A 71,202-nucleotide genomic window follows, 5' to 3' on the forward strand; every position below is an offset into this window, starting at 1 on the left:
ATTTATGAGCAATATGACCAAAATATGTGAGCTTTGTGTTCATCACCCTTGTTTAAGTAAAAGGATTGTATTATGGTACTGATGCCCCCCAGGGAGGAGAAAATAAAACTCAACTTGGTTAGATGGAATTACCCTCCTCCCACTTTAATAAAGGCCAATTATACATTATTTATAATAGTCCCAAACTGTAAACAATTCAATTCAACCGACTGATGCATAAATAAAATTTGGCACATCCATAGAATTAAATACTACTCAGAAATAAAAATGAACTGATACGTCCATCGATATGAATGAATCTCAAAATGAAGAGAGTTCATCCTGTACTTACATGAAATTCTAGAAAAGGTAAAACTATAGCGATAGAATGCAGATCAGTGATTGCCAGGGGCCAGGGGGTGGGGAAAAGGGATTGACTGCAGAGGGGCTCCGAAGGACTTTTTGGAATGATAAAAATGCTCTTTATCATGATTGTGGAAGTGGTTGTATGACTGCATGCATTTGTGTAAACTCATTTTATTGTACACTTAAAATTGGCAAATATTATTTTATGTAAATTATATTTCAATGAAGTTAACCCCCCCGAATGAAAAGAAATGCAAAATCTGAAAGACAGTGCTCTGAATGATAGAGCATTTGTATTTCATCAAATCTAAGATACTGTTGAGTCTCAGACCATTATTTTATATACCAAGAAAGGAAAAAATGATGCCATTGAACTATGACACACCACCAGTTTTAAGATGCATCTTGATTTTCAAAGATGTTAAAATGTGAAAAAATGTCTTAATATCAATTGAACATATTATTGCTGTATTATATGCAATTAAGGGAAAAGAGGGTGAAATGGAAGAGAAGAGCAAATGATAAGCCAGAGAGAGACACAGACACCCACAGCCGGCAGGAACCAAGTTAAGGATGCAATAGAAGCCCCAGGCAAAAAAGCTGGCTCAGGGCCAAGGTCTCATTTTTGCTGCTTTCTAGAATATATTACCCAGACTTTGTAGTTAAATTTTCTCACCTCTGTTGCTAAGCATATGCTTCTAAATTCCTGTAGCCAAGGCTGTTTCCCTGTATTTGGGATCTGTTACTCACTCTTGCCTCCAGTACCTGCCCATTCTTACAAGCCTAGCTTAAGTATCTGCTTCTGACCTACTACTTAGCTCTGCATTTACATCTTGGTGCATCCCTCTGTTTTGGAATGCTCGCTAACTTTAAACCACCAGCTATATTTCAGTCATCAGAGTTGGGTGATCCAGGACTCAGACCTTAGGCTTCTTTTCTGTCTATGCTAACTCCTTTGTTAATCTCATCCATTCTTTTCTTTTCTCTCTTTGCTGACAACTCCAGAATTTTTATCACCAGCCCATACCTCTCCTCTGAATTCCAGACTCATATATCCACTGTCTACTTTGATATCAGAACATTGTCAGTATTCTAGATGCTCTCTTCATGTCCCTTCCCAGTCACTTCCCCCACCAAGAGTACTACCGTCTTAACTTCTGACACCATTGATTAGTTTTGCCTGTTTTGAACTTTATGCAAATTGAATCATGTAGTATACATTCTTTTATGTCGGGCTTCTTTCTATCAACTTTTATGACTATGAGATTCATTTATGTTGTCATATGTAGCTTTGAATTGTTCATTCTCATTGCTGTATAATATTCCATTGAATGAATGTACCACAATGTATTTATCCATTCTAATATATGGGGTGCTGCTCTAAACATTCTAATATGTGTTGTTTGGTGATCATATGTATGCATTTATGTTGGATACATACTATGAGCGAAATTGCTGGATCATAGAGTAAGCACATGCTCCACTTTATTAGATACTGCCAAAGAGTTTTCCAAGAGGTTGTACCATTTACACTCTTGCCCACAGTGTGTGAGTCCCAGTGGCTTCACATCCTTCACAACACTTGGTAACGTCTGGTGGGTGTGTAGTGGTAGCTCATTGTAGTTTTACTTAGCATTTCTCTGATGATTAATGCAGTTGAGCTCCTTTTCATATATTTATTTTTTTACTGTATGCTCTTTTAACCTTTTTGTTATCAGTATATTAATATATTGTTTATTCCAAAGCAAAAGGAAAAAACCAAACCAAGGCACAGAGGTGTTATGGCTCCTTTTCACCAGTTAAGGGGGAGAGCAAAAGTGAGAGAGAGACACAGAGACAGAGAGAGAACTCAACCAAAATTTCCTTACCATCATTGATTCTCAGTGTTTGTACACTCCAAGATCTTTCTTCCCACTTCCCAAGCTGGCAGTATCATGGTTGAGGCTCCATTGTAGAAAAGCAGAAAGAAAACATCTACACACACACACACACACACACACACACACACACAGAAAAACCCTTACTTTAAAAATTCTTCTCTGGCCTTCATTGAGCAGGCTGCTTTTTATAAGTTGGATTGCCCTTTTTATATTAACTCCTTTCACAAATAAAATTCCTTGTGGGAATCATGTGGGACTGCCTGGTATTCAGTTCCACCCGGGATGATGGGAACTATAACATTAACATCCAATTTCAAGATCAAAGTGCCTTTCATTTAAATGCTGTTGTGTTTGTTGTTGTTCTTAATTAATTCTTGAACTAGACCACCTCTGAAACTACCCAAATCCCAAGCAGACAATTAGGAAAGGAGTTGGATAATTTGTAAAGTACAAAAAAAATTCATATAAGCGCCTGCTGATTCTAATGTTATCTGTGAAGGAAAGGATAATAGTTTGTTTTATATATTAACCAAGTTAAGGGTATGTTTGAGAACTTTGGACTCCCAGTGTAAAAAGTTGGATTATATAGTATAATTATTTGAAGTACCTTCCTCATTGGTCAAGGATCATAACAAAAGATGTTAACCGGCTATTCCCTATGTCTACTAATGACATAAAACAAGAGGTAATGGAAGATATGACATAAGCAATTCAGTTTCATGAAGACCAAAGTTTAATTTCTCAATTAAAATTTTTCCTTTCAGTTTAAAATTGGCAGCTGAGGCTTGAAGGAGTGACATTAGATTCTGAGTGAGAATACCACATTTATGTAAACTTGTAAGTAAATGAAATAAGGTTTAAAATCCTGACAATGTATAATCTTCTCAAGGGAAAAATTTTATAGGGTATAAAAGACAAACAAAAAACAGAAGTTAATCATATTCTCTAATGTGGACTTAGAAGGATCCTAAGTGCTGAGAGTGAGATGAAGTTTAGACGAAAAATGACTTATGGACTTTCACAACAACAGAAACAATCGTGAAAAAAGCTCAATTTTGCGCTGTGCTGGGCACATTAGGTGTGATCATTTGCCCCTCACACCAGGTAGGTGCTATTGTTTTCACTATTTTGCAGTGGGTGAAATTAAGTCATATGTTGCTGGCTGAAATCCAAAATGACATGGTTAGTAAACAGTACAACTGATTCTTGAACCCAAATTACATCTCCAAGGTTGGTGGTTTAAAAAAAACCTAAAAAAAAAAACTAGAAAAAATTAGTTATCTTAAAAATACTGGTAAATTCTTAGATGTAACAATAATGTTAATAAAATGTTTATGTTATATTATAAAAATATGAAGAGATTTTGTCAAATGTTAAACAAGTACAGAAACACATTCTATAGATATAGAAGTAAACGAAGACAATTAGAAAGGAAAATAATGAACTTAAAGAAATTCAGGTTTGAGGGATTTGGAGCTATTAAAAAACTCAAAGGGGGAAAAGACATCAAAGATGAATATATAAGAAAACAAAAAAGTTAAGATCAGAAATGTTTCTTCTTTATGTATGGTAAACAACTACTAAGCAGAAACTTCTAAGGCTAAGGGGGAAAATGGTTCAAAATTAATACTTTCCTAATTTCAAGTAGGGCTGTGTCCCAAAGACAAAAAAAGCTTCCAGTGTTAAAAGATCTCATCGTGTTACCGAAGCAAACTTGGGTCCGCTCGCGCAATGCACAGTAAAGCCAATCTACTGACATTGGGTTGTGGTGAAGGAAAGTGCAATGTTTACTGCAAGGTGCCCAGTATAGGGCCAAGGAAGAACAGGCAGCTCATGCTTAAAAGACTTAAACTCCCCGATGGCTTTCAGGGAAGGGTTTTTAAAGACAGTGTGAGGGAATGTGATCAGCTCATACACAATTCTCTGACTGGTTGATGGTGGGGTAACAGGGTGATGTTTTTGGAATCTCAGTCATCAACTTTCTGGTTCCAACCAGTCTGGGGTCTACCTGCTGGTGGTCAGCATGCAGTTAACATCTTCCAACTGGTGGGGGTTTTAGTACCTGCAAAACAACTCAAGGATATGGCTCTGGATATTTCTGTAGCCTTTGAGGGAGAACTAAAGGCCCTTGACTTTGTTATGGCTAAACTCATTATTTTGTCTTGCTTGACTGTTTTCCATTGTTTCTGCATTTTCTCCCTTCTTTGATTAAATTTGCCCTAGGGAAGGCCTAGGGGGCTAAAGCTTTTCTGCAAACAGGAGTAGAGGGGACATGGAGAGGTCATCTAAGTGGAATCAAGCAGTAATTGTCCTTCTGTGACTGACTGATTTCACTTAGCATAATGTTCTAAAAGTTCATCTACATTGCCACACATTTTAGGATTTCCTTCTTTTTAAGGCTGAATAATATTCCATTGTATGTGTATACACTTTTGTTAGCCATTCATCTGTTGATGGACATTTAAGTGGTTTCCATATCCTGGCTGTTAGGAATAGTGCTGCAATGAATATGGGACTGCTAATATTGCTTCAAGATCCTGACTTAAGTTCTTTTGGATAAGCACCCAGAAGTGGGATTTCTGGATCATATGATAGTTTTATTTTTAATTTCTTGAAGAACTTCTGTACTGTTTTCCTTAGCAGCATACAAGGCTTCCAATTTCTCCACATTCTTGCCAACACTTGTCTTTTTTTGTTGTTTTTGTTCATAGCCATTATAACATGTTTCAGATGATATTGTGGTTTTGATTTGCATTTACCTGATGATTAGTGATGATTAGTGGTTAGTAATATATCTGTTTACCATTTATATATCTTTGAGAAATGTCTATTCAAGTCCTTAGCCCATTTTTAAATTGAGTTTTTTTTTTTTACTATTGAGTTGTGGGAATTCTTTATATATTTATGAGTATACCCCCTTGTGAAAGACATAGTTTGCAAATATTTTGTCCCATTCCTTAGACTGTCTTTTCACTTTGATGATTGTCTCCTTTGGTGTGCAGAGGCCGTTTAGTTTGATGTAGTCACACTTGTTTATTTTTGCTTTTGTTACCCGTACTTTTAGCATCATATCCTTGAAATCATTGTCAAGACCAATGCCATGAAGTTTTTCCCTTATGTTGTCTTCTAGGAGTTTTATAGTTTCAAGTCTTAAATTTAATTCTTTAATCCATTTTGAGTTGATTTCTGTGTATGGTGTAAGATAAGGGTCCAATTTCATTCTTTTGTATATGGCTATCTAGTTTTCCCAGCATCATGTATGTGCCTCAGTTAATGCCTGAGTCTCATGTGATTTGTCTGTCTGTCTTCTCCAGTAAAATAGTGAGCTTCCTGAGAGCAGGCACCTTGTTTTCTCCCTGTGTCCCCAGAGTCTGGCCTGGTGCCTGCGCAGCTATAAGTACTTGGTAATGGTTTACTGTCTGAATGAATCGATGAACCAACAGATGAGGGAAGAAGGGAGTAGAAAGGAGGGAAAGATTGACCATTTCTTTCCTGGTAGGTGTCCTCAGGTGCCTGGGAGCCTTCACTAGGGAAGTTCCCCTGTTTTCCAGACTAATCCTGACACCCCGCCCCCTCATCCAAACTTGCTAGAAACCTCTCTGCCACACTGAGTTAGTTTCCACTCCCCCCCCCAATTAGGACCCACGTTCTGACAAGTTTGATTTTGTTTTATTATGATGAGATAATATTTATAAAATGCTAGTGACATATGTCTCAATAAATAGTAGCAGTTATATACCTGAGAGGCCAAGTAAGGTAAATGATAAAAAATGTTATTTGGAGCTGGGTTGTACCTTAGCAAAGGCTGGGTGACCTTAGCAGAGGTCATTACAGTGAAGTGATGTATTTATCAGGATAGCTTAGGCTGTGTTGCAACTGCAGAAATTTCAGTGGTGTAAGACAAGAGTCTCTTTCTCCCTTACCCAAAGTCTGCAGCAAGTGCAGACAACTCTTCAGAACAGCTGCCCTCCCTGGGTGACTTAGCAATTGAATATGCTTTGATATGTTAACTTTACCATCTCAACACAAGGTTTCCAGGTTTACTTGGGCAGGGGAAGAGAGAAACTGGAGAATCACACAGAGGCTTTGTGCAGGTATTGCTTCTGCTCACATTTCCTTGGTCAGCTCTAGTCATGTGGCATTGTGTGATGCAAGGATGTTGGGAAGTGTAGTCTCCCATTTGCCTCAGAAGGAAGGGAAACAGGATACTGGTCAGCATTAATAATGTCCCTGAGAAATGGTAAGGTCAAAAGAGGGCTTTTTAAGATGAGCTAAAGAGGAAGTGGGAGGAGAGATTGGCTTATTGTAGACAGCATGAGGTGCTCCATGAATCCACTCCCCAGTGTTATTTAAAAAAAAAACAGTTACTGCCTCTGGAAATAATACTAAGAGCATATACCAAATGAATAAAATATCTGTTCAAGAAAATCTACTAAGATTCCATAAGAACAGCAGGAGCCTGTGGTATTTGAATCAAGGCTACTCTCTTCCTCCCACTTCCCAGCTCAGTGAGATGGAAGCTCTGTTCCAGCCTGGTGCAGCCAAGAATACAGGGCTCCCCCTTTATACAGCTCCCAGTTGGGGGATTATCTTCCCAGAAGGGGCAGGACATCCACATTTCTCATCCTGCCGCCAGCTACCTGTTGCTGATGCTAAGTTCTGGGCTAATGTGGCTGAAAGGTGGGGGTGCCTTCTTTCACCCAGCCCCCTCTAGTGTGACAGAGGCTCTATCCAGAGCACAGTGGGGCTGAAAATACTGAAGCCCTGGTCACCCTTGCCCTGGCTCGTGTGGTGGTTTCATACTGGCAGAGGCAAGCTGAGAAGACCTGAGGCTACTGCCCTACCCTTACTGAGCACTCAGGTCCCAAAGTGGGGATGTCATTCAGAGAGAAGCAAGTCATTCATGTCATACACAAAAATTAACTCAAAAAGGATCAAAGATCTATATGTAAGAGCTAAAACTATAGAACTCTTGGAAAATAGGGGTAAAACTCTATGACTTGGGATTTATCAATGTATTCTTAGACATGACACCAAAAGCATGAATAACAAAAAAAAGGATAATTTGTACTTCATCAAAATTGAAGACTTTTGTGCTTCAGCAAATACCAACAAGAAAGTAAAAAGACAACCCACAGAATGGGAGAAAATATTTGCAAATCATGTATCTGATAAGGGCTTGGTATTCAGAATATATAAAGAACTCTTACAACTGAACAACCAAAAGAAAAACAACCAAATTAAAAAAATGGGTAAAGGATTTGAATAGACATTTCTCCAAAGATGATATACAAGTGGCTAACAAGCACATGTAAGGATGTTCAATAGTCATTAGGGAAGTACAAATCCAAACCAGGAGATACCACTCCACACCTACTAGGATTGCTATTTTAAAAAAGGGAAATAACAAGTGTGGCGAGGATGTGGAGAAATTGGAGCCTCTTACATTGCTAGTGGGAATGTAAAAAGGCACAGCTGCTGTGAAAAAGTTGGCCAGTTCTTCAAAAAGTTAAAGACAGCATTACCATATGACCCAACAATTCCACTCCTAGGCAAATATTCAAAAGAATTGAAAACAGGTACTCAGGTAAATATGTATACATCCATTTTCAGAGCAGCAGTATTCACAATAGCCAAACGGTAGAAAATACACAAATACCCATCAATGTATAAATGGATAATAAATTGTGGTATATATGTACAATGGAATATTATTCAGCCTCAAAAAGGAGGCACTGATACATGCTATAATGTGGGTGAACCTTGAAAACATTAAGTGAAAGCCAGACACAAAAGACTACATATTGTATGATTCTATTTATATGAAATACTTAGCATAGCTAAATCCATAGAAATGGAATGCAGACAGGTGGTTGCCAGGGGATGTGGGGAGGACAGAATGAGGAGCATTTGCTTAATGGGTATAAGGTTTTCTTCTAGGGTGATGGAAATGTTTTGAAATTCTATAGAGGTGGTAGTTTCACAACATTTTGAATATACTAAATGCCACTGAAGTGTTCCCTTTAAACTGTTATGTGAATTTCACTTCAGTCCAAAAAATATTTTTAAAAAGGTTAAAAAAAGTTTTAAAAAAGGTTGAACAATTACCACGTGGCTTAGCATTTCCACTCCTAGGTAGCTCCCCAAGAGAAGTGAAGATGTATATCCACCCAAAAATGTTTATATAATGAGTTATTTGTAATAGCCAAAAGGTAGAAGCAACCCAAAGTCCATCAGTTGATGAATGGATAAACAAAATGTAGTATATCCATACAATGGAATATTATTCAGCCATATTAAGGAATGTATTGATACACTCTACAATATGGATGAACCTTGAAAAGATGCTAAGTAAAAGCAGGCAGTCACAAAAGGCCACATGTTATATGATTCCATTGATGTGAAATGTCCCGAACAGGCAAATATATAGACAAAAAGGAGATTACTGGTTGCCTGGGGGGATGGAGCGTGACTGCTAATCGGTATGCTTTCCTTTTTGAAGTATTTAAAATGCTTTGAAATTAGTGGTGATGGTTGCATAACCTTGTGAATATACTAAAAGCCACTCAAGTGTATACTTTAAAATGGTGAATTATATGATATGTGAGTTATATCTCAATAAAGCTGTTACAAAAGAATAAATAGATGAGAAAGGAAAGGCATTAAGTATACATTATTCTTGGTTTGGTGAGACGGAAGGAGAGAGAAATAGCTAAAGAGGAAGGACTACGGGATAAAAAACAAGGGAGTGATGACTATAAAAGTCAGTATAGTGATTACCTGTGTGTGTGATTTGGAGAGGATACATGAGGGGCTTCTTGAGTGTTGTCAGTTATGTATTTCTTGACCTTGGTGGTGGTTATGCACAGGGTTCCTATATAATGGTTATACTGCACAGTTGTGTTTTTTTCCATTAAAAAATTTACACATATGTACTGTTCATTGTTTCTAAGAACAGTTTAGAGCTTTAGCTTTTAAAACTTACATAGTTATCAAAGGAATAAAACCAATCACAAAATAAGAATCAACAGAATGCAGTAATCCAGTCATAAAGGACAGTCAAAATGTGCTTACACATATTCAAGAAATTATTCATCTGAGTTATAAATAATAAGTTAATTTGTGTCTTTTTAAAAAAGATTCCACATATAAGTGATATTACGTGGCATTTTTCTTTCTCTTTCTGGCTTATGCAAAGTTGTGTTTTATGCACTTTTCTGTATGTGCATATTTCCATCTCACTAAGTGGTACCACCTTCCATCTGGTTTCTCAGGTCAAAAATCTTGGAGGCATCTGGACTCTTCTCTATCTTACACCCTATATCTAACCCACCAGGACATGTCAGTTTTACCTTCAAACTACATCCAATATCTGACCCCTTCTCACCACCACCTGGTTTGAGCCACTTACCATTTCTCACCTGGACAACAGCAGTAGCCTTTTAACTGATCTCTGCTTCATCCCTTGACCTTCCCGCCCTGGTTTATTTTCTACATAGCAACCCATTTTTTTTTTGTTCTCCTTTGACTTGAAGATATTTCCTAATGAGATATAATAACATATAATGAGAATGAAACGCACATTCCAATGAGTTTGGACAAATGTAGACACCTGTGTAGAAAATGCTCCATTTAAGATATAAAACATTTCCACTATCCTCCATAAGTTCCAGAAGGATCCTTTTTAAAGCCAGTGTCAGATCATGTTACTTATCTGCTCGAAACCTCCCAGTGACTCTCCATGTCACTGAGAATAAAACCCCAAGTCCTTACCGTGGCTCATTAGGCTGTACAGTCTGCTCCCTCCTTCCATTACTTCTGTTATCTAATCTTAGAGTTCTTTCCCCTTCCCTGAGTCCACTCCAGTTACATTTCTACCTCACTGTTCCTGGGACGTGTCAGGCACTTTCCTGTCTCAGGGCTTTTGCACTTGGTGTTCTGTCTGAAATGCTCTTCTCCCAGAATCTGCTTCATTTAAGTCTCTGCTCAGATGTCACCATGTCAGAAGAGGCCCTCCCTGACCACCGTATATAAAATAACATCCCCCCGACACCACTGCACTCTTATCTCCTTACCTTGCTTCATTGTTCTTCATAGTACTTAACTCAATCTGTTATTATATATTATGTTTGTATAAATCTGTTACTCTCTCTCATGTAATGTTCTATGAGAGCAGGGACTCAGAGGTTGAGGGCTTTTGCTATGGCTGTATCTCCAGTGCTTAAATCAATGCCTGGCATATAATGGGTGCTCAAAAACTCTTTATTAAATGAAAGTCTGTAGCCTCCAGTCTGGTCCAGTCGGCCATCATATCACCCGGACTAGTGCGCCAGCCTCCTAACTGATCTCCCTGTCTCATGTCTGCTTCCCTCAATCCATTTCCTATACAGCAGAATTCTCTTTTTAAAATTCAAGTCTGATCATCTCACTTTCTTTCTTAAAACTCTTTGATGGCGTCCCTTTGCCCTTCAGATAAAAGTCCAGAGTCTTTAATGTGACTTGCAAGGTGGCTGTTCTTTGGCCCTGACTACTTGGCCACCTACCGCTTTCCTCCATCCATCCTTGACTGCTTGGAGTTCTTAGCTGAAGCCAGTTTCTCACTTCAGGTCCTTGGTAAATACTAACCCTCTGGATACTCTTTCTACCACCCACCTCCTCAGGTCTCAGTTTGAGGATGTTCTCTTAGGGGAGCCTCCTCTGAGCTCTCAGACTCCAGCTGCAGTCTCATCTCTGCTTGTGTGCTTTCTTTTTTCCTCATATTTAATTATTTTTAATTTGTAAGAATAACTATTTAGTTTTCACCTATAAAATGAAGTTGTACCATTTACATAAAGATGATAAAAAATAGTTTTTAAAAACTCATAAACTTGTAAACATGAAAATACCTTGAGTACACCACTGATTTGCACAGTTTTGTGGAGTTACGATCCCTTTTAAGAATCTGCTGAATGGTGTGGATCCCAAGAATAATGCTCACTTGCATATATTTTGTATACTCTGAAGATTCACAGATAATAAAAAATGTACGTGGAGCAGTAGATAAGTGGCATCTTTCTCCTTTCAGCTCTTTAAGACTAGTTTCTCAATTTGTCTTTAATACCATTCCTTCTCAGTTCTAGCTACCTTCTAGAACTTCTTTCATCTTCTTTGTTTTCTCCTAGACCCTTTCTCTCAGCTTATATTGATAACAGTTCAAGGTATATCTTTCCCCATAAAGCTTTATTTTACTTTTGAATAACTTTCTTGGTGTAAATTTTGAGTAGTTAAAAAAAAACACTTTTATGATTCTTTTGTTACCTTTTGCCATATTTCTTTCCATGACACTTTTTAGAACACTGTCTTCCTTTGCTTTCCATGGCATTGTACCCTTGTTTCTTCATCTGCCTCTGCAACATCCTCTTTCCTGTCTCCTGTTCTGCTCTGTTTCCTTGTGTCATCCCTTAGATGCTGTTTGCCGGTGAGATGCTTTCTTAAGTCCTTTTCCCATTAGGCTTCTCATGTATCCCCACTATACTTTATACCTTCTGTTATAGAATGTATCACATTATATCAAATGAGTTTATGATTCTGAACCTTTCCAACGGCTGGGATTGGCTTAATCCTGAAAGAGCAACTCAGGGCACTTTTTTTCTTGTACCCATCACACCTGCATTATTTGATGTCCAACTCCATGAGGTCAGGGGCTATGTCTATCTTGTTTGCTAATATCCAGTATGCCAAGCACAGTGCCTGACACAGAGTAGCTGCTCAAAGAATATCTTTAGATGGATTAATGAATATGAATATAAAAACTCTAATCCACAATTTATTCTTACATGTTTCCTGGGACCAGCCCAAATTCTAGTCAGATCAATAAAAATTTACTAGTCATTTGGCCTAACTGGCCTCCTTGCCTGTGGTCTTGCATCTCCTTGTAATCTATCTGATAGTTCATAACCATAGGAACACTAAAAAGAAAAAAGTCAGGGGTGGGGAGGGTATAGCTTAGTGGTAGAGTGCGGGCTTAGCATGCACAAGGTCCTGGGTTCAATCCCCAGTACCTCCATTAAAAAAAACCACCACCTAATCCCCCCCACCAAAAAAAAAAAAAAGAAAAAGAAAAAAAAGTCTGATTGTGTTTCTCTCTCCAAACCTCTATCTCCTCATTACCCACAGAATACAGTCAAAGCTTCTCAACTTGGGTTCAAGGCTTTGGCCCTGACCTCCCTTTTCAAACTTCTCTGGGTTTATTTATTAAGTGCTTATTATATGCCAAGCACTGGCCTAGTAACTGAGGAGTTCACAAACTAGTCAGGAAGACAGGTACATAGATTAACTTTAATAGAGTGTGATCAGCTCTGTTACAGGGTCTGTGAGAACACAGATATTTTCAGACAATGGATTATAAAATATTAGGGATTTGCCCTCTGCAAGTTCACAAGGTCAGTCTAGAACTGCATGTCCAATACAGTGGCTACCAGCCACATTTCAAGTGCTCAACAGCCACATGAAGCTAGTGGCTATCATACTGGACAGCAGAGTATAGACCATTTCAATCATCCATGGGAGGGGAGGTTACATCTCTTCAAAGAGAGCAAGGAGCATTCCTCGTACACACACCAGGTAGGGCTAGCTACCAGTCCCCCTACCCAATTCTCCCACTCAGACTGGTCTCCACTCCCTGCTCCCCGCCCACCGCAACACACACACCTTGGATGGGGTCTATTTTGAAGTGGTACAGGCTCCCAATAGAGATAATGAAAGTTCCTTTGTAAACTATTAAGTGATGCAGAAATGTGATATAATAAATAGGTTCAGTTCTTGCTTTCATCACAGCTTTAGTCACTTCAAGCAAATTCTAGCTCTTTTCTCAAATTTCTCCCACCCTCAGAATTTATGCCAAATGGTTCGGAAAAGTACTTGTTACACACAGGCAGCATTTATACCAGGTATAAATCCAGATTATACCTACCTTGATGCTTTTACAAGCTCTCCATCCAGGACCCTATTTCACCACCCGCCTTTTCCTCTCAGTCACTTTCCCTAGAAAGGAAGGAGACGAATTAAGATTTCCAAAACAACAGAACATTTATTTTGAGATTTGAGAATAATTGAAAACTAAGTAATGGGAATTGGACCCTCATCAGGGTCTTCTGGGAAATCGGAAGCACCACCCTGTTCTGCAGCTCGATGCTTCTCCAGTTTAGCAATCAATTCTTTCGCTGGATTGAAGACGCCATTGGTCTGCTGGTCACAGACATAGCAGCGCGGGGTGGTGCGGAAATGCTGCAGCGCACAGCTCTCGCAGAAATAATGCCTGCACTTGGTGACAACTGGATTTTGGAAGGTCTGGCGACAGATGAAACACTTGAATGGTATTTCCTCCTCATCGCTTCCCACTTCATAGTTTTCGTCCTCATAGACACCGTAGCGACCCTCATCAAGCTCACGTTCGATCTGCCACCCGTGCTTGTAATCTGAACGGTCATGGAGGAATTTGCAGCTGTCTCCGAAGCCGCAAAAGCCAGTTTCCTTGTAGTCCTTACAAATGTCGGGCTGGTAATCCCAGCGCACCGTAGCACGTAGATGCTCGGGAGCTCGGATGGGGCCCTTCCTCACCATTCCGGAGGACGCATTGCCCATAGACGTATCCTTGGGCTTCATATATTTCTGATAATTATTGATTCCCCGGTAGATCTTGTCATCTTCCTTGCCCCTCAGCTCCTCTTGGATCTTCTGGCTGCGCTCAAAGATGGCTTGTGCGTCACGCTCCTTTTCTGTGTCTAGCTCGTAGACAGCAGTAGCCCCCATATCCTCTGGCCCCACGGGTTTCGCCGAGCGAGTGGACTTGTAGACCACGCCGAGACTCTCGGGTTCGTTCTCCCCCTCCTCCTCCTCGCTACTTAGGTCGTCGTAGGCCGCCTTCTGTTTACCACTGCCACGGGTCTTCTGTATCATCGGATTGTGGGTCGCCCGCTTCTTTTCCGGACGAACCACAGTGCTGCCTTCGTCACTGCTGCTGTTGCTGTCTCCGGACTCTCGGCGGCAGATCGGGCGTTTTCTGCGGCCTGTAGCCCCTTTTCGCCCAGGCTTTTTGAAAAGGAAGGTGCACACCTGTTCTGTCGTCTTTCCTGGAGAAAGTTGCTCTGCCATTGTAAGAGTCTCGAGCTCCGAAACGTCTGGGGCCTGCTGGGTGGCGCCGAACTTCTTCACGTCACTGCACGTCGCGCGCTAGGCCGCGAGTTGCTGCAGAATCAGCAGCGGAAAGATTGCGGAAGTGAGTGCGTGGGAGCGAGGGCGCCCGCCGCTCTTGAGCCCTGCCGCGCGCCGTCGCTTCCTCCGGAGGCGTACGTAGCCCCGCCCCGCTCGTGTGCTGCCGCGGAGCTTATCGGGAAGGGACCGAAGCCGGGTCACCTTTAAGGGGCCTGGAAAGAAGTGTTCTTTTTTCCGCCTCGCGATGTGGTTCGAGATTCTCCCTGGGCTCGCCGTCATGGCCGCGTGCTTGTTCATCCCGGGAATGGCCACTGCGCGCATCCACAGGTTCAGTAACGGGGGCAAGGTAGGGCGGCTTCTCCGGCCCAGCGGCCGACTACACGGGCTGGCGTTGCGCAGTGGGCGGTGGGGTAGGGAGGCCGTTAGGACCCGGAGACTCTCTCGGAGATGGGGAGTACCGAGGTCGGCCGTCCCCTTCTTGCCTGAAAACAGAGGCTTGCGGAGTGAAGCCCGACGGAAACCATATTCTACGTAACCAAGAAACAGCTGGTTGCTGGGTGAAGAGTGGAAAGCAGGGCAGAGTAGAGATTTGGGGGTTGGAAAGATAGGAGATTAAGAGGCCCATAACTCCTAGGCAGAAGAGAGGGGGGTCAGTTAGTCTTGCCCCCACTCCCCCTGACTTCTAGTCTCATTTCTTGCTGGATTTTGATTTTAATTTCTCTCATCCGTATCTTGATAGCGTCTCGTTTTTTCACTTTTTTCCTAGCTTTGACTTTTTTATCCTCCTACTTTCTCTTGCAAGCCTTTAGGAATTTACCGCAATATCCTGGGGTTTTTTTTTCCCCGTTAGGATTGTAATTTTGCTCTCTAGTCCACATCATCTCTATGGTACAGAGTATAAATGTATTTGCTGTCTGGTTTTGTGATTGTCTTTTGCGTGTGATCTGCCGCTGTTGTTTCTTCTCATTAGGGTCCCCAAAGGAAAAAAAAAAGTCATGGCTTTAAAAAAAAAAAAAGTAAGGGGGAAAGAAAAAAATGATGCTGGTTAAAATAGAAAATTTAAGAACTCATGGTTAAGATCTTAATTCTAAAGTTTAGAATTAAGTCCGATTTTATTTAGGTTTCTGGACCTATATTGTTAATTTGGTTTTTATATCAGTGAAGAGTCTTTTTCTCTGCACTGTCACTTATTAAAGTTCTCATATTCGTCTATTGGGTCATTCATCTTTATAAACTGCAATAACAATTTCTTTTAATTGTAGGAAAAAAGGATTGCCTATTATCGATATCAGTGGAGTATGTTGGAAAGAGATAAGCGTGTCTCTGGAGCTAATCGTTACTATGTGTCAAAGGTAAGAAGGCTCTGATGATAGCCATCTGGCAGGGTTGAGGTGGGTTCTGGTTAATGTTTTGCCAAAAGTCATACAGTGCTAATTTAATTTGCATTTTCTTGTGTACTAGTGAGGTTGAGGAGCCTTTTATGTATTTAATGATCGCTTGCATTTCTTACACTGTGGATTGTTTGCCTGTATCCTTTGCTTCTGTTGTCTTTTTGATTTATAGGGGTTCTTAATATATTATGGATGTTAAATTTTTGTCAATTTCATATGTAACTAATATTTTTCCCAGTCTGCTGTCTTTTTTACTTTATGATGTCTTTCATCAGATTGTTTTTAATTTTGATGTTCAGTTCATCATATTTTATCGTTTTGGATTTTGGGTTTTGTATCTTGCTTACAAATGCTTTCCTATCCAAGATTCCAAAAATATATTCTTACAATTTATCCAAATACCATTATAGTCTTTTTTCTTTTTTTACATTTAGTGTTTTGACCTCTCTACAGGTCATTTTGGGGTATAATATGAAGCAAGGGTTTAACTATAGTTTTTTCCAAGAAATAGCCAGTTGTCACAATTACCCACTTATAGAAGAGTCCATTTTTTAATTTGAAATACCACTCTGGTAAACTATATTTCCATATATACATGGGCCTGTTTGATGAAACTCTTCTATACTCCATTGGTTTGCCAATTCCTACACCAGTACAATAAAGAATTACTATAATTTTATATTTGATTGAATCAAGAAACAGCTCTTTTGTGGGTCAAAAAATGGCCGGGCAGTGGCATTTTCATATGATTCATTCTAATAGTATGTTCTTATAAGTTGTAGGAGTTCGTCATCCTCATTATTCTTTTAAAAAAATTTACTTTCTGTATTTTCTCCTTGCTCATTCATTCTTCACAGCAAATCTAGGTAAAAATTAATTCCATTTTACGGATGAGAAAAGAGGTCGGTGATTAACACTGTGAGGACTCAACCTAGGTGATCTGCCTCTCAGTACAGTGCTATTTGAGAACATAATCTAATGAACATGATGATAGATACCTACTCATCTAGAGCAGTATTTCTCAAAGTATGGTTCAAGAATAACCATCAGAATCACCTGACATGTGAGATAAAATACAGATTCCTAGGCTTCTGGCCAGACCAGATGAATTAAGATTTTTTACAAGGTGGTTCCTAAGACTATGCAATTTTAATTTCCCTCAAGGTAATTCTTCTTGCGATAGAAACAAAATACCTGGACTGTTACTTTAACACCTGGAAGAAATGTCATCACTGATTAATCTTTTATGTTATAGTTTTTGAAGTTTTTGGTTGTGAAGTGAGATAGAGTTAGTCTTCTGAATAAATAGTGTCATGCTTACAGGGCAAGAGTTCTGGAGTTGGAGGTCCCTGAACTTGATTTCTGGCCCTGCTATTTCCTTCCTGACTCAAGCAAGAAACTTTTAACTTTTCTGAGCCTCCATTTTTTTCATCTGTAAAAAACTAGAATGAGGCTAATAATTATCTTCCTCAGGTTGGCTGTTATTTTTTAAAATGGTTTTACCTTACTGTCCTCTGACTTTCTGAGGGTGTTTTGTAGAATGGTCCAGGTGGTAAATAGTTGCTTGACTTTAGTTCTGATTGCAAGGGGGGAGTTTTCTTTTCATGTAAAATGATACGTTTGCTACTGTCAGAAGTGAAAATTAGGAATCATTATAGGTTATTCCTTTTACTTTAATGATTATAAAGTTCAGTCGGGGTTATTGTTGCAGTTAGATATGGGATGTGAAAGTACTTTCTTTAATAATGGAGGATACCATTTGGTGACACTGAAAATAAGTATATGCACATCTTTGTCAGGAACAGAATTCTGACATTTTCCTTTTTAAACTGTTTTTCAGGGTTTGGAGAACATTGATTAAGGAGGCATTTTCCTGATTGATGAAAAATAACTCAGTTATGCTCATCCTACCCCTGCTAGAAGGTTATGCAGTGTATTGTGTAGCATACAGTGTATTATTTAGTGCTTAATAAAAATAAAAAAGTAAAATCAGAGATTTTCTTTACTTTTTAAAATAGTACTACACAGGATCAAGCAATCTAGCCAGTGTAGCTTTATCACTTAAAAAAAAAAAACAACTAGAAGGGAACTGAGGCTTGTAAAGTTATAGATGTAATGTACACCAGGCACCTATCACTGTGCCCAGTGCCTAATGTGTCGTAAATGGTAGTTGCTACTATTGTAATAGATATAATTAATATTTAAAAACATGTTTCTTCAGAGATTGCTAGGAGAATACAGAAAAAGTAGTGCTTTTTTCTCTAGTTCCTTTTCTGGGTGAATCCTGTAGTGCTTAAAATTCCAGACTGTACCTTCAATTTTCATGCATTCTGTATCTAGCACATAGTATTCACTTAAGTGTTGATTTTTATTTTAAATTGTTGTGTAGAGCAGCAACGATTATGTTTATTAAAGTGAGTGTACTGACCACTTGAAATAAAGAATTGCATGTTCAGTGCTAAAGTTAACCAGATAATAGGAAGATCTGAAAAGGTGTGTGTACTGTAAAGATGGTGAATACTCTGTGTGTGTAGGTTAATACCCCAGGTGACCACAGGACCTCTAGGTGAGAAAAGTAAGTTGCTTATCATCTCCATCTTTTATCCAGTTTAACATTTGATCTGCTGATGACCTTAAACACCCCTGCACTGTATGGTTCCCGTTGACCTCATCGTACAGGACAGGGCTTACAGAGGAAGGAGGTGGTGGTCACACTTAGAGGAATACTCTATATTGTGCCACCCTGTGCTGGTGAAACTCTTGAAAGAAAGCTATGGTCTGCTCACAAAGTTAACACAACCTCTAGTCTATTTAGGGCTGCACAGGGCTCATTTTATTGGTTGTTATGAGAACCATCTCTGGATAGGAGAAAGGGGGCAGGTAGTACAGATGGGTATACAGGACTTATTGATAACATTACTAAATGTGTCACTAAATCTATTGATTTTTAGGTCTGGTATCTGCCCAGTGTATCTTTAGGCAGGGCTCATCCGCTAGAGGATTCATCCTTAGATGAACGTCAGGGCTGTAGAGTGAGAGGCTACATGTAGAAATCAATTGGTCAGGTTCAGCATTAGCGTCCGAATTCTTCACCTCCTTTTTTGTCACTTGCTATGAAATTTAGCCTTATTTTTTACTCTGCTGCTAGGGAGTGAACCAGATTAAAACATTTTGAAGCTAGAAGACTGTAGTGCTGCTTTGTAACCTGCATTTCTCTTGGTGTTTTGCAAGTGTAGTTAGCTAGAAGGGTTTTCTTAGAGCAGCTCTGGCAGATGTGGTCTGGCTACTGACTTCGAGTCCGTAGTTCACCTGCTTTTAAGGCCAGTTGAGACTGGCCACGCGTCCCTGCCAGCCTGGAGTCCCCGCCGCGCCTCCTGCCTAGGCTTCAGCAGACCTCACCAAAATGCCGTCTCAAATGGAACACGCCATGGAAACCATGATGTTCACATTTCACAAATTTGCTGGGGATAAAGGTTACTTAACAAAGGAGGACCTGCGAGTACTCATGGAAAAGGAGTTCCCTGGATTTTTGGAAAATCAAAACGACCCTCTGGCCGTGGACAAAATAATGAAGGACCTGGACCAGTGCCGAGATGGCAAAGTGGGCTTCCAGAGCTGCTTTTCGCTAATCGCCGGGCTCACCATTGTGTGCAATGACTATTTTGTGGTGCACGTGAAGCAGAAGGGAAAGAAGTAGGCGGCACTGAGCAGTTACTCCTGCCCTGATAAGAAGTCTCCCAAAGGGTCGCTTAAGGAATCTGCCCCACAGCTTCCCCCTGTATAAGGATTTCCTGAGCAGATTGGGACCCTTAAAAAATGTACAAATAAAACCCAACTCCCCTTGGAGAAGCAGAGAAAGAAAAGTCAGTTAAAGCCAGATAAGCTTTTGATTTTTATATTGCTTGCATCCTCTTACCCTCAATAAACAAAATCATTTTTTAGTTCTGAAAAAAAAAGGCCAGTTGAAAGGATGCCTGGGAAGTGATGTCATTCATTTGGTTTTATTCTTTAAAAAAATTTTTTAAATTGAAGTATATTTGATGTACAAGTTACAAGTGTACAATAAAGTTCACAATTTTAAAGGTTATATTCCATTTATAGTTATAAAATATTGGCTGTATTCCTTATACATATGGTTTTATTCTTTAATTTTTAAATAGATACCGTATTCACATAGCTCAAAAATCTAACAACATAAGGTTGAGTGAAAAGACTTGCTCCAGTCCCCTGCCCAGTGCCTGCCCCACTGTCACACCATCCCAAAGTGTCTATGCACATATAAATGCATGTTTTGTCTTCTGTGATGGTAACACCTGATATGCAGTTTACCTTTATGTCACTTGTTTAGAAGAATGGTTCTTGTTTGAAATTATATATGCCAGGCTGCCATAGTTATTCCTGGGATCAAATGAAATAGTAAATAGGAAAAGACTGAAAAATGTTAGACGAAGCCATACACATTCAGAAGGGGGAGGAAGAGGATGGCCCTGCCCTTTGGGAAACACATTTAAGTGAACTATGGTAAAAAGAACATTCTAGAATCAGCAATTCCAACTTAAGAAAGGTTGAGGGATGGGAAGCAATCACTTACCTAGCCAACAGCAGACCAGGGACTAGAAGCTTGGTGTTTGGACTCCTAACCTAGTGTGCTCTTAACTGTCCTTTGTGGTTCACTTCAGTAAACAGTGCTGAGTAAATGCCACATGCCAGGCACTGTGCCTCAGATTTGAATAAGACAGCCTTTCCCCTCTGGAGCTCTGTCGTAGGGGAGAAAGACAATTACAGGTTGGGGTGTGATGAGTGCCAAAACAGTGGTCTGCGAAAGATGCTGTGGGGGCACAGAGGTGGGGCCTGACCCAGCCTTCAGATTGGGGGAAGGGGAAGGGTTTCAGGTAGGTTGCAGGTGATGCCCACAGCAAGCCAAGTCTTGAAGGTTGGGAAGCATTTACGAGACAAGCAACTGAGGGGAGGACGTTCCATGCCGAGAAAACAGCGTTAGTGTGGGGCACAAACTAGCATGGCTCTGCGGGAAAGGGCGACAGGTAGTTGTGCAGAACCAGAGCAAAGCCTGAGGCAAGAGAGACCCAGAACACACACGGGCCCAGTACATCTCCCTCGGGGTGTTGGACTCTCCAAGGGCAGCTGGGAGCCTCTTTGGGGCAGGAAGCAGGAGGCTGAGGTGGCCACCCACATACGGCTGCGGGGCTGCTCTGCAGAGGACGGACTGAAAGCAGGGGTTCTCAGCCAGGGTGAGTTTGCCTCCCAGGGCACATTTGGAAAGTTCGGAGACATTTTTCATTGTCACATGGGGAGTTAGAAGAAGTGCTACTGACATCTAGCGGGTAGAGGCCAGCAATGCTTCTAAACAGCCTACAGCGTATGGACAGCCAGGACAGTGGGAGCCCACAATGTTAACACTGCTGAGATGGAGAAACCCTGAAAACAGCAGGGGCTCCATCAAGGCACATGCCAGGGAGTGTTGCTGTTTTTTTTTTTAAATTCCTACTTATTCAGGAGTACATGGGGGCAGTTCCCCCTTTCCCCCGTTCCTTGTTCTTTTCTCATTAAGGTTCAGATCCCAGGTTCTCCCTTGGCTCATCCCTAAACCTGAACTTTATCACATCCCTGGAGGCGTTTGTTTTCCCACAGGTGTGTCCCAACTCCCTGCACATCCCTGTGATGTGCCGCAGATCAAGAAGGCAAAAAAAAAAAGCTTTTTTTTTTTTCCCGAAGAGATATGGAGACTCGGAACTTTGGGAGGACTGTCACCACCGCCTGTCACCTGTGCGACCTCAGGCAAGAAGTCACTTCACTGCTCTGAGCTTCAGGTCTCCTATCTCTCAAGTGAGGAAGTATGTGCTCTGCACACGTCCCTGGGTACCGAGACTGTCAGGAAGTCATGTATGTGGAGTGTTTGGAAACGTACAGCCCTGCTCACGTGGAAGGTATCATGGCTGGCTTACAGCTAAGCACCCCCTGAACAGTTGTCCAGGCCACCCCCAGGGCCCCCAAAGGCTCTTACCCAAATGTGGTGTCAGGTGGGCCCTCTGGCCCAGCGTGTAACCAAGTGTAGGCAGTCTCAGGTTCCGTCTTAGAACCAGTGAGCACATCTCGGGAATCCCCGGAGCACTGTGACACAGACAACAGACGGCACTACCCTCCATCAAGACACTAATTACTCTGAAGGTGTTTTCTGAGAGAGAGAAAAATCCAGCTCACCGCCACTGTGGGAACCAAGCGCCTGCTTACCCCTCTCAGCGGATGCTGCTGGCTCTGCTCTAAGGAAAGCTGGTGACTGGATGGGACTGAAGCTGGCTGCCCTCAACAGGAAGCTTCTGGATGAGAGGAGGGGTGAGTGTTAAACATCTCTTAGTTTTCAGAATTTTGTATTACCCTCATACTTTTGTGACCTGAGAAGTCAAATTATTCTACTATACTTTTGTGAGACACAAGACACCTGGAACAATTCTAGAGTTTTTTCTTTCCTAAGTATGTCGATGCAGATTATAAAGATCTAAAGACATTGGCATTCAGCTTCTTGGTTTGGGCCTCTGTGTGCTTGTGTAATGGTCCCCTCCTCCCCCTAGCTCATCCACACACCCCTGACCAAATCTTTTATCTCTGAGGTTTGCATACTCTGGAATATTCTTCTGGGATATCCACTTCCTTTGCTTTCCAGATGAAGATGGAATAGACCCTGAGCTGGGGGTGAGCATGCTCTTATAACCTTCACATTTTGGTGCATTGTTGATAAAAGACAAGAGAAGGAAATTTCTGTGAAGAATAAATCTAATGCTATATTTGCATTAACTGTAAAAGGCTTCTTTGGCATATCTGTGTACCCTCTTTACAGCTGTTAGCCGCAGTACACCTCCCCCACCCCTAAAGGCTCTTTAGCGATGAAGAGCCCAATCACTGCTTTTGGGATTTCCACAAATCTTGATTCAGAACTAGAGACCTAATTGTTCTTTTCAGGGCATCACTGAGAAAATGGCCTAGCAGATCGATCTTGTATGTAACTGGCACTTTATTAATTTGAACACATTTTGTTTCATCTGTTTGTTTCTTGGCAGGCATCTTCCTCAGTTCCAGAAAACATGGAGGTGCACCAATTACTATATACGGCCTAGAGAGTGGTCAGGTAATACAATTTACAAACAAGTATGCAATTTTATTACAACCCCAAAGAACTGTAATAGCAAAGGCAGTAGAAAAAAAGGGAAGACAATGGAAAAAAGCATCACTGAGCATCACTGTCCCAAGAAAACAAAAATCTTTCCCATGTGCTTAAGGGTTTCTTTGGTACACCTGCTTGTCCCCCCCCCAACCTGTGCCACCTGCCACATGGCTGGGGAGGGTCTCATTCCGCAGATGGATTTTTTTCCTTCTAGGCTTTGTTTCTAGAGGCCAGAAAACAGTGTAGCCCCCCAGAAGCCTACTCTCCTCTCTTACCTCTAAGAGCCTAGTCTTTGGGGCAGGGTGGGTCAGGTCTCTAGGATGACTCTGGAGCTTTCATCCAGTGCCTGTTAAGTATGGCCCAGTGTAGTTCTGACCGTGGAGCAGAACATCAAGGCACTGCCATCAGAAGTCCACCCATGTGAGAACAGCTTGCCATAGTACTTGTGTTCTGAGCAAAGCCCAGTTCAATGAGGTACTCGCCCTGTGGCAGACTTGCATGCTTAAGGATGGCTGGAATGTGCCGAGAGGCCTCTGTAACATCATAACTCTCAGGGATCCACTCATCTGGGACTGACCAGCACAGTGCTCAGGGCCTCTGGCCTTTATGGATGGAGAATGGGCCCCGGTTTAGGAAAGGCCCCCGGGCTCCTACCGCCTTCTCTCCTTTCCCTCCTTTCCTTTCCCAGGACAGTCTGGTGATTTTTCAGCCTTGATGTGAAGTCACTCAGCCACACTGATGTAGAACCTGCCCAAATCCAACGTGCCTTGCTACCTACATGTGACTGGCTAGATATCCTTTCATGTGAGCACACCTTATCTTCCCAACTAGACTGTAAGTGCATTGAAGGTGGGAATCTTGTTTTACTCGGCTTCACTTCGCCACAGTGCCTGCCACCTGCGCACTTTGCTAAAAGATACCCGCTGGCCGACTAGGTTCAATCGACAAGAGATTGTCAGCATTGAGCTAGAGCGTCATCGCTGAGAACGGAGGTAGGGAGGAGGAAAGGGGCGAGGGGAGAAAAAGAAGATAAACAAGGGAGAGGGGTCATAGGGTGAGCACGAGGGTACAAGGGGAGGCAAGGGCAGAAACAGAGAGGGAATGAATATGACTGAAGGGGCAGCGATAAAAAGGAGAGAACTCAAGGCCCAGGGTGCGAGGGTGTGGCGTCCGGAAGGGACCCCCCCCCCCCGGCTTTAGCTCGGGCCCCTCGTGCTCTGGCGTCAATCACCCCTGCCCGGGGCCTCCCCCCATGTCCTCAATTCAGGAAGACGCTCACAGCGACCTTAACGGGGCTCCAAAGCAACCGTGGTGAGCACCGCACCCTGGGTACGAGCTCGCCGCGCTCCCACACGCGGGCAGGGGAGGCCCCGCCCTCTCCGACCGGCGGGGCGGCGGCGGGAGGCCCAGGCGGGCGGGGCGCACGGCCCACCCCGCGTCGTCGGTCTCCCGGGAAGCGGCCGCGGCACACGCTCACCGCGGGCCGACCGGCCCGCCGCTCCCGGGCAGGGTCTGGAAGGGCCTCGTGGCGGTTCTCCCGGGCACGTCCTTGCGCAGCGGCTCCACGTTCTCGCAGGTGCTCGGGGGCACGCGCGCAGACAAGGGCTTGGGGCTCCTCGGCGGTGAGGCTCATGGCGGGGGTGGGGGGCGGTAGGAGCGGGGCTGCCGAGTTCGAGATTTCCTTCCTGAGGAAGAAGGCGCTGAGTTTGCTGAGCTCCTGGCCAGCTCCTGCCTCACCAGGGAGGCAGAAGCATCCGAGTAGGAGGGCACGGCTTGGAAGAACCTGTCCTCTGCGCTGCAGAGAGTTCAAAAGGCCTCTCAATCTGGAGAGCCCCGAGGCCAGAATTTGTCGCTTCAGCGAGGGGCTTGGCTGGGGATAGGAGGTAAAGTTCTGGCTCACCGAGTTGCAGCTCCTGCTTCAAAGAGGAGCCTTTCTAATTGGCTGGTAAATCTCTCCTGGCTCCCCCAAGAAAATACTTTGCCTACTAGGAGTTTGTCTTCGCTTGCCTGCATGGCTCTCTCCTCTGGGCAATTAAGAATCCCACTGCTTGCCTCTTAGGCCAGGTCCTCACCTGGGGCCTCTCATCACTGGCCCCCGGGCTTCTTAGGAGAGGTCCGACTGCCCTTGCCCACGAAAGGTTGGCACACAGGAAGCCAGAGCTCTGCCCTTTGGGAACGCAGCTACTGAGGGGCCTAGTGTTTCCCGTTTCCCCTCTTTTCCCCAGGGAACCCAGAGGAGGGCAGGGCTGTGGATCCGGGCCAGCTGTGGCACTAGAGTTGGCCTGAGTGGGAGTCAGACCAGAGAACAGAACTGAAGTTAGTCCTTATCATCAGTCGTATTCGTAGATCAGGGACCTGCGGACTCACCCAATACCAGTGTCCACACGCATCCTCCTCCTGCCCTGGCTGCTGGGCAGGGGGCCCAAACAGTGAGGGCTCCAGACACACCTGCCCCTGTTGTCCCAGGCACGTTCTCCCAGCTTTTGGGAAGTGGCGGGCTCTTTCTGACTCCTATACTTTTGGACTCTGCCTGTTGTGGTTAATTTCTTCATCATCATGATTGTGGTAACTAATGTTTTTTGAGCACTGTGGACAAAGAATGTTGCCTGCCATCAAGCCATCAGCCACTGCAACCATCAGGGTGTGCCCTGAGCGGGGTTCAGGATGGGGGGGCTGGGAAGCAATACTGGCCCTAGATAGTTAAGATGCATATCAAAGGAAAAATTTTAAGGAGCCCAGACTCTTGCATCTTCCAAAATGTAGAATCACTAATTTCATTAACTTGAGATGTCTGCTTTTTGTGATTAGCAGTAATCTTTTGATGTTTGACTACATTTGTTTTTTTCAACAAAACTTCCTAGATATCTTGGCTCCTCTCTTACCTCTTTGGTACAGTTCCTCAGAACTAAGAGGCCATCTCCTGGGCTAGAATCCTCAGTAAGCTCCTTGAATAAAATGTAACTGTTGCAACTTTTAGGTTGGGTTTTTTTGTTTTTCAGCTGACAACACTTAGAGTGTGCCCGTCCTTGTTTTGAGCGCTCCACATGAATTGCTTCATTTCATCTTCTTATCAACCTTATGAAGTGACTCCTATTAAGATCCGCATTGTACACATGAAGCTCAGAGAGGTGAAACAATCTGCCTAAAGTCACAAAGCCAATGCATGGCAGAGCTGGGATTTGAAATCCTACCCTCAATTAGAGTCTGAGTTCTTCCAACAAAGCCACAGTACCTCCCACCCATCTCCCTCCCCAGTACCATCCCTACCTCACTGCACCATCTTGGCAGCCAATCTGTATGTGGGCCCTGGGTCTGTGTGTGTCTTCCAGGCAGCTAGCTCAGCATTTCATCCTGAATAAAGAGGATACTAAACAAAGCACTGACTTTGTTGTGATTGAGGCCAGTTTGGTGAGAAACCAGCTACTCCTTATACAAGCACAGTGGTTAAGGGCAGGGGTTCTGAGACTTAGAACTTCAATGGATTAATAAAATTAGTAAAATAAAACTGGGTCCTAACATAGGGCCAACAACTTTTCATTTCACCATTTAAAAGAACACTATACTACTACTACTACTACTATTAATAATAATACTAGAAATAATATCTAAGCATTATAGAGTGTATGATGTACTAGGCATGTTCTCAGTCTTTACATGGATTATCGGATTTGATCCTCATAAAGAACCCTATTCCACATTGATTGATTTGTGAATGTTGAACCACCCTTGTGTCCCTGGGATGAATCCAACTTGATCGTAGTGTATATACTCTTTTTCACATGTTGTTGGATTTGGTTTGCTAATATCTTGTTGAGAATGTTTGCATCTATATTCATCAAAGATTTTGGCCTGTGATTTCCTTTTAGGCAGTGTCTTTGGTTTTGGTATCAGGGTGATGGTGGCTTCTAGAACCCTATTCCACAGGCACTCTCATCCCCATTTTATAGATAAGGAAACTTAGAAATGTTAAGTAAACTGTCCCTGGGTCTACGCTGATAACCATTATAGTATAAGCTCATCCTTGATTCATAAAAGACATCTTTGAAAACAATCAAGCACACAAGGGAAGTCCTAACCTCAGAATTGGGGAATAAATAAGTAAAAACTCAGTCAATGCAGTTGGACAACTCTGAGTTTGAGTTTGGGGCAATTTATTTAATTCTCTCTGTGCCTCTGTTCAACTGTAATGAAAACACTGATGCCTACCTAACAGGGCTATCGTGAGGAGTAAATAAGCCCTTCACACGGTGACGAGCACATATGAGGGCCTCCAGGACGTGCCAGCTGTGCGGCCTATACTTACTATTTTTCCTGGCACAGTTCTGCAAGCCCGTCTCCTCCTGGGGAGAAGCTGGGTACGGATACAACAGCTTGGTCCTGCTCTGCAGGTAAGATTGTTGCTGTGACTGACTGTCCTCCTCCCTCACTAACAGGCATTTGGGCTTCGCTTCCCATTGGTTGAAATTGGTGTTGCCCTGGCAGTACTTGGAAACATTCCATCTGGGAATCCCTGGGAAAAGCTGCTGAGAGACTGAGGCTTTCCTGGCTACTACTTTTCCAAACAAGGATCTGGTCCCGCAGGTATCGGGGGTTACTAAGGGTGGGAGGGCTCCTCAAAAAGGACCTGCAGTGGTTCTCCCTGTTTATCACCCAGACCCCAAACTTGACCACACCCCTGACTCTTCACACCCATTCTGCCCATCTGGCCTCATTAGGAAGGGAAGAGGAGAAAAGGAACTGGGAAAGGCCAGTGGGAAGGAGGATAAAGAATGATTCGTCCTGGGAAGGGGTGTAGCTCAGAGGTAGAGTGTGTGCTCAGTGTGCACGAGGTCCTGGGTTCAGTCCCCAGTACTGCCATTAAAAAAAAAAGTGACTTGTCCCACGGACATGTGAGGATAAGATCTGGACTGTGTCCTGAGCCCTGCTCTCTGCTTTCCCTCTCCCATCGGAGCACAAGGCTCCTTGGGGAAGGTCTTAAGGAGGTCTTTCCATGGACAAGGCCCCCCACCTCATTTGCTTGGTGTTGGATGTCACAGATTTGGCTTCCAGTTAATTCATTAACAGATAATTTGCTGAAGCCAAGTCACTGAATGACCAAGTAGCCAAATGGGCCATTTTCTTTTTTTTCCACTTTTTAAAATTGAAGTATAGTTGATTTACAATGTTGTACTAGTTTCTGGTGGGCAGCATAGTGATTCAGTTATACATATATATTCTTTTTCATTACAAATGGGCCATCTTCTGAAGGATCAAATTGCTGTATGGTTAATTAACCAAAGCCTGCCGAATTTACCAATTTACAAAAAAACTGTTGTCTTTAACTATGGAGTTTATGGGAAATTGATTTGGCCAAATTGGCATGACCCTTGGGCTGGGGAGCACCAGTTTTCTAGGGTTCAGGGCCTTCAGACACCCTTACCCCCACCCTCAGTCCGTCCTCGCTCTGGGATGGGCAGCCTGAGAAGATTCCATTTGCCCCCAGCAGATGACCCTGTCTAACAACAGGGAGCTAAGGCAGAGGCAGACTAGCTTACCTGCTGATAGGAAAGCCAGTGAACGCGAGTCAGCATCATTCCTGGCAGGTCTGAAGCTGTTCAAACCACTCCTGGGCTGACAGCCTCGGAACAGGCTTCCTCGATTCATACGGTAACAGGAGTCCCTCTCCAGGACTCAGGGTCCCAGCAGGAAGCTGTTGGCACAAAAAGTAGGAGAGGTCGAGAAGGGTTAAGTAAAGGGAATATTTACAAAGGTGAGGGCAGACGGTAGGGAAAGGAGGGCACGTGCAGCTCCCTGAGGCTGGTAACGGTGGGGCCGCAAAGTTGAGGGGAGAGAATGGTCACCCTCACCCAACTGAGTGGTGAGAGAGCTGCCCCAGGGCAGGTGGCGCCTTCCCCTCACAGCCAGCCACAGGTGACCTGGGCTGGGAGACCCCCAGGGAATATATGCCTCGAGCTCACTCTCCTCCCTTCAGCCTGGTCTCCCCATTGTGTGGAGTGGCCTGGAAGACAGAGCAGGAGAGAGTCCACTGCTGCAGTCCAGACGGGTCTGCCTTCCAGGACAGCAGGGGAAACGGGGGCAGTGGGCCTGGAGGGGCAAACGCAAGGTCTCCAGCGCACCATCTCACAGCGCTTGGTGAGAGCTGAATGCAACGAGGTACATTAAAGACCCCAAACTGAGAGTTGCTCTTGATTGAAAAATAAATAGCTCCCCTCGGAGTGAGAGATCCACTTTCATGCAGCACCCGCCATGCAAGGGATTTATAACTGCTAGAAGTAAGGTATAGCTCCTCAGTGAAGAGACTTTAGTATAGCAGGGAAAAAAGATGATCTAAGACTCAAGGGGAAAGATGGGGGAAACATGGAAAATGTGCAGACTTCTAGCTCGGTGACAAACCCTTCACAGCCCTGGTAACTCTAATTTCCACAATCTCAGTAGATGTCAAGGGCATTTGGAAATTTTAATTATCACTTATGATAAACATCTTACTAAAACAAGAGCAGACAAATATATCTTCTTAATAAATCTCAAGCCGTGAAGCAGCAGCACGCTTATGGTGTAACACCAGGAAGCACCCCCACTGAAGCCCCACGCGAGAGAAGCAGGCTCATCACCTCCACCTTCATCTCCGTTTTCCCGGAAGTGTTACCCAAAGCTCATGCTTGTATACTGCTGGGAGAAAGGTGGTGAAAAGTGATACTTTCTGACAGATAATTGTATACCTAGAAAATCCAAAAGAAAAAAGGTGGAAAATGAGCCCCTTCTATACTGTATTGCCTCTCATCATTTTTATTCACTTTATCTTTAAAAAGCCACATGCCCTCAGCCACCTAAAGCAGTGATTGAGGTTCTGATAAAGACTCAACTAGAAATCAATATTGCTAGAACTCTAAGAAAGTTAGAAATCATTCTACTACATCTTGCTTGACTTAAGTCTTCATGGCTATGAGATGGGGGAATTCCTTGGTTTTCAGGAATAGTGGATCTCAGCAGCCAGACACAAAGGGTAAACAGTGAGGCCTCACTCCTACCCCAGCCCCTAATCCCCTCCATCGAGAAAATGACCATTTCCTGTATCTTGTGATTTCTCAAGACATAGTCTGTACTTAATATGAGTGTACACACACACACACACACACACACACGTAAAGGTAACTTCTTGAGTTTCTTTTTCCAGTCAAAAGAAAATGAAGTGGACGAAACATGTCAGATTTCAGGAGGAAGTAAACGTGGCTAAAGAGTCTACAAGCCAGACGGCGGACACACAAGACACCACCAGTGTAACTGAAGTGGCTCTAGCTCTAGCTGAGGATGTCATCGCTGCTGCTGTTCAGTCCGTGAAAGGTGGTAATCCTGTTTGGGTGCCTCAAGGATTGTCTGATGATGTAACACGCCACACAAGGAGAGGAGGCAACTAATGAATTCCCACCTTGTTTGCAGAAGCTGAAAACCCCATCAAAAACATCGACTGGGTCACACACGGTGAATTCTCAGCAGAAAGGGGCCGTAAACAAATTGAGCAGTTTGTCTTGGTAAGTGAGTTGACCACTCCAGCTTGGCATACAAAGGCGAAGAACAATAGAAAGGCTCCTGTTTGATGAAAAGTTTGAAGTCCTTCTAGAAAGCCTAAGAGATTATTTCATAGGCGACCAGAATAAGTAAAAACTGTCCTCATCTGGGTTTCAGAATCAAGATGGGATAGTCTTTGAAGGTTAAAAGCTCAATCGCATTTCCCAGTGTTGGTATCATCCTAACCGTTCTTTTCCCTAGGAAACTCGGATAGTCTCAGTGAGCAACTTTCCCGTGCTGCTGCTCTAACTGGGGGACTGGTGGCCTAAGGAGGGAGCTGCCCCCCTAAAATAGAAGTTCACCATCTCCAACTTTAGAGTGCTCATATTAACAGGGGAGGCACATAGATCACAAGTCTTTTTATTTAGCTTTGAAACATATTCACTGGACAGTCAGATGTACATGCTCATAAATTCCTTTTCTTTCTCCTCATGGACCTGGCTCTGACCCATTTGAGGGCTTATCCTGGCAGCCTCCGGGAGAAGGCCGTGAGTTGCTTTGCATAACCAGTGCAGTGAATAAAGAAGAATGGCCTGAAATCCCCACTCACTGTATTTCCTTGGAAGAGAAACCAGTAGAAATTGGTGGAGGCAAACTCCCTGACCCTGGGAGAAGTTTCCAGCTGCCTCTGTCCCTCTGGTCAGCCCATTCAAGCCCTCCGCCCGAAGGGCACCTGGGAAGGCCCAGTCAGGAGAGAAGGAGGAAGGGTCAGGGGTTTCTGGCTCCACAACTTCCACTTGTGACCCGATGGCAAAACTTTCCATTCCCAGGGCAAGGGGGATCTGGAGCAGGGTGAAGAGGAATGGTGCAAAGTCCTAGTCACTCTTAGGCCTTCCTGCCTGGCCCCCATCTCCATTTGGGTTTGGGCAACAGGCCCTGCCTGCTGCACCCAGGGAATCAGACTGGAATGGGACACAGAACAAGCAGGAAAGTGTTCCCCTACAGATCCCACTAGTTATTCTGAGTTAAAGGCAAAAGTAAGTCCTGACAGGGGCCTACAGGGCCCGACGTGATCTGAGTCTCTACCCGCCACCTTCCCCCCAGACTGCTCAGACCTCATCACCTCTCTGCTTCTCCCCTTTCACCCTCCTCACTCCAGCCACACTTGCCTCCTTGCCATTCAACTCTAAGGCACACCCCCACCCCAGGGCCTTTGCACTTGCCATTCCCTTTACCTGGAACTCCCTCCTCTGAGATCTCCTTATGGTTCATGCTTTCCCTCTCTTCAGCTCTTTATTCAGACGCCACCTGCTCATTGAGGCCTCTCCTGGCCACATCATCTAAAATCGCACCCGTCTCTCCTCCGACATTTTTCCATTAGCACTTAGCTCTACCTAAGAGATTAGATTTTATTTACCCTGTTGCCTTTCTCCCACCACCAGATTGCATAATCCATGAGGGCAGAGACTTTTGTTCATTGCTCTGTCCCCAGCCCCTAGAAAGGTCAGATACATAGTAAATGCTCTATAAGTATGTGTTGAATACACGAACAGATTTTTCTTCTCTCCATACCATTATTTCTTCACAGATGAAAAGCTAGGTCAAAGTGTTTGTCTTACCCATTTGTAGGACTGCTGTGAGGACAGAGAACAATTAGAAAGTAGAAGGTAACTGAAAAGCTAAAAGCTCTATATAACTCGATGAAAAATCACCCTGTTCCCAGCCCCACTAATGCAGCAAGCCCTAGAAGTCAAGTCTACCATCTAAGTGCCAGGCACTTCTGATGGAGAGCTTTGTCTAGCTTACTGCAGATTTCCCAGAGGCCACCATACGCCAGGGGGTGGCAAATTAGGAGTTATTACCATTTACTGAGTGAGCACTACTATGTGCCAAGCACCACCAGGTACTTCACGTGCATTGTCTCATTGAATCTTCACAACAAACCTGTGTGCGCGTACATCAGTGTACCCATTTTACAGATGACAAACCTTGAGGCTCAGAGAGGTCGGGCAGTTTGTTCGAAGTCCTTCTGATTAAACAGCAAAATGAAGTTTTGATCATAGGTCTGTCTGATATACTTTTTCCACCTAATTATAGGAAAAGTACTTTTTGATGACAAAAGTAATGGAGAGTTTACTGTCAACGAAAAATGCAAATTCAAAAGATTTTACGGTATTGCAATGTGAATAAGAATGGTTACACCTGGTGTCAGAAGGCCTGTGTGTAGGGAGGGAGCAGGCACACTTATGTCACTGGGCATAACTGGTTTATTTTCTTCAGGAATGCAGTCTGACCACAAGAGTACACAAGTTCTTCAGACAAGGAAAACTGGTAATTCCCCATACCTAAAACACTAAAACACTTAAAATTATTTTTATCATGAAAATAAGACATCATTATTAAAAAAAAAACCCAGTGAGGAAAAAGACACAAAGCAGAAAATGGGAGGTTCCCTTCCACCCCCACAAAACCCAGTTCTACTCCCTCAAATGACACTTACCATTGATAACAGTTTTGTGCACATACTTCGAGATGCCTGTTGGTTTTGAGTGTCCAGCAATATGTACTTGGCTAAGCCATCCGTGGTAGAGCAGCGCAATGAGACACTGTTTCCTAGAAGTGAGTATATGAAGCCGTGTTATGTAAAAATGATAAAACACAAGGATAATACACACTTGCTGCAGCTACATAAAGCTGCCTGTACAGAGATAAAAATGGGGAGAGACTGGCCTGATGGAAACAGCTGAATTTTTATCTAAGGCTGCTTTAGAAACTCTTAGAATTAAGACATCTGATAGGGTAGAGAGAGCACTGAGGTGCTGGGGAGCCTGGGCCCGTCTCAGCTGTTGTGTTGGATGGTCCCTTCCTATTTCTAGGCCCCAGGATCCTCATCTGCAAAGTGAGGGGCTTTGTTAGGTGATCTCTAGGGACCACTTCAATGCTACAAAGTCTGTGATTAAACATTAGGCCTGAAAAAGTATATTAATATAGAAAAGTGGGGGGAAAAAAGCATGTTCCAGTGGGCCTTGAGGGGTTGACTGTTGGATTCCTTCGTTAAAAGGAACAACGATCTCTGTAAGAAGACACAGACCCTGATCTCAAGGAATCTAGAGTCTGGTGCTCCTCTCTGGCTAATGGGAACAGCCAATCGGGTAGAAATTTGAAATAAAGAGCTGAGGCAGAAGGCCAGTCTAGTTTTTTTTAGGAGGGCCTGAAATCTTTTTACCAGTCTCCTCCCACACCTCTCCCCACATCACTGGGATTGTCAGACTGTCATCCACTTCCTTCCTTCTGTGGACCTTCCTCTTAATTCACGATCTTTTTTGATTTGGAAGTGCCCCAGTAGCCAGTGCAAGGGGGTTCTGTCAAACTCGCTGAATACCTCTGGCCTTCAAGGCCTGGTGCTGAGACTCAAGGCTGCATCATGACGTCTGTGGACCCCAGGTGTTAGTAAGATTAGCGCTTTGGATGGGGAAGCTTTGCCAAGGGATCTGAGGGGTCTGGATGGTCCTTTGCCAGGCCCATCCCTTTTCTGACCTTATTTTATCTGCTACCTAGGGCTGCAACGAAATGAGTCTGACTTTCAAAAACAGCTTGTGAAATCAGCCTCATTACTTTCTAGTCACACCTTCAGGCCTCCCGGAGTGGAGTGAGCAGAACACAGGTTCTAATCACTTTCTAATTATTTTCCAATGAACCAAACTTGCCTTCCGAGTAAGGGTCTGGAAGGAGGTGCGTGTGTGTGTGTGCGGTGTGTATGTACACACACATCTGAGTGTGCCCTCCTGCACTCCAAAGCCCACTCTCAAGTGATGTCTGCACTATTCACTTATTTCAGCTCCACTTTTTCTCTTCTCTAGCTCTGGAGACAAGTGGGGGTTGACTCTAGTGTGAATCTCAGTCAAAAGTGTTAGAGATGGACTCCAGGAGCAGGGCTGTAACCCCTCCTGTTGTGCACCTTCACCTAGTGAACTTGTGTAGATGTCTGCTTTCCCTCCTCTGTGTGCTTTTTCTTTTTTCTATAAACAGAAGTGGGAGTATCACAGCCGCTGGGTGCACTACACAGACTTTTTAAGGAGGGAAGACATGGGCCACAGCTTCCACTACATCTACTGTGTGCGCTGGAGCATCCCAACTGCTCAGATACCCATTGCACAGATTACTGCCGGTGTCTACTTTACCATCAAGATCCACAAAAAAAAACCTCCGGTAAGTGTTTCCTTTTCCGCCCTGCTCCCATCAGTGAGGCTCCAGTGAGAACGGAGACTTCTATTGTGAAGGCCACTGATGACCTCTTCTTTGTAAAACTGACCAGTCGTATTTCTGTCCTCATCCTGCTTGGCCCGCCTGCAGCATTTGCCAAAGCTGATCACTTCCTCCTCAGTGAAATACTGCATTTGGCTTCTAGAACAACATTCTCTCCTGGTTTTCTTCCTGCCTCACTGACCATTCCTTCTCAGTCTCGTGCTGGTCTCTCCTCTTCTCACAAACCGCTTCGTATTGGAATGTCCCAACACTCAGGTCTTGGACCTTTTCTCTATGCTCACTTCCTTGACAATCTTATCCAGTCTCCTGGCTTTAAATGCCACCTCTAGCTTATGATTCCCAAATTTCCACCTCCAGCCCAGACCTCTGCCACTTGGATGTTTAGTAAGCATCTTACTTCTTGTGTCCAAAATTGAACTTCTGATTTGCCTTTCCAAACCTGACCTGCCTGCACCTTCCTCATCTCAGCTGATGGCCAAAATCCTCCATAGCATCCCTGGCTCTTCTTTTTCCCTCACCTACCTCATCCAATCCATGAGGGACCCTGAGGGCCCTACCTTCAAAACCTGGCCCTGAATCCAAGCATTTCTTCCTACTCCACCTCTACCACCCTGGACCAAGACACCATCATCCGTCACCAAAGTTATTTCAACAGCTTCCACCCTTACCTGCATCCTGTCTCTTCTCAGCCAGCCAGAGTGGAAAATCAATGAGCCTATGTCACTTCTCTGTTTCAAAAGTTCCAACGTGCTTCTCAGACTCAGAAGTGCATGCGAATTACTCAGGGATCATTAAAAGGAAGATTCTGGTTCAGCAGGTCTGGGGCAGGGCCTGAGATTCTGCATCACTAAGAAGCTCCCAGGTGATACTGATCAGGACCCAGGGCCACAGACCACATTTTGACTAGTGAGGGCCCACAAGGCCTTGTGTGGTCTGGTCCTTCGTTATTTCTGCTTTCCCACCACAACTTCCCCTGACTTACTCTGCTCCAGCCACTCTGTTCTTCCCTCTCCTCAAATAAGCCAGGTGTAGTCCCGCCTCAGGGCTTCGGCACTTGCTCATCCCTCTGCCTGGAAGCCTCTCCCCAAGGCATGTGCACGGCCAGCTCGCTCACCCCCTGCACTGCACCTTCTACCCCGACTCCCATGCTTTTGCTTTTTTTCCATAACACTTTACCACCTTCTGATCTTCGATATAACTTATCTCATTATAGTCTGCTCCCCCAATGGAATGTAAGCTTCAGGAAGGCAGGGATTTTTGTCTTGCTGTAAAACAAGGCCTGCCAATAGTAGGCACTCAATAAGTCCTTGAAGGAATGACTGCTTGGTCCACTAGGTAGACCATGAATATGAAATATGTTGATAGCTGGTGTGAAAGGAGTTCATATAACATCCATGATTCCAGGGTTAGGGTCCTCAGAAAAGCAGGGTTGGTACCAAGCATAATGCCTGGAATACAGCAGACATAAAAATGTTATTTCCCTTTTGCCTTCATCCTTTCACTGAAGTTATTTGAGTCTTTGTGTGACTCTAAGGCTTTACATACAACCACACAGTGAGCCAACTCTGTCCTATATTCATCCCATCCCAGTACAAACTTACCCATTTGGAGAGTTTAGAACCTGGAGTGATCTAAAGAGGTAAAATACGTGTTCTCACTTCTGACCATACATCCCGCCATCAGCTGTCTTGCTGACTGGCAAGGTCTAAGATCGGAAATTGAGGCTGCTGGAGGTAAAAGTGACCATGACCAGAGACCACACAGAGAGAGGGCTGGGGAGATGGGCTCTTGCTCACAATTCCAAGTATAATTTTGGAGGGGATACTGGATGGAGACACCACTGAGACAATATTATAGCCTACATTTTTGTACTGTTTTAAAAATGTTTTTGAGCTGTATTCATCTGTATGATTTCATTCTTAGGCCGTCCTTACAAGGTAAGCTGGTACTGTCAGTTGAGTAAGCCAGAGCACATAAAGAAGGCACGTGACTTACACTCCTATTGATGAGAGCACAGCCTCTCCTGACTTGTTTCCAATTTTGTGGAGACTCAGGGTATCTGTTGCCAAAAAGATCTTCTGGAGAACAGAGAGTTTTTTTGGGTCTTTTTTGCTTGTTTGTTTTGCTTTTTTGGGACGGGAGATTAGGCTTATTTATTTTTATTTATTTTTAATGGAGGTACTGGGAATTGAACCCAGGGCTTTGTGCATGCTAAGCATGCACTCTACCACTGAGCTATATCCTCTCTCCTTGGAGAACAGAGGTTTGAAGTGACAAACAACTGCCATCTATAGACCCTCAATTCACAAGGAAGATGAATTCTAGAAATTTAAGAGCTTACATATGACACATGTAGCAATGGAAAGAATCACGAGTTGGTATGATTGTTCTAGGCTGACAGTTGCCTTTTTCTCTCTTAGGATACACCCATTGATGTCTCTTATGTCTTTGAGGGCCAATCATTAGTTCACAGGTAATGAACACTTAGAGACTTATTTTAAAAGGGTACTGAGAAAAGGTCATCACACTCCAGGAATCCAGCAGGCCCACAGCTACAGATAATTTATGTAGTGGTCACTTTTCTTCTTTGGACCACCTACTCCATTAGGATGAACTGAAAGTAAGATTCTGCCACTGTTCTGGAAAATTGTTTTTATTTTTAGTGTCTCATTTTTCAGTGATTATAAATTTGAGGATTAGTTGCTGGAGTAGGGTGGGGCCAAAGTAGGTCATGTGTATTATTTCTATGGGAAACTTCACTTGTAACTAACTCTTGTATAATAATCCCTTTTATTTGTACAGCAGCTCTTTTAAAGAATCTTTACGTATAAGCTCATAAATCTTTTTATTCATTGGGCCTAAGGAATAGACAACCTGTGCCCCCTACTCTGAAAAGGCATTTTGCTCACTAGGAATGTAATAGAGTAAACAGGGAGTCAATCCCTGGCTCAATGTTTTGATTCATTTTTTAAAAGTTTTGCGTGTCCTTGTTTTTCTTCCTCTGCAGACCAGGAATGATTCGCTTTCGAGACAAATGGCTGAGTGACATTATTGAGGCCAAATGTATTTTAATTAATCCAAATATGTTCCAATTCAACAGTATTGGAATCTTTCAGAATATCGTAGGATTAGATTTCTAATCACAGTGTATTAACATACGATACTGCACATCAAACCACAGAGTATTTATTGAATAATAAACTTGTGGCACACAATCCAGCTGTATTGATTTTTCTGCATTCATTCATTTTCCAGTTTGCAACTTCCATCATATTAGCAGAGTAACCAATAAGTTGTTTTCCATTTTTGAAAAGGTTTTTCCCATCACTGTTTGCATCAGAGTCTTACAAGTATAAAAGTTGTTGAGTTTAGGGAGTTGCTAAAATTCACCTATCAGACCAAACTGAGATTGGTCCTTCGCTGTGTATTCCCCCATTTCAGCCTAAGTCTCCAGCCCGGACACACCTCTTTCATGGGCGCAACTAGGGAACAGAAAAATGGCACCAGTTCTACAGCTCATAAAATAACCAGTTTCAAGGATTTCCCTACTCACAGACCCCTTAATTTCCTGCAAGTTAAGCCTCACTGTTAAACAATACATTCTGAAACTCTGAAACTGGGCATGCTGCCTACTGCAGCACAGCGTCTCAACCGTGATGGCACCAGGCTGACTTGAGGACTGGGTGCAATGAAACAGGGAAGGTTCAGTCTCCACCCTTACTTATTTTTTGTCTTCTTCCCATTGTCACACCAGATCATCACTTGTCCCTGCCAGCCCTGTGAAGCTGTCTTGCCTGGCTGTAAAGTTTTAAAACACCAAAGACAAAATTACATTATGAATGGTTACTTACAAGTATGTCAGAATATGTATTTATGTAGACAAGCACTGGAAGGAACAGTGAATACTAAAGACAACTGAGTGGTAAGGCTGTGGGTAATTTTTCTTTCTTCTTAACTGTTATATGTGTACAAGAAATTAAAAAAGGAGGGAAAATCTTATCAAAGGAACAAGTGAGGAAGTGGGAAACTGGGTCTCATTGGAGGACAAAAAATGTATTTCAAATACAATAGCCCTCCTCCCATTTGACTTATGGCTTGGGTGACCAAACACAGTTTCAAGCATTAACTTTCATGAGCTGAAAATAAACTGCCTTTGGCCTTTTTATTTTTCCCTCCTCTTTCCCAAAGAATATGCTACCAAAGCTTTTCTTTGGCAGAGCTTTCCTGAACAAACCCTGATGAAAGATATGGTAAAGTTCCAAAATAAATTCATATATTTTCTTTCATTTACTCAACAAGCATTTGTTGAGTATCTACTCTGTGGAAAAGATAGGAGAATCCAATGAAAATCTACAATATTCATGTATCACAAAACTGTTGCATTTAAACTACCTTGCCTACTGAATGAAAATCAGAGAACAAACCCATTCAGTCTCTAGGAACCAGTAACAAAAAGTAATGTTCTTACAGAACAGTATTTTTAAATGGTGAATATAAATTTAGGTTTTATTACACCAGGGAGTAGATGGGCTCACAAATTTAGGGCCTAGTTTCCTTTTAACTTTTAGCAATAATAGATTTATTAGGTTAGGCAGCAACAATGATAAATCAAAATAACTTCAAATTCAGGGGTCATAAGCGTTGCCACATGCCAACTGGCTGTTTAGTTCATTAACTGTGGGTTAAAGGTAGACATTTTCCTAAAATGTATGTTTAGTAGTAAAACTTTTGATCTATACTTTGAAATATGACTGCCTTATATTTCAAAACTTTGAAAAAAAACACTTTAACCTATTACAAGGAGAGAGGGCATTTTTATAACAGCAAAGTCAGAACTTCCCCATCACCCAGGTAATTTAAATTTATCCTAGGCACATAAATATAGCTCAAAACAACCTCAACAAAAACAGCCAAAACGTTTACTGTTCCCTTCCCTGTCACTCTTGTGTCCTAACAACTAAACCTGAACAAGAGGAGGGAATGAAAAAGATTATGATCTCATAGTCCCAGAATTTCCCATTTCTCCCAAACTTAAAAGCCAACGGTAGCCATAAAAAAGTGATAAAGTGAGGGGGTTCTATGTGAAGTTAAAGATAAAACTGAATGATAGATAGGAAAAATAAACTGAAAAGTTCAACAATGTTTAAAATGAAATCGGCTTACTACATTAAGGACAGACTTAAAAATGTTTAATATCATTTTAGCTTCATTCTTACGAAACAACCAAGTTAAAACAAAGGCTCATTATATTTTTCCCTATCAAACTCCTGACCATAGTTGACTCCAAATGAACTATGACTTCATTTCTAGTATCCAAATAATAATCTAAGCACAGTTCAGATAAGAAATAATTTACTTACATTGGCATAACAGTAGACTTCCCAATACTTTATATTTATATTTGAAGAACCATTTTAAAGTAACCTATTAAGAATTTAAAAAAACTTATGTCACATTTTCAATTCAACAAGTCTGTGAGTTAGTTTGCTTTTTGGTTTGTTTGTTGGTTTTGAGGTGGAGGTAGGGATTAAAACCAAAATACATTTCCAGGGCTGACAATAGTATTGCATTACACAAGTCAAGCTTCAAATTCCAAATTTGCTTTTTTCAGCTGTGCCTTCATTTTGTTAACAAAAATGGCCTCCTGTATGTTTCAGTCATGTTCATTTATAACACATTCAACATGAGAGGAATGACAATTTTCCACAAGTTCAGCTGTGGTGGGGGTGGGGTGGGCATCACATACAGAACACTGTCCCATGGGGTAAGAGTTAAGTTTCTCATCTCACCAGCACTTTGTCTCAATGCCACCTCCCCCAACACAGTAGAATTTCATTCATAATTTGGATTTTTAAACCAGAATGTTGTTATGGTTAATCCAAAATAACCCGCAGAGCTTGCTAAAGTTATACTGATAAACAGCTTTTTACTGAAGGACTGAATTAAATAGAAGGCACAGTAGCACTGTAAAGCTTTTTCAGATCGTAATAATCTTTTTGTATGTATATATGGAGCCCAGACTTTCTTTTTTTTTGTTAAAAATGTCTGATGAACAATCAGAAAATCCTTATTTGTCCTCTTTCCCTTTAGTTTTTCTGTATACCATCTCTCGAAAACTGGCCAGAATCTTGTTTTCTCTCTTTCGTCTCTCTTCTTGGTTAAAGGATGCAAGAGCTCTCTTCTCATCAGCACTATAGATCTGGTTCTCTTTTCGCAGTCGCACAGCCTCCATTCGGCGATGCCTGGAGATAATTTTATTTTTGGCTTAATTTCTCAGTAATCATTCTCATAGTACTTCCTCACTAATCCTTTCTTAATACAGAGTGGTCTATTTAAAACACTGACAAATAGAAACTGTTTCTGTAATGGGTTAGATTTTCAAAACAGCATTCATTTTATCTGCTGACATGTCCTTTGATTCATTTCTACTATTCAAATAATGATCTCTGAGGTTCTGTCAATATAGTGAATGTTATTTATTTCAACTACCAAAGACCTAAGTCTAGTTCTGTTGTTTTCAGTAAAACAATGAGAAACAAGCAAATTATTAAACTTCCTAAGTGATGTGTAGAATTGATAGTAGGACAGATAAGATTTAAGTTGTCATCAAGCAGGAGGAACTTCTTCAAGGTTCTAATTTACCATACAACCAAAAGAACCAAGTTCAAATTTACAGTTGAAGTTTTGGGTGAGTTTTGTGGATGGATTTAAATTCCTTAGAATCCAGCAGCAGCTCAAAGAAAAGAAAGAAGGGATTTAGCACAAGGGCCAAATTAGGAAAGTATAGGGGCTGAGGCAGAGGGAAACTCTTACATCATCTTCAAAAGGTCTGTTTATTTAGAAGGAAAACTTCATGAAAACCTGCCTTTTTTATGTATGTGTACCCAATCCTACACAATAAATTGAAGACGAAACTTGAACTATGTCTAGAAAACAGCAAACTGAGTGAGAAGAGAGGGGAATCATTTCTGTTCAGGGTGAAGGTGGGGCAGGATGGACAGCCAAGGAGACGACAATGTATTTAGGTTGCTCAGGGTACAGTGAGTAGATTATCTGAAACAGAAAGTGCTATGTGAACGATGCTGTAATAAACATCAATGTACACATCTCCTAGTAGTTGGGAAAGATTCTCTTGGGTATGTAGCTGTGGAGTTGCTGGGTCGTAAAGTAAGTGAATGTTTAACCTTCCAAGAAACTGTCAGACTGTTTTCCAAAGTGGTTGTACCAATTTACACTATCATGAACAATACTTAAGAGATCCTGGAGACCCACATCCTCTCAAATGCTTGGTATTGTCAGAACTTTGAACTTTTGTCTATCAAGTGGGTGTAAAATGGTATTTCTGTATGTTTTTGATTTCCATTTCCAATGATAATGAACATCTTTTTATGTATGCATAGGCCACATATTTTTTTCTTCTGAAAAATGACTGTGTCATTTCCCCACTTTTCTTTTGGGTTATTTATAGGTATTCTCTAAATACTCTCAATACTAACTCTTTATCAATTGTATGTATAACAAGATCTTACCCCAGCCTGGAACTTGTCTTTTTATTTATTTTAAGATGTCTTTTGATGAACAAAAGTTCTTACTTTTAACCCAGACAAATTTATCAACATATTATTTTATGGTTAGTGCATTTTTTTGGTCTTCTTTAAGAAATACTTCCTCACCTCAAGATCTAATAGATATCTGCTCATATTTTATACTAAGAGTATTAAAGTTGGTTTTGAAGTTTAAGTCCTTAATCGAGGTGCACTGCTTTTTAAATATGGTGATACAGGGTTCTACTGTCATCTTTTTCCATATGGATAACTATTTTCTTCCTGCTGCATTTACTGCTTAGTTCCTTCTTTGCCCACTGATCTGACATATTATCTCTTCCATAAAACAAACTTCCATACATGTATGGCTCTGCTCCTGTGTTCTGTATTTTACTTCATTGAACAATTCATTTGTTCCCCCACTCTTAAGTGCTGCAAGCTTCATAATAAGCCCTCATATCTGGTAGGGCAAATCTCACCTTCCTGCTCTTCTTCAGAAGTAAGATGGCTTTTCTTGGCCCTCTAGTCTAACATATAAATTTTAGAACTATCTTATTAAGTTTCATGGAAACCTCTGTTGTGATTTTGATGGAACTGCCCTGAATCTACAGATAATTTGGGAAGAACTGATGACTTTACAATATTGCCTTCCTATTCTTGTCATGGTATCTCTCCATTTATTTAGGTCTTCTTTAATGTCTCTTAATAATGTTTTATAGTTTTTCCTGTAAAGGTCTTGGACATCTTTGTTAAGACTTATTCCTAAATCCTTCATATTCTCTGATACTGTTATAAATATTTTCTTATAACCCTAAAGACTCCACATAAAAACTACTAGAAGGGATAAACAAATTCAGCAAGGTAGCAGGATACAAGATTAACTTACAGAAATCTGTTGCATTTCTTTACACTAACAATGAAATATCAGGAAGAGAAAGTAAAATAAAAAAATCCTTTTTAAAATTGAATAAAAATTACTTAGGAATAAACCTGACCAACGAGGTGACTTATACACTGAGAACTATAAAACATTGATAAAGGAAAATGAAAATGATTCAAAGAAATGGAAAAATATCCCATGTTTTTGGATTGAAAGAATTAACTATTATTAAAATGGCCACATACCCAAAGCAATCTACAGATTTAATGCAATCCCTATCAAATTACCTAGGACATTTTTCATGTAACTAGAACAAATAATCCTAAAATTTATATGGAACCACAAAAGACCCAGAATTGCCAAAGCAATCCTGAGGAAAAAGAACAAAGCTGGAGGCATAACCCCACCAGACTTCAGATAATACTACAAAGCTACAGTAATCAAAACAGCGTGGTATTGGCACAAAAACAGATGTATGGATCAACAGAACAGAACAGAGAGCCCAGAAATAAACCCATATACACCTAAGCTCAATTAATCTTCAACAAAGGAGGCAAGAATATACAATGGAGAAAAGACAGTCTTCAGCAAGTAGTGTTGGGAAGCCTGGACAACTGCATGTAAATCAATGAAGTTAGAACACTCCCTTACACCATACACAAAAATAAACTCAAAATGGCTTAAAGAGTTAAATATAAGACATGACACCATAAAGCGCCTAGAAGAGATCATAGGCAAAACATTCTCCGACATAAATCATAGCAATGTTTTCCTAGGTCAGTCTCCCAAGGCAACAAAAATAAAAGCAAAAATAAACAAATGGGGTCTAGCCACATATAAGCTTTTGCACAGCAAAGGAAACCATCAACAAAACAAAAAGACAACCTACAGAATGGGAAAAAATACTGGCAAGTGATGCAACTGACAAGGGCTTAATTTCCAAAATATACAAACAACTTATACAACTCAGTAACAAAAAAACAACCCAATCAAAAAATGGACAGAAGATCTAAATAGACATTTCTCCAAAGAAGACATACATAAGGCCATTAGGCACATGAAAAGATGCTTAACATTGCTAATTATTAGAGAAATGCAAATCAAAACTACAATGAGGTATCACCTCAAACCGGTTGGAATGGCTATCATTAAAAAGTCTACAAATAGTGAATGCTGGAGAGGGTGTGGAGAAAAGGGAACCCTCCTACACTGTTGGTGGGAATGTAAACTGTTGTAGCCACTAAGGAAAACAGTATGGAGGTTCCTTAAAAAACTGAAAAAAATGTTACTATATGATCCAGCAATCCCACTCCTAAGCATATATCCAGGGAAAACTCTAATTCAAAAAGATACATGCACCCCAATGTTTACAGCAGCACTATTTACAATAGCCAAGACATGGAAGCAACCCAAATGTCCATCGACATGGATAAAAAAGATGTGGTATATATATATATCACATATATACACACAATAGAATATTACTCAGCCATGAAAAAGAATGAAATAATGCCATTTGTAGCAACATGGATGGATGTAGAGATGATCATACTAAGTGAAGTCAAAAAGAGAAAGACAAATATCGTATGCTATCACTTATATGTGGACTCTAAAAAATGATGCAAATAAACTTATTTACAAAACAGAAACAGACTCACACACATAGAAAACAAACTTACGGTTACCAAAGAGAAAAGTGGGGGTGGGGATAAATTAGGAGTTTGGGATTAGCAGATACAAATTATTATATATAAAATAGATATACAAGGTCCTACTATATAGCATAGGGAACTATATTGAGTATCTTGTATGACCTATAATGGAAAAGAATCTGAAAAAGAATATACATATATATATAATATATATATATGTGTATATATAATATACACATAACTGAATCACTTTGTTATACATCAGAAACAACACTGTAAACCAACTATACTGCAATGAAAAATAAAAATATGTTTTCTTTTTATTTAATTACATTTTCTAGTTTTCTGTTGCTGTTACATAGAAATGCAATTGATTTTTGTGTATTAACCTATATCCAACCATTTGTTAAAACTTCCTATTATTTATAATTCATCTGAAGAGTCTTTAGGATTTTCTATGTTAACAAATTGTATCATTCAAACAAAACAAACCAAAAATTGTATCATTCACAAAAAATGACAGTGTTATATCCTCCTTTCCAATCCTCATGCTTCTTAATTTCTTTTTCTTGTCTTACTGGTGCTTAGATATATATACTGTTTTCAAATGTCAGTCCTCTGGAATCCAAGATTCTGGAGGTGCTTCAAGGGTTCTGCAAATATTTGCCTCCAATTTCATGTAAAAATGTTTACCTACTTTTATAAGTTTACGAAGTTCAAAAAAATCCAAAATTCAGTTTGATCTTGGTACTGATACCCAATTAATTCCCTCTGTTCCTCCTGGTACTTCGCTTTCTCTTCCCTAATTTTATATGCCTTTCCTCATGCTGAACCTGATCTCTGTCATAATCCTTTCCGCTCTCCATTCTCAAGAGTCCAGAGAACTAGAGAGTCCATGTTCTCTGACTCTACAGAGAACTGGGAGTAAACTCAGAAAACAGGAAACACTGTCTTATGAAATACTGTCTTAAGAAAATGCTTTCCTAACTACCAGAATGCCATATTCCTCATGTGGCAGTGACAAGTAACCAAATTTAACTACATCCTCCAGAGGGTAAACTATCTGTACCAAAATATGAACTAGAAAAGGACACTGGAAAGACTGATTCTTTGAAGTTGGAGGTATAGTTGAGTTGCATACTTACATGGAATTTTAGACAACCACATTTATACCAATAAAACCAACATTAAACCAATATTTATACTCTACTTTTCATTAGAAATGGTCACGTAATGAAAATCAGTTACCAAAATATAATTTTGGTAGTGAGAAAGGAAAAGATCTAATCATGGAAAATGACCTCAATGCCAAGAACATACCTGCTACCACTCATTACGTAACCCGAGCACTCAAATGATGCAATTTCTTCACTTGTCAAGCCAATTTCACCTCTTCGTGGGATACGTTTTCCAGCTTTTACGTATTCAGCCATAGCTGCACCTTCACCAGGTAACAGAGCATGGCCATAGCTACAAGGTAATTCAGAATTCAGAAAAGGTTTATTATAAAAAGCTCACCATCTAAAGAGCACAAAGAAACACATTTGCTCTCATAAAACAGTAGGAATAAGAGTTGCTGGGTGGCAGCATGCTGGGAAGCCCAATGTGAATTCATTTTTAATTTAATTAGTGAACACTACACTGTGACCTATATCCCTAGGCCAGAAATGCAGAGATATTTGGAAGAATAACAGAACTGATGTTAGTATGCATATATTCACTGTTTACAATTACAGATCAACTTTCCCTACAGGTATTGCCTTTATTGCTTGTGCTTCCAGAGAATTTCATTTCCCTTTTTCCATTTAAAAAAAAGTAAAGAGATAATATATCTCAAATTAACATATTTTTTAGACTTACAACCAATAACAATGCTATACAGTAACAGTTATCTATTAACTTTCATTCAAGGGGAATTTAAAAACTACAATCCCTTCATTCAATTCATTGAATGCTTCTTGAATACCTATTAAACTCAAAGCTTATAATACAAAAATAATCTCTGTTCTCGTAGAATTTATATATGAATAAGGATATAACACGAATACAATGCACAATATATAATACATTGCACAAAAGAAATAGAACACTGCTGGGAGGACTAAAGGATTAAAGAGAGAAAGAGAGGTAGGAATCACATCTACCTGTGAAGGGAAGGTACTGGGAATCAGCACACGCCCTCCTCCTCTTGAAAAGGGCTTTGAAGAATGTCAAGGACTTTAACAGGAAGAAAGTGGGGGTAGTGAAGAAACCAGGGCTGGGAAAGGAAGGGAAGGCAGGTTGGGGGAAGCAGTAAGGTGAACAAGGCACAAAGTGGGAAAGTACACAGTAAATACAGGGAAGTTTCAGTTCAGCTCAGTTGGAACCTGGGGTCTAAATAAGGGAGTAGAGGGAGATAAGCCTGGAAAGGTAAGTTAGGACCAGACTTTTGGGAAGATACTTTAGACACTGTAAATATACTGTTACTTACTTCAAAGGTTTATCATCTTGAGAAGCAAGTGTTTTAGGAGCCTCTGGGCCAATCAAATCTGAGGGTTCTTCAGGCTCTGCATGAAAAGATGTTCAGAAACATATTCACATTTTAACTAATCAGTTAATGTTTTATTTATTCTGAGTCAAAGTCTATCAGAAGAACCTACTTGATCGATCCTTCCAAGGATTCTCCAGAAACTCTTCTTGGGACTCTTTAGAACTTGAATCACTGGAATCTTTTCTGCTCTTCTTTGATTTCTTTTTCTTGTATTTCTTCCTGTAATGATATAATTTGATACAAATTGATTTAATATTCCCATGCTAAAGGGAATCTTATTTTTTCAAGGCAATGAAAGACCGATTATAATGATTTGGATGCTCAGCTTATTCAAACTTGTTAGAGAAGAATTTTAATTAAAAAATCTAACTTATTTAACCAAATCATGTTTCACTATTATAAAAAGATCCCTAAAGGGAACAATAAAATACAGTTCTCATGGTGTAGAGATAATAGAAATAAAGCAGTTAAAAAAATCTCTTACCAATTTGAGCATCAATAATTTTAAGTGTGATGGATTAAAATACATCAAATATGTTTGAATCCTTGGTTTCATAATGATACTAAAAAATCTAATTCATTATTTTGAAAACTGATAAAACAAAAACAGTTAAGATATTCTGCCCTTCCTATACCAACTGTACTTCAGGGTAACCAAATAGTTAATGAGGGTAGGTTTCACAATTATTCTACCAATTAAATGAAAAAAGTCAGAATTAAACTATCACCATTGTGCAATCCCTAATGAAATAAGGAACCTAGGCAATGACTACTGATGGCCGTCAATATGACAAAAAGAGACAACCAGACGTTACCTGCCTCCTGATGGAAGTACACAGCAACACCTATGACGTATTCCCACCAAAAGCTCAAATCTGAACCTTATCAAATGTCTAGACCTAACTATCAATCTACAGGAAATATAAAGGACAGAAAATATGTTAAAAGGACACTATAAGAATACAACCAGCAAAATCCATATTGCAGGAGATTCCAAAGGACAAATAATTTGGTTTCTTTAACAAATAAACTGCAGGAATAAAAAGGAGGGGAAACCTATCAATTTAAAGAGATTTAAGACATGTTATCAACCAATCACAATTTATGGATATTCTTTGGATCCTAATTTGAATAAACTGTACCAAAAACTGCTGAGAATTGAGAAATTACTGTTAAATATTTTAGGCGTGATAACAGTATTGTGGTTATTTTTCTTTTTTAAAGAATGCCTATCTTTCAGAGAAACTTGCTGCTTTATGGATGAAAGGGTATCTGGGATTGGTTTCAAAATAATAGGGGAGGGAACAGAGACTGCCCCAGAGTTGATGATTGTTCAAGCTGGGTGATAGTTACATGGAGGTCCGTTATACTATTTTATATAATTTTATATATATTTGAACTTTTCCATAATGAAAATTAAAGAAAAAAACTGACGATCTGTGTTTCTTCTTTTTTTCCTTTTTCTTGGCTTTCTTTGCTCTCCTTTTTGTATCTTCATCTGCAAATAAAAGCACATTATAATTTAAAAAAATTTTAACTCTAAAACCCCAATACTTTTGAGTAGTTAACTATCTTATTACTCTTCTATTTGTTGTTATAGAACAATTAATTCATTCAAATATCTATTGCTACTGGTCAGGAAATGTGCTAGTCACCAGGGACACAAAAATTAAAGCTGCACTAAGCATTTGGTAATATAAGGTATTATTATTAATTTTATTGCATGAGATAATAGTATATTTTGATTAGATAGGAAAAGGTCCTTATTTTTTAGAGTTGTATACAAAAATATTTAGGGTGGCAGTGTGATAATTGTAATTAACCTTGAATATCTTAACCAAATAAATGCTTGAAGCAAATATGTCAAAATACTAATAATTGTTAAAATTAAGATGATACATATATGGTATTATATGATTCCCTTTACTTTTCTGAATGTGAGAGTATTTTCCTGCTGTGTATTGCGGGGGATGCTTTCCAGGAGCTCAGTCTAATGGAGGAGACAGAGATAAAGAGGTAAACAGCATCCAGTGACAGAAGGACGTGGGTGTTCTGGGAGCACAGAGGAATCTCAAAATCAGGCTGATTTGGGGAGGGTGGTTGAGGAAAGGTTGACCAGGAAAAGGTGACTCTTAAGCTCATTCTTTTAAAATCAGTTTTTTTACAAAAATTCGGCATGCCACTGTTAAGATGAGTAAGCCAAGTCACAGGCAAGGAGAGACTGGCCTTGCAGGCAGACAGACTCTCCGTACTAAGTAAGAGAGTCAAGAGAAAGGACGTGAGATATGGAGGAGACAGAAAGTCATCCTCAGGCCACAGAGGATGCTGCACGAGAGCGCGGGGTCTGTGTGATGAGAGAGCTCAACCAGGGTCTGAACTTCACCCTGAAGGCCACGGAGAGCTACTGAAGGATTCTAAGTAGGGACCAACATGTTCAGATTTGTGCTTCAAGAAAGCTCAGCCTTCCAGCAGTGAGGAAGAAAAGTGACAATCGTGGCCAGGAAACCCAGGTGACATCAGAGGAAGGGGTGCCTCTGTGTAATGTGTCCCCAGGAGACACCCTCTATCAATCATCAGCTGGGAGAGGGCACAAAAAGGTGGTTTTCTTGGGACACATTGGTCCCCAGGGGGTGTCTTCCATAAATCAGCTGCCAGCCTGACGGCTCCTCTGTGGTGCAGCTTTCTGAAAATTGCACAAAGTGCAATTGCCCACTGACTGTGAGAATCACACAAAAGAGCCACTCCACTGGGCTGATGCAGCCCCTATGACTTGGTTTGGCACCACACGCCTTGTACAGCTATACACAACCAATCTGGAGCCGCAGCACCTAGGTCTGAATCCCAACTGGGTGACCCTGGGTGCAGTATTTACAACCTGCTCCGAGCCTCCCTTTCCGCATCTCTAAGAGGTGAACTACAGTTACTGTGTGGATTAAATAGCAATAGTGCATATCAAGCACTTAGCAGGGAGCCCCACACAAAGTCGGGAGTGTTCAAAACTCTTGGCTATTATTGTTTTTAAGAACCTTCCTCTAAAATGAGCCTTGAAGAAGTAAAAATAGTTTTGAAGCAAGGCGCGCAGAACGATGTTGGCTTCCTTACCACTGGAGTCTGTTTCAGAATCAGAGTCACTGTCACTATCGTCAGAATACTTCCTGTGTTTTCTTTTAGATGATTTTTTCTTCCTCCTTTTCTTGGACCTTTCTTTTGAATGACTAGACTTCTTCTTCTTCTTCTTGTCGTCTACATAAAATATGAAAAAACAACTTCTAAAGAAGTATTTCTGAGCATCAATTTTATTGTATTTGAAATACTGGAAAGGAACTGATGATGGCAATTTGAGTAAAGTCTAATGTTCAACTATTTACAAACTTCTTAAACTCCTCAATAAAAAATTTCCATATTTAAAAAATACCTTCTGAAGTAGAAGCCGAAGTGGTGCTTTTCTTTGGCTCTTCATCCTCTACTGGTGTATGTTCATCAGAGCTGAGTTTAAAGAAAATGGTTGTGAGAATCAGAAAAGTGATAAAATACGGACCATGGAGTATAAAAATACAGACTTAAAACTTTTCAGTAACAAACTGATTGTCCAAGAACCATTAAGAGCCAGCACCAGACTGCTTTTGTAACAGTACCATTTAAGGGTCTACCACCTTCATAACAACATAATAATCATTTTTATTTGCATAATGCTTTAGAGTTTACAAAGTGCTATTCACACTGAAAGCAGGATGTAAGATTTATATTTTCAGAAGAAACCATAGGGAAAATGCAGGGAAACAGGAATCATAAGGAAAGATGAAAGAAACTGGAGATAAGAAGGCTGAGGGAAGACTTGGTGATTTTACTCTTTATGTGGAACAGGCATATGGTAGAGCAGCAACTGTTCTGTCTCCCCAGAGCAAGAACCTAACACACTACAGTGTAAAGGGATTTCATTCTGTTGTAGAGAATACTGAAAGTGAGTATTATTAACATGCTACAATAGTTTGGAAAGGGAATTCCTATATCATATAATCTTTTCGAAGATCACATCTGGAATAATTTAGGTACTGCCTAGAAAACTTTTAGGATTCCTTCCAACTCTAATTCTTTGAGTTCAGATTCTTCGGGCACTTTCCAAAGGTATCTGTAAGAACAAGTTTCAGTATCTCAACATACTAAAGACAACCTATAACAAGTCCACAGTTCACATCATACTCAATGATGAAAAGCGAAAAAGACAAGGATGCCCACTCTCACCACTTTTATTCAACATAGTACTGTAAGTCCTAGTCAGAGCAACTAGGCAAGAATAAGAAATAAAAGGCATCCAAATTGGAAAGGAAGAAGTAAAACTGTTATTGTTTTCAGATGACATATTATATATAGGAAATCCTAAAAACTATAACAAAAAAACTAATAACGTAGCACTAATAAATTCAGTAAAGTTGTAGGATACAAAATCAATAGAGAAATTCATTCCACTTCTATATACTAACGAATTGTCAGAAAAAGAAACCAAAAGGAATAAAATAACCTAGGAATAAATTTAACCAAGGATATGGACGACCTATACACTGAAAACCATAAGACACTGATGAAAGAAACTGAAGACACAAATAAATGGAAAGATTTTCCATGCTGATGGATTGGAAGAATTAATATTGTTAAAATGTCCATACTACCCAAACCAATCTTCAGATTCAATGCAATTTCTATCAAAATTCCAATGGTATTTTTCACAGAAATAGAACAAATAGTCCTAAAATTCATATGGAACCACAAAAGACTCCAAATAGCCAAAACAATCTTGAGTAAGAAAAACAAAGCTGGAGGCATCATGCTCCTTGATTTCAAACTATACTACAAAGTTACAGTAATCAAAACAGTATGGCATTGGCATAAAAAAGACATATAGATGAATGGACCAAACAGAGAGCTCAGAAATAAATACATGCATATATGGTCAATTATTTTATGACAAAGGAGCCAAGAATATACAATAAAGAAAGGACAGTCTCTTCAAAAAAAAATCATGCTGGGAAAACTGGACAGTCACATGCAAAAGAATGAAATGGACCATTGTCTTATACCATTACACAAAAATTAACTCAAACTGGATTAACAACTTGAATGCAAGACTGGGAAGGTAAAGTCTAGGTGGTAAGCTCCTTGATATAGGTCTTGGCAATGATTTTTTGGATTTGACACCAAAAGTAAAGGTAACAAAAGCAAAAATTAATAAAGTGGGACTACATTAAACTAAAAAGCTTCTGCAAAAAAGCTCCTATATACAGCACAGGGAACTATATTCAGTACTTTGTAATAACCTATAATGGAAAAGAATCTGAAAAAGAATATATGTATCACTTTGTTTTACACCTGAAACTAACACACATTGTAAATCAACTATACTTCAATTAAGAAATAAAACAAAAACAAAAATTAAAAATAAAAAGCTCCTACATAGCAAAGGAAACCATCAACAAAATGAAAAGGTAACCTACCGAATGGGTGCAAATATTTGCAATTCATATCTGCTAAGGGGTTAATATTCAAAATATATAAACAACTCAATAGCGAAAAAATAGGCAATCTGATTAAAAAATTAGCAAAGGATCTGAGTAGACATTTTTCCAAAGAAGACATACAGATGGCCAACAGATACATGAAAAGATGTTCAACATCACTAATCATCAGGGAAATGCAAATCAAAACCATAATGAGCTATCACTTCACACCTGTTAGGATGACTTATCAAAAGACAAGTGATAACAAGTGGTGAGGATGTGGAGAAAAGAGAACACTTGTATACTGTTGGTGGGAATATAAATTAGTACAGTCACTATTGAGACCAATATGGAGATTCTTCAAAAAATTAAATTTGAACTACCAAATGATCCAAGAATCCCACTTCTGGGTATATATCTGAAGGAAACGAAATCAGTATCTCAAAGAGATTTCTGCACTCCCATGTTCATTGCAGCATTATTTACAATAGCCAAGATATAGATAAAACCGAACATTCATGAATGCATGAATGGATAAAGAAACTGTAAGAAATACACACACACACACACAACACAGACCACAGTGGAATACTATTCATCCTTAAAAAAGAATGAAAGGGGAGGGTATAGCTCAAGTGGTAGAGCACATGTTTAGCATGCATGAGATCCTGGGTTCAATCCTCAGTAACTTCTCTAAAAATAAATAAATAAGTATACCTAACTAACCCTCCCCCCCAAAAAAGAATGAACCTTACCATTTTCGACAACATGGATGGACTTTGAGGGCATTTATTAAATGAAATAAGCCAGAGAGAAAGACAAATACCATATGGTTTCATCTATTTGTGAAATATAAGGGGGGAGGGTATAGCTCAAGTGGTAGAGCACATGCTTAGCATGCAGGAGGTCCTGGGTTCAATCCCCAGTACCTCTTCTAAAAATAAACAATAAAACCTAGTTACCTCCCCACTGCAAGAATAAATAAATTAAATAACAATAATAAATTAATTTTAAAAAAAAGAAATATAAGAAACAAAAACAAAAGAAACACAAAAAAACACCAAGTTCATAGACATAAAGAACAGACTGGTGGTTGCCTGAGGGCAGGGGGTGGGGGATGGGTAAAATGGATGAAGAGTGTCAAAAAGTACAAACTTCCAGTTATAAAATAAATAAGTCATGGGGATGTAATGTATAGCATGGTGACTGTAGTTAATAATATTGTATTGCATATTTGAAAGTTGCTAAGAGAGTAAACCTTAAAATTTCTCATCACCAGAAAAAAAATTTTGCAACTGTGTATGGTGATGGATGTTAACTAGACTTACTGTGGTGATCGTTTTGGAATATATACAAATATCAAATTATTATGTTGTATGCCTGAAAGTAATATACTATTATGTGCCAGTTATCCTTCAATAAAAAAAAAGTTTTTTTAAAAAGAAAAAAAGAACAACTTAAAGATAATAATGCTTTATCATCCTGTCACAAATTACAGGTTTACCTGTCAAGCACATTGTCTCAACACAACCTAAAGTAGACACAGAAACAGAGAGGGAAAAGGCAGCTTATGAATAGCACCAAAGAGAAAAAAAGAAAAAGAAAAAGCATTAAGCCTTCAATAACAGTATTGGATACAGGAAAACTGAACAAACCCATGTCAGTACATTCATTTAAAGAAAACCCAAACCCTTTGTAATGCTAACATGTGACATGCAGTTACCAGATTGAGAAACAATAATTCAAAATAATAAATACGTATTTCTTTCAACACTGAACCCTTCTACGAATAGGAAATTAGTACCCCATGAATTATAATTTAAAGAGAACAATTAGCATGCTAAAATCCGCTAGGAGCATGTTTTAATCGTTAGGTATGTTCAATGTTTTTTTAAAACTTAAGGGGTAGAACAGCATAAATCACAAGAAAGAAGAAAAAAAATGTGAGTTGTATTTAAATGTCTTCACTTAAGAAAAATTTTGACCATAGATTCTGGATTTAAACAAATGTCACATTTAAAAAAATATGTTTTTAAATCACTTACTCTGGTTCTGGATTCTTTGGAGAAAGTCCCCATACTTCAGGAGCTCCCAATTCTCCAATCCTCTCTCTCTCACTTAATCTCCTAGAAGAGATAGGTAGGTAAATTATAACTCTGTGACTAAATTGATTCCTAAATATATAATAAAGTTCAAAGGAGTCCAGTTAAGTCCTAGTTTCCCTTTACATTTTAAAGTTTAAACTAATAAAAACTTGGTTTAAATGTAAACTCTACACTTAGGATCTGGTGTTCTGGTAGTTCTATCAAATGGTACATACAGACTATAGACAGCTGAGATGCCCGGCCAGAAATGCAGCCTGCGAGGCTGTCAAGTGCATCCCTTCTGCTGTACGCATGACACAGCTCCTAACTGCTCATTTCATCCCCTGCAATATGTGACAGAAACAGTTTTACATTTGGAAATAACTTCATTTGTTTATTTATACTTATATAAAAGTAAAGAGAAGTCTCTACTTTTGATTTAGTCAAACTTTGTTTTCAGAAATTCAAGAATTAATGAAGAAAAGAAAAATGAACATTAGAAGTAGACAATAAAGAGCACTCTGAAAATGAAAGAAAAGTTTTACTTGACAAAAACTGTACTTAACGAGATACAGGGTTTATTTTCTCTGTTTTCCCTTTAATTCCTTTTTGGAAAAGGAGTAAATTATCTACTCTTGGAAGACACAATTTTTTTTGTTTCATTTTATGTTTGTGATCTCTTCTTTTAACTTTTGATATTACTCATTAATAAAGCACAAAAAACTAAGGCCCAGTTCCTCAAAGTTTAGCTGGTGTGTCTCCATTTGTTTTTTTTAAAACCCTTACAAAATAAATACAATTGGTTTGATTTTTTGAATAAATTATTTTTTCTTCTTTATTCAGGAGAAAAGGTAAAATTATGCAGAGTCAGAGTCAGGTTTCCCACTTGAATTCACAGAAAATCTAAAAGGGGACATATTTAAAACCAAACCTGAAATATATTTAGACAGGAGGAAGAATGCCTGACAGGCTGTAAAGAGCAAGCAGTCAAGCTCTCATCCCTGCTGCCACCTGATTTTATCTGTACTCTTAAGATAAATTATCTTCTAAATATACAAATGCAAATTTGATCCAAGGAATTCTGACATCTTTTGGTGAGGAATGTCTAATAAGCTGGTTGCTTTCTGACTGACAGTTTGGGGTAACTTTCTGGAAATTTTAATTTGGAGAGGTAGGTCTCCAACTTACCTCAGGACTGTTTTTACAGTCTCTTCTCCCCACTGCCGCCCCAGGGCATAAAACCCTAATAGCTAACACTTAAGGACTATTTATTACGTCCCAGGTACTAAATCATTACAATTCTAAAAGATTTCATGCTAATTTTATCCTCTTTTAAGTGGTGAAGAAGTGAAACTCAGAGCAGTTAAGTAACTTGCCCAAGGTCACACAACTATTAAGTAGCAAAGCATGGCTTCAAACTCAGGCTGTCTGATTCCAGAGCCTGCCCTTTTCATCACTACGCTTTATTACCTCCCACTCCTGGAAGGAAAAGATTCATGAAGACATCTCCCGGCTGTTGGAACCTTAACCTGCCCCTCAATGCCCGCTATACTTTTTAATTTGTTTTTTTTAAACATACAGCACGGTAAAGCACTCAGTACAGTGCCTGACACACAACTTAATATTTAATAAGCATTACACAGTAAGACTTACAAAGCATGTGACAACCATACATGGAGTATAACCTTTAAAAATTGTGAATCACTATATTGTACAACTGTAACTTACATTGTACATCAACTATACTTCAATTTTAAAAAGTAAAAAAAAATTTTAAAGACTTACAAAGCAATAATTATAACCGTTTCCCTTCCTCCTTCTTAAACTATCCATTTTTCCACTCCAATACTGACTCTCATTAGAGGAGACCTGATCTCACCATGACCTCATTTTTCATGGTCAACACTGAGACCACTTTAACAAGATGTTTCTCGACGTACCCCCAACCTACAGTTTAGTAGATCACTTTTCCTACATGTATTCAAACATCTTGTTTCAGAGGTCTTCCTCCCCTCCAGTTTATACCTTTAATCTCAACCCTTCCCCAATCGGTACAAAACATTTCCACTTACCCTGTTATCTCAAACCTCTGATCATTCAACAAGCTATGGTAGCGCGCCTACAAAGTGCTAGGCACTATGAATTTTGTGATCAGTAAAACCGGGCTCCTCCTTTCCATGAGCTCAGTCTAGTGGGTAATAAAAATATGCTCACGAATGATAACAACACAACCAAGTAAATGCTATAATTCCGGTAGGTCTGAGGCTCTCGGCCATGTCCGCTACAAGCCAAGAGGCAGAAGCAGGTAGCGGAAGACCAGGGCACTAATGAAGGGGCTCGAGGATGAGTGAAAACCTAAGAATAGAAAACGGCGAATAAAGCGTTATCGTAGCTAGACTGAAGGACGGGATGAAAATGGGTGCAAGTCTGGGAGAGAGAGCGACATGGGAAGAGTAGGGAGCGGGATGAACAATAAACCTGACTCCGAAGGCTGGTGGGCTCGTGAAAGAGAAGATGCATTCGTCTCACTCACTTCTGCCGCAGGCTCTCCTCCCTCTCCTTGTCCAGGAGGCTAGGCCATGGCTTGTCGCTCCCGTAGGGGCGTGAGTAGCCGCCATAATAGGCGGATGAGGCAGAAGCGAAAGGGGCACCCCGCGGCGCCGAGGGCCGTTCTCGAGACCTTGACCGCGAGCGGGATCGGTAGGACTGGTTTCGGGAGCCTTGGCTGGGGCCACTCAGCTGATGGCTGAGGCCATTCCTGTCTCCGGACCGAGAGCAAGAGTGCGAGCGAGAGCGGCGGCCCCGCGGAGAGCGAGAGGATTTGCTAGGCTTCGGGCTCTTCGACGAACTGCGACGTTTCCCCCCGGAGCCCGAGGCCTCCCAGTCGGGGCTGCGGGAGCGAGACACCGGAGCCATCGCTGCCGCTGAGTGCCGAAGCCGTGGGAAAAGGGGGGCGCTCTCGCGAGCCTGGGAAGATCTCGGTTGCCTTGGCTCCCAGAAACAACCGCCACCACCCGAACCTGAGGAAACCTTGGAAACAGTCCGAGTGTACGGAACTGTTACGGTACGTCGGCAAATTCCTTCCCCGGACCTAGGTGGTCCCCCTGACGCCTGGACGGGATGTGTGTAGCCGTATAAAGAAGCCGGTAGGGCAACTGGATCCTGAATTCTTCCAGTTCCGAGTTAGGCTGCTAAAGTCTAAGCTTTACTGGAGACGTATTTTTTTCAGCCGTGGGTTGAAATACCTGAAGGAAAGAACGAATAAGTAACTAAGTAAGTAAATGAATAAATAAGTGTATGTGTATGTACGTAGGAGCGCGCGGGTGCGCGCGCGAACACACACATGTTTTTTCTTTCCAATTCCAAGCGAAATAAAGAGGGTTTGTCTAAATTCGTGGTGAGCTATGATGTGTAAGCCCCATATTTCCCAGTTAGCTTAGAGGGCATAAATTCTGTATTAATGACTTGAGTCTGATACATTCCAATTAGGTTTATAGCACAGAGAAAAACAGTATATTTATCCCCCAGCCACCCATTACCACCAATGTGCTCCAGCAAAATGAATTTATAACCCCCTCCTTGTCTAGCTCCTTAAACTAGTCCCATCATATGTGAGGCCAAAAAAAAAATGTTGCCTGCCATTCCAGTAAAAAAAAAAACGAATATTGCCTGCCATCAAGGAAGCCATCAGTCACTGTGGCCTTCTCCTCTCCCCCCTACCCCACCAAAGCTCCTGAGGGGAATCCAGGATGGAGAAAATAACAGGATACTGGTCCTAGATAGTTAAGATGCATATCTAAGGAATACTTTCAATAAGCCCAGACTTTGGCGTCTTCCCCTATAGGGAAAAGAACTAAAATCATTAACTTGAGATGTCTGTTTTTGTGATTAGCAGTAATCTTTTGATGTTCAACTGCATGTTTTGTTTTGTTTTTTCCTGTCTCCTCCCTTACCTCTTTGGAACAGTTCCTCAGAGCTGTCTGAGAGGCTGTCTCCTGAGTTCTAGTCCTAAGTAAGGTCCCAGAAGGAAACATAACTGACAACTTTTAGGTCTGCATTTTTCTTCAGTTGATAAATGCTAGCTTAGCAATATGTTGTTAATAGTCATTATTTCTATTCATTTTATGCTGTTTTTAAATGAAAGAACATTGAAACACTAATTCTACTGACTTTAATTTTTTTAATTTATTAAAAAATTTTTATTGAAGTATAGTTGATTTACAGTATTATATTAGTTGTAACTCATTGTGGTTTTGATTTGCATTTCTCTGATGATTATCAATGTTGAGCATCTCATGTGCCTTTTTGGCACATCTGTATGTATTCTTTGGAAAGATGTCTATTCAGGTCCTCTGCCCATTTAAAATTTGTTTTTTGTGGGGTAGGTAATTAGGTTTATTTTTTTATGGAGGTACTGTGAATTGAACCCAGGACCTTGTGCATGTTAAGTATGGACTCTGCCACTGAGTTATACCCTCCCCATCCTCTGCCCATTTTTAAATCAGGTTGCTCGTTTTTTTTTAATATTGAGTTGTATGAGCTGTTTATATATTTTGTATATTAACTCCTTATCAGCCATATCATTTGCAAATGTTTTCTTCCATTCAGTAGGTTGTCTTTTTGCTTTGTTGATGGTTTCCTTTCTACTGACCTTAATTTTTGAAGGTACAATGAGTTTGCTGTGGAAATTCTGAATTCAGTCTATCAGTAGCTAAATGGCCTCTGGGGCTTTCCTCTTAAGTAATCTATAACCATGAAAACTAATGCTATTGATTATTGGAAATTTTTGGGGGGGAATTTAGGGGAAAGATGTACAATATAACATTAAGTGGAAAAAGTGGACCACACTATTTGATATCTTCTATGTAAATACAGTTAGTCATGGAATGAGGACCAAGAACTGAATTGAGTAGGAGAAGTTATGTGATTTGGGATGAGGACTTAGGGAAATTCTTAATAAGTTTTCAGTGGAAAACCTATGCCTAACTTTTGTGACACCAGGCTGTGCACTTTCACATCAATTGCCTATAAAAGACAACTTTGCAGCAGTTTTTGGCCTATCTGCCCAATGGCTGGTAGGCATGCACTTTAGTTCCAATGAGAAAACCCCTACCCCTACACCTCTTCTTGCTCAGTTTCCTTGGAGCAGCTTGTGTTTCTTGAGTAGAAAGTGAGGGGGAACCAGAGCACACAGGCAGGTACAGGCAGTCTGTGGGGTCAGGTAGAGGCTGAGTCCTGTGGAAGCCCAGCCCAGCCAAGATATACACTCACACTGATTCATTCATTTGGGGGGGGGGCTGGGGAAGGTAATTAGGTTTATTTATTTGTTTGTTTATTTGTTTAAATGGCAGTACTGGGGATTGAACCCAGGACCTCATGCATGCTAAACACCCACTATACTGCTGAGCTATACCTTACCCCCTGCCTGATTCATTCCTTACAGGAGTTAAATCATTTGTGTGTTACGGACTATGAGGACATTCAGCTTCTATTAACTATTTCTCTTTGCAATCTGAGTTGCCTGGACAGGTTCGTGACTGCCACCCAGAGCACCAAGGCAGGGATCTGGGTTGTGGAAATGGGAGATGAGGTGGTGGGAGTTAGGGAGACTCTTTCATAGTCTATGTCTGTTTGAATTTGTAGGTGCTTTCCAATTATACCAATGATTGTTTAAGAAGTTCCAAGACTAGAGCAAAGTTTTTAATCACTAATCTGTTTTGAAAAGATTTACCAGCTCAAAATCTGAACTGCATACTTAAAAACATTTTTTTCTTCCCAAATACTTCTTAGTTGATACATACCTGTAGTCTCTAGTAACTCTTCTATGCTGCCAGCTTTGTCGGCCCCTCTAACACCTAGCTCTTCAGGATTTCTTCTCTGATAATGAATTGATGCTCCATTTTATAGGAAGGAATTTGATGGTATTAGGCCTCTAGATGTATGGAAAGTTTCTCAAACTCTTGGGTCAGCCAATATGAATTTCACACTGGAAAACTGTGCCATAAATGGACAATTATTTCTAATTTAACCTCACTGGGAAGAACTATGTCTGCCAATAGGTAGAAAAGTGGCTGGAGCTTGTGGGAGTGTTCTGTGATGGTCCAGATTACACAGGATGAAATGGAATGATGTGACCATTCCAGGATATATTTGAGCTAAAGATCGTGTGTGTGTGTGTGTGTGTGTGTGTGTGTGTGTGTGTGTGTCTGTGTGTGTAAAAGATAGAGGAAAGCATGAATAATGCACCGCACAGAGCATGACTTGGATGGAGAATTTGAGTGTTTTGCTGCCTACCAGGTCCTAGGGGAATAGGATGTTAGCCAACTTTGCTAGAGGCTGATGTTGAGTGTGGGGAAGCTCATCCTCAATGTCTGAGAGGGACAGAGGAAGCTCCAAACTTGGCAAATAACCCAGATTCCAAAGCACAACCAGTGGTTGTGGTGTCACAGATTCCAAATAAAATTAAACAACTATCAATTCACATCTAAGTGTGGAAGAGGAGAAAAGGGAAAGATGGTGGAACACAGTGGTAAGGAAGATACAGCCTTCCACTCCTGCATTGCTTAACTCTAATTAACTGACGTTCTTTATTTGTGGCATTTAAGGTATAAAACTTGTTGTGATGATATTAAAAGATAAATATGCTGCACATTTGCTGTTCCTTTAAGGGCAAATGTTAAATATGGAGCCATGATATTTGATTTTCTTGGGCTGCCTCTTTTCTTCCTCCTCCTTCTCCTCTACCTCCTTCCTCCTTCTTTTGCTTTAAAAATGAAAGAACAGGAGTTCCCCAGAATGCAGTTTTGCAAAAGTTAACCAACACCACAAGAAGTACTTTTATATCTATTATCAGATAAATTACACCGAGAAACTGAAAATTCAAAATAGGCACATCTTAAAAACATTGGATTCAAATGAGCGAAGATGCTAGCAATATTCATGCTTTGATCTTGTCTTGCTTTTAAAAAAATTAATAGACTATTTTTAAAAGCAGCTTTAAGTTTACAGAAAAATTGAGCAGAAAGTACAGAGAGTTCTCATATACTCCCTCTCCTCTCACCACTCCTGCCCCAGTTTCCCTTATTATTAACATTTTGCACTGGTACATTTTTTTATAATTGATGAACCACATTGATACATTATAATTAACAAAAATCTATAGTTTACATTACAGTTCACTTCTTTATGTTGTGATTTCTATGGATTTTGTCAAATGCTTAACGTCAAATGCTTATCTACCTTTACAGTATCATACAGAATCGTTTAAAAGCCCCCTTAAAAGCCTTAAAAGCCCTCTGTACTCCACCTATTCATTCTTCCTCTCCTGCCCTCTAACTCCTGGCAACCTCTGAAATTTTTACTGTCCATACAGTTGTACCTTTTCCAGAATTCATATAGTTGGACTCAGACTGACTTCTTCCAGTTAGCAATATGTAGTTAAAGTTCCTCCATGTCTTTTTCATGGCTTGATAGCTCATTTCTTTTTATTGCTGAATAATATACCATCATATGGATATATCATACTTTATCTCCTTACCTATTGAAGGATATCTTGGTTGCTTCCAGGTTTTGGTGATTATGAATAAAACTACTATAAACATTCAACTGCAACTTCTTGTGTAGACATAAATTGTCGACTTATTTGAGTAAATATCTAGGGGTGGGGTTGTTGGATCATATGATAAGAGTATGTTTGGTTTTATAAGAAACTGCCAAATTGCCTTCCAATATGGCACCATTTTGCATTCCCACCAGCAATGAATGAGGGTTCCTGTTGCTCTACATCCTTGTCAGCATTTGGTGGTGTCAGTGGTTTGGATTTTAACCATTCTAATCGGTATGTACTGAAATTTTGTTTTACTCTTCAATTTCAAAATTACTGATGATGTTGAGCATCTTTTCATATGCTTATTTGCTAACTTTATATCTTCTTTGGTGAGGTTTCTGATCAAATATTTTGCCCACTTTTAAATTGGGTTGTTTGTTTCTTTACTGTAGAGATTTAAGCACTCTTTGTGTTTTGTAGATACAAGTCTTTTATCACATATGTGTTTTGCAAATATTTTCTTCAAGTCTGTGGCATGTCTTTTCATTTTTTTAACAATGTTTTTTTGCATGGCACAAGTTTTTAATTCTAATGAGGTCCAAGTTATCAGTTTTTTTCCATGGGTTGTGCTGTTGGTGTTGTATCTAAAAACCCATTGCCAAATATGAGGTTACTTAGATTTTCTCCTGTTATCTTCTGTAAGTTTTATAGCTTAGTGGTTTATATTTAGGTCTATGATCTATTTTGAGTTAATTTTTTGTGAAAGATATAAGATTCATTTTTTTTGGCAGGTGGACGTCTAGTTGTTCCACCACCATTTGTTTCTTTCTCCATTGTATTGCCTTTGCTCCTTTGTCAAGGTTAGTTGGCTATATTTATATGAGTCTATTTCTGGGCTCTCTATCGTGTTCGGTTGATCTATTTGTTTATGCTTTTGACAGTACCGCACTGTCTAGATTTCAGCAGCTTTATAGTGAGTGTTGAAGTTGAGTGGTGTCAGTCTCCTGGCTTTGTTCTTCTTCAGTATTAATTTGACTATTCTGGGTCTTTTGCCTTCCCATATAAACTTTAGGATCAGTTTGTCAATTTCTACAAAGTAACTTGCTGGAATTTTGATTGGGATTGTGTTAAATCTATAGATCAAGTTGGGAAGAACTGTCATCTTAACAATATTTAGTCTTCCTATCGTGAACATAGAATCTCTCTCCACTTATTCAGATCTTTGGTTTCTTACATCAGAGTTTTATGGTTACCCACATATAGGTATAGAGATATTGCACATATTTTGTTAGGTTTATACCTAAGTATCTAAATTTTTTGGTGCTAATATAATTGGTACTGTTTTTAATTTCAAATTCCAATTGCTAATTGCTGGTATATAGGAAAATGATTGACTTTTGTATATTTACATGTATCTTGCAGTCTTCCTATAATCATTTATTGGGTCCAGGAGGGCTTTTGTTCCCTCTTAATAGAGGCACTGGAGATTGAACTCAGGACCTTGTGCACGCTCTACCTCCTGCATGCTCTGCCACTGAGCTATACCCCTCACCCAGGAGGTATTTTTTTTGTCAATTACTTGGGAATTTCTCTCTGCAAACAAAAACAGTTTTATTTTTTCCTTCTCTATCCATAAACCTTTTATTTTTATTATGTCTTATTGCATTAGCTAGGACTTCCAGTATAATGTTTAATAGGAGTGGTTAGAGGGGACATTTTTCTTTGTTCCTGATCTTAGGGTGAAAGGATATATGATGATAGCTGTAGGTTTTTTTGTAGATGTCCTTTATCATGTTGAGAAACTTCCTCTCGATTCCTGGTTTGCTGACAGTTTTTTTTACATGAAAAAACTTTGCATTTTAGTACTTTTCAAAAAATTGAGATATAGTTGTACAATATTATGTAAGTTTCAAGTGTACAACATAGTAATTCACAATTTTTGATGGTTATATTCTAATTATTATGAAATATTGGCTATATTCTGTGTTGTAAAATATATCCTTGTAGCTTATTAATTTTATGCATAGTAGTTTGTACGTCTTATTCCTCTACCCCTATGGTGCCCCTCCCCCACTGGTTACCACTATTATGTTTTCTAAATCTGTGAGTCTGTTCCTTTTTTTGTTATATTCACTAGTTTGTTGTATTTTTTTAGATTCCACATATAAGTGATATCATACAGTATTTGTCTTTCTCTGGCTTATTTCACTTAGCATAAAACCCTCCAAGTCCATCCATGTTGTTGCAAATGGCAAAATTTCATTCTTTTTCAATGGCTAAGTTGTATTCCATTGTGTATATGTATGTATGTCTGTGTATATATATATATATATAATATATGTGTATGTATCTCACATCTACTTTATCCATTCATCTGTTGATGGACACTCAGGTTGCTTCCATATCTTGGCAATTATAAATAATGCTGCTCTGAACACTGAGGGTGCATGTATCTTTTTGAATTAGTGTTTTAGGGTTTTTTTCCCGAATATATACCCAGGATTGGAATTGCTGGGTCATATAGTAGTTCTATTTTTAGTTTTTTGAGAAACCTCCATACTGTTTTTCATAGCCACTGCACCAATTTACATTCCCACCAACAGTATACAAGGGTTCCCTTTTCTCCACATCCTCCCCAGTGTTTGTTATTTGTGTTCTTTTTGATGATAACCATTCTGACAGATGTGAGGTACTGAGAGTTTTTTTTTTTACAGAAACAAAAAAGTTTAATCAGAAAAAAAAATACAAAGCTTACTGACCAGAAAAAAATCCATGTGTTTTCTTGAAGAACTTAAGCTCAGACAAATTTGCGCCCAGGACCCTGCTTCCTGAGCAATTTGCTGGGACTGTGGGTTTCTGCACACTTGATTTGTTCCTAAGGTTAGGTTAGGTTTATGTAGAGTTGAATATATTTTAGGGCAGAAAGGTAGCAAAAGTCTTTCCTCTAATATGTTTTCCTTACTCTTGTAATTTCTGAGAAGAGGGCCAATTGGCAATCTTGTTGCCAGATGGAAGACTTTTTATCTTTAAATTTTTTATCTGGAAAATTAAGTATATTTTCTTTTTCCTCAAGGTAATTTTGTACGGGCCTGGTGACTGCATCGGCTATCTTTATGGGGTTTCCTTGCTTCTGGTGACAAACGGGGAACGGCACCCGCTAAGGATATAAAGTCATGCTAGATACCCTTTAGTTCTAATTTTACATAAGAAAGTAGAACTGTGGTTTTCTAAGATGCAGCCAAAATGGTGATTAGAGTGGGACTGTTAAAGACGGAGCTCCCGCAACTCTCTGAGAAAGGAGGAGCAAGTCTCCTGCTGTCAGCAGTGTCTGAATCAAAAGACAAGAGTTAAAGTGTTTAAATGCCAAGTATAGTCCAGCAGGTGGATAACACAAGTTCTCAAGAGAGTGAGGGGAGTGACAGCTCAAGCCAGAGGTGTCAGGTGGAGGCTTCCCAGCTGGATGAAAGTAGGCTGGACTTGTCAGGAAGCTTAGGGTGATTTTTTTAAACTGAGGGCAGAGTTGAGGGTTGGCAAGAAGGGGTTCAAGGCAGGGTAAGGAGCCCCAGAGGAGAGACAGGAGTGACCCCTGACTTGACGTCCTGGGGTGGAGGGGGGCTGTGCAGCCCCTGTGTTTCCGTCTAGGCGGAGAGTGCGTGGGAGAGGCTGCAAGGCTGCACTCCCCCGCCGTCAGCCCCTCAGAGTGTCTGACTCTCAGTGGGGAGAAGATGAAGAGGCTTCTGGACTAGATCCCGGGCGGAGTGGGGGGCTGCCCTTTTGGTCTGCCTGCCTTCCTGTTCCCACTGTTCGTGAGGTGCTGAGCGTTTTAAACATGAATTGGTGTTGGATTTTGTCAAATGCTTTTTCTGCATCTGTTGATATGAATATGTGATTTTCTTCTTTTGCCTGTTGATGTGATGGATTACATGAATTGACTTTTCAGTGTGACCCAGCCGTGCATATCTGAGATTAATTCCAGTTAGTCATAGTGTATAATTCTTTTTTATACATTGTTGGATTCGATCTGCTAATATTTGGTTGAGTATTTTTGCACCTGTATTCATGAGAGATATTGATCTTTAGCTTTCCTTTCCTGTAATGTATTGTCTGGTTTTGGTATTAGGGTAATGCATAGAAAGTAGTTAGGAAGTGTTCTCTCTCCTATTTTCTAGAAGAAAGTCTAGAGATTTGGTTTCATTTCTTCCTTAAATGTTTGGTAGAATTCCCAAGCGAACCTATCTGTGCCTAGTGCTTTCTGTTTTGGAAGGTTATTGATTATTGATTCAATTAAAAAATAGATATAGGCCTATTCTAATAGTCTGTTTCTCCTTGTAGAGTATTGGTAGATTGTGTCTTTCAAGAAATTGGTCCATTGCTTCTAAGTTAACAAATTATGGCCATAGAATTGTTTGTAAATTCTTTTATTATACTTTAAATGTGCATGGGATCAGTAATGATGGCTTCTCTTTCATTAGTAGTATTAGCAATTTTGCCTTTTTTATTTTTAATCTTGGTTATCCTGGATAGAGATTTACACTTTTACTGATACTGAAAAGAACCAACTTTTGCTTTTGTTGATTTTTTAAATTATTTTCCTGTTTTCAATTTTATTGATTTTTGCTCTGATTTTTATGTTTTTTCCTGCTTTACGTAGGATTTAATTTACTCTTCTTGCTCTAGTTTCCTAAAGTGGAAACTTAGATTATTAATTTTAGATCTTTCTTCTTTTTTTGATTTTTCTAAATTGAAGTATAGTTGATTTACAATGTTGTGTTAGTTTCAGGTGTATGAAGTGATTCAGTTATACATATCATATATATATGTGTGTGTATATATATATATATATATATATATATATATATATATATATTCTTTTTCAGATTCTTTTCCATTATAGGTTATTACAAGATATTGAACACAGTTCCCTGTGCTATACAGTAGGTCCTTGTTGTTTACCTATTTTATATATAGTTCTTCTTTTCTAATATATGCATCCAATGTGATGAATGTCCCTCTATGCATTGGTTTCATTGCATCCCACAAATTTTGACAAGGTATGTTTCCATTCCAGTTTAGTTAAAAATATTTTTTCAAATTCTCTTGAGATTCCTTCTTTGATACATGTGTTATTTAGAAGTATGTTTTATGGTCCAGAATGTTGACTATCTTAGTGAATGTTCCATGTGAGCTTGAGAAGAATGTGCATTCTGCTGTTGTTGGATGAAGTGTTCTATAAATGTCAATTAGATCCAGTTTATTGATGGTGCAGTTAGTTCAACTATATCCTTACTGATTTTCTACCTGCTGTATTTGTCAATTGCTAATAGAGGGATGTTGAAGTCTACAAATACAGTAGTGGATTTGTCTATTTCTCTTTGAAGTTCTGTCAGTTTTTGCCTCATGTATTTTGACACTGTGTTGTTAAACACGTACAGATTAAGGATTGTTATGTCTTCTCAGAAAATTGAGTCCTTTATTGTTACGTAATGCCCCCATTTATCCCTGATAATTTCCCTTGTTCTGAAGTGTGCTCATTTGAAATTAAAATGGAAACTCCAGCTTCCTTTTTTTCTTTTGACTATTACAAAAGTTTATTTAATGAAAAAGTTCAGTTTTTTTTTTACTTCCAGCTTTCTTTTGTTTGGTGTTAACATGGTATATTTTTCTCCATCTCTTTACTTTTAATCTATCTATGTGTTTATATTTAAAGTGGGTTTCTTGTAGACAGCATATAGTTGGGTCTTGTTTTTATTTTTATCCACCCTGACAGTTTGTTTTTTAACTGACATATTTAGACCATTCCCATTTAAAATAATTATTAATATATTTGGGTTAATATCTACCATTTTTATAGCTGTTTTCTATTTATTGTCATTGTTCTTGGTTTCTGTTTTGTCTTCTACTCTTTTTCTTCCTTCTCTGGGTTTAATTGAACTTTTTTATTATGATTCGGTTTTTCTCCTCTCTTAACATATCAGTTATACTTAAAGACATTTTTTTAGTGGTTGCCCTAGAGTCTGCAATATACATTTACAACACCTAAGTCCATTTTCAAATATCACCTCACTGGTAGTGCAGGTACCTTATACACAGTATTCCCAATTCCTCTCTGCTGTGCTTTATAACATTGCTGTCACTCATTTCACTTATCCATGTGCTATAGTCACTGAATACAGTTTTGCTATTGTTATTTTGAAAAAAAACTATTATTTGTTAGATCAATTAAGAATATGAGGTGCTTTCCAGCGCCCGCTCCCTCTTTGCTCCTTCACCTCCTTTTCCTTCTCTGTTTTCCTTCTGAGTCCCCTGGCCTGGCTCACTCCCCTCCAGCGCCTCTGCTCCGGTGGTGCCCCTCGCCGGAGGCCCTCACGGCAGGAAGGAGAAGGGGGCTGCGGGGACGCGCCCTGCGCGCGCGGAGCGAGGGCCGTGCGGTGCGCACGACTGGGACCGCAGTGTTGGCCTCCGGCCTGCGCCCTGTTTGTTTTCCCTTCTCCCCCGAGTGCTAGATTAAGACCTAAAGATTACCGGGGGCTGAATAATGCCGAGAGTCAACACTCGAGCAAACAAAAGTGCTTGCACAACTCCGCCAACCCCGCTGGGACCTGGGCAGCGGGCTTGGGGAGAGAACGCGCTCCTCGCTGCTAATTACAAATAAATGATGATGTGCCACTAAAAAAAAAAAAAAAAGAAGAAGAAGAATATGAAAGATGAAATATTTTATTTTAGCTTCATTTATTATTTCTCTAATACTCTTTCTTTCTTTATGTAGATCTGAATTTCTTTATCATTTTCTTTCTCTCTGAAGCACTTTTAACATTTCTTGCAAGGCAGGTATACTGGTGACAACTTCTCTCAATTTTTCTGAGAAAGTCTGAGAAAGTTTTTATTTCTCCTCACTTTTGAAGGATAATTTTGATGGATACAGAGTTTTAGGTTTGTGGTATTTTTCTTCCAACATTTTAAACATTTCCCTTCACTCTCTTCTTGCTTGGATACTTTCCAAAGAGAAATGTGATGTGGTTCTTATCCCCACTCCTCTATAGGAATTTGTTTGTCATCTGGCTTCTTTCAAGATTTTCTCTTTGTCTTTGATTTTCTACAGTTTGAATATGATATGACTGAACGTAGATTTTTTTAAGGTATTTATCCTGCTTGATATTCTTTGAACTTCCTGGCTCTGTTGTTTGGTGTTTGCTGTTAATTTGGAAAAATTCCCTGCCAGTATTACTTTAAATATTTCTGTCATTCCTTTCTCTCTTTCATCTCCTTCTGTTATTCTCATTACACTAGGTTTTACCTTTTAAATTGTCTACAGCTCTTGCATATTCTGTCCTATTTTTAAAAAAATTCTTTTTCTCTTTGCTTTTCATTTTGGGAAGTTTCTATCGTCATATTAAGAAGTTTCTATTGTCATAATTTTTGCCTCATTGATTCTTACCTGCCTTGTCCAGTCTGTTGATGAGCCCATCAAAGGCATTCTTCATTTTTGTTATACTTTTTTCAAATTGAAGTATAGGTGATGTACAATAGTATGTAAGTTATAAGTGTACAATGTACTGATTCATAATTTTAAAGGCTATACTTCATTTGTAATTATTATAAAATATTGGCTATACTCCCTGTGTTGTGCAGTAAACCCTTGTAGCTTATTTCATACCTAATTTCATACCTCTTACTTTTTTACCCCTATCTTGCCCCTTCCCCTTTCCTTCTCCCCACTGGTAACCACTAATTTGTTCTCTATATCTGTAAGTCTGCTTCTTTTCTGTTATATTCACTAGTTTGTTGTATTTTTTAGATTTCATGTATAAGTGATATCATATACAATTTGTCTGTCTCTGCCTGACTTATTTTACTTAGCATAATACTCTCTAGGTCCATCCATGTTGTTGCAAATGGCAAAATTTCATTTTTTATGGCCAAATAGTATTCCATTGTACATATCTATATATCACATCTTCTTTTTTCATCTGTTGATGGACACCTAGGCTACTTTAATATCTTGGCTGTTATAAATAACACTGCTCTGAACATTGGGCTTCGTGTTTCTTTTTGAGTTAGTGTTTTGTTTTGTTTTGTTTGTTTTGGATATATACCCTGGAGTGGAATTGCTAGGTCATATGGTAGTTCTGTTTTTAGTTTTTTTGAGAAGTTTTTGATTTCTAGCATTTTCTTTTGATTCTTTCTTAGAGTTTTTATCTCTTGGCTTTTATTACTTGTCTGTTCTTACATGTTGTACACTATTTTTCATTACAGCCCTTAGCATGTTAATCATAGTTATTTTAAATTCTAAATCAAGTAATTCCAAAAATCTTTGCCATATTTGAGTCTGGTTCTGATGCTTGCTTTGTCTCTTCAGAATATGTGTGAAGTCTTAAGGAGGCACCCCCTGCCAAGTGTTACCTCTTGAGGTTCTAGAAATTCCTCAATTACAATTTAATGTGTTCATACTGGCTCAAACTGTGAGTTTCTGCTCTTGGGCTTCTGTCCCTAGCAAACTGTGTTCCTCTTTATCGGTCTGTCTCTCTAGTTTTCAGGGCAGCAGTTTTCCCCGTGACCTCAATTCTCTGATGGGTCTAAGAAGAGTTGTTTTTAGTGTGTTCAGTTTTTTCTTGTTGTGATGAAAGTGACTTCCATACCCTTTACATTTTGGACTGGAAACTAGAAATTCTTGTATTTCTTTTTAAAGTGTGGGAGTTCTATATTTCCATTACATTGTG

General features: G+C 40.1%; 4 protein-coding genes and 1 pseudogene across 5 annotated transcripts; 3 read left to right on the forward strand and 2 right to left on the reverse strand.

Moving 5' to 3' along the window:
• Nucleotides 1-13,267: 13,267 nt before the first annotated feature.
• RNF113A (ring finger protein 113A) lies at nucleotides 13,268-14,511 on the reverse strand. The gene has a single exon (XM_006215886.4). The coding sequence runs from the start codon at nucleotides 14,355-14,357 to the stop codon at nucleotides 13,323-13,325; it is 1,035 nt and encodes a 344-aa protein (XP_006215948.1). The 5' UTR covers nucleotides 14,358-14,511; the 3' UTR covers nucleotides 13,268-13,322.
• A 119-nt stretch (nucleotides 14,512-14,630) lies between these two features.
• NDUFA1 (NADH:ubiquinone oxidoreductase subunit A1) lies at nucleotides 14,631-17,802 on the forward strand. The gene is made up of 3 exons (XM_031671386.2): nucleotides 14,631-14,763; nucleotides 15,680-15,769; nucleotides 17,649-17,802. Exons 1-3 carry the CDS (start codon nucleotides 14,662-14,664, stop codon nucleotides 17,667-17,669), a joined length of 213 nt encoding a protein of 70 aa, XP_031527246.1. The 5' UTR covers nucleotides 14,631-14,661; the 3' UTR covers nucleotides 17,670-17,802.
• Nucleotides 17,803-17,938: 136 nt separating this feature from the next.
• Nucleotides 17,939-19,895, forward strand: LOC102540536 (protein S100-A10 pseudogene; annotated as a pseudogene). Its single transcript, XR_012067434.1, has one exon. The product of XR_012067434.1 is annotated as a protein S100-A10 pseudogene (transcript).
• Nucleotides 19,896-23,435: 3,540 nt separating this feature from the next.
• AKAP14 (A-kinase anchoring protein 14) lies at nucleotides 23,436-37,976 on the forward strand. Its single transcript, XM_072955711.1, has 7 exons — nucleotides 23,436-24,561; nucleotides 27,419-27,566; nucleotides 30,160-30,326; nucleotides 30,423-30,514; nucleotides 34,521-34,700; nucleotides 37,178-37,230; nucleotides 37,765-37,976. The coding sequence occupies exons 3-7, from the start codon at nucleotides 30,170-30,172 to the stop codon at nucleotides 37,895-37,897; spliced, it is 615 nt and encodes a 204-aa protein (XP_072811812.1). The 5' UTR covers nucleotides 23,436-24,561; nucleotides 27,419-27,566; nucleotides 30,160-30,169; the 3' UTR covers nucleotides 37,898-37,976.
• Nucleotides 37,977-39,924: 1,948 nt separating this feature from the next.
• Nucleotides 39,925-58,055, reverse strand: NKAP (NFKB activating protein). Its single transcript, XM_006215888.4, has 9 exons — nucleotides 57,473-58,055; nucleotides 54,901-54,981; nucleotides 50,779-50,849; nucleotides 50,466-50,606; nucleotides 48,798-48,861; nucleotides 47,473-47,582; nucleotides 47,304-47,379; nucleotides 46,154-46,303; nucleotides 39,925-40,999 (listed from the first exon to the last, which is right to left on the reverse strand). Exons 1-9 carry the CDS (start codon nucleotides 57,853-57,855, stop codon nucleotides 40,825-40,827), a joined length of 1,251 nt encoding a protein of 416 aa, XP_006215950.1. The 5' UTR covers nucleotides 57,856-58,055; the 3' UTR covers nucleotides 39,925-40,824.
• Nucleotides 58,056-71,202: the final 13,147 nt, after the last annotated feature.

Source organism: Vicugna pacos, chromosome X (genome assembly GCF_048564905.1).
Source record: "Vicugna pacos chromosome X, VicPac4, whole genome shotgun sequence".
NCBI lineage: Eukaryota > Metazoa > Chordata > Mammalia > Artiodactyla > Camelidae > Vicugna > Vicugna pacos.

Excerpts from the sequence above, each read along its gene's own strand:
- NKAP (XM_006215888.4), bottom strand. The coding sequence starts at position 57,855 with ATGGCTCCGGTGTCTCGCTCCCGCAGCCCCGACTGGGAGGCCTCGGGC. Across the intron at positions 47,380-47,472 it reads TCCTTGGAAGGATCGATCAA|AGCCTGAAGAACCCTCAGAT; the intron begins GTAGGTTCTTCT and ends CTTTTCATGCAG. Across the intron at positions 41,000-46,153 it reads TACGTAATGAGTGGTAGCAG|GCATCGCCGAATGGAGGCTG; the intron begins GTATGTTCTTGG and ends AATTATCTCCAG.
- RNF113A (XM_006215886.4), bottom strand. The coding sequence starts at position 14,357 with ATGGCAGAGCAACTTTCTCCAGGAAAGACGACAGAACAGGTGTGCACC.
- AKAP14 (XM_072955711.1), top strand. The coding sequence starts at position 30,170 with ATGAAGTGGACGAAACATGTCAGATTTCAGGAGGAAGTAAACGTGGCT. Across the intron at positions 30,327-30,422 it reads TGCTGTTCAGTCCGTGAAAG|AAGCTGAAAACCCCATCAAA; the intron begins GTGGTAATCCTG and ends CCTTGTTTGCAG. Across the intron at positions 30,515-34,520 it reads AAATTGAGCAGTTTGTCTTG|AAGTGGGAGTATCACAGCCG; the intron begins GTAAGTGAGTTG and ends TTCTATAAACAG.
- NDUFA1 (XM_031671386.2), top strand. The coding sequence starts at position 14,662 with ATGTGGTTCGAGATTCTCCCTGGGCTCGCCGTCATGGCCGCGTGCTTG. Across the intron at positions 14,764-15,679 it reads GGTTCAGTAACGGGGGCAAG|GAAAAAAGGATTGCCTATTA; the intron begins GTAGGGCGGCTT and ends TTTTAATTGTAG. Across the intron at positions 15,770-17,648 it reads ATCGTTACTATGTGTCAAAG|GGTTTGGAGAACATTGATTA; the intron begins GTAAGAAGGCTC and ends ACTGTTTTTCAG.